The following is a 72089-nucleotide window of genomic DNA, read 5'->3' on the forward strand; positions in this document are numbered from 1 at the left end:
CTCACAAATACAGATGTAGAGTTATGTACAGGACATCATTAGAGAACCCAAATCTATCTTGATGCTTAGGTGACAGGGGTTTGAGAAAGCCTTACAGGAAATGTGATATCTGGTTAGAGTCTTGATAGATGAGTAGAGTGGAAGAAGCCAGAGGAGGGTATTTAAAAGCTAGAGAACAGCATGTGCAAAGTCACAGAGCATTAGACAGGATGAGTTATTGGGTTCAGGGGTATGTAGGTGGATCAGCATCAAATGCAGGGTGAATTTAGGGGAGACAGGGGAGTGATGAGAGAAGAAGCTGGATGCACTGGCAGGAGCCAGAGCAGAAAATATCTTGGAGGTCAATTTAAGCAATGTGGACTTTTTCCTGAAGACAATAGGGAGCTATTGAAGGATTTAAAGCAAGGAAGTGTCATAAATAGATTTATGTTTTAGAAAGGCCAAATTGACGATACTGTGGAGGATAGGAAATGAGGCTAGACCAGTGGTCAGCAAACTCATTAGTCAACAGAGCCAAATATCAAAGGTACAAAGATTGAAACTTCTTTTGAGAGCCATATTTTTTAAACTTAAACTTCTTCTAATGCCACTTCTTCAAAATAGACTCGCCTAGGCCATGGTATTTTGTGGAAGAGCCACACTCAAGGGGCCAAAGAGCCGCATGTGGCTTGCGAGCTGCGGTTTGCCAACCACTGGGCTAGACTCAAAATCTGAACCAAGATGAGGTCAGGGATGATAGAGAAGAAGAGGCAGATTTCTGAAATGTAGACTCAATAGGACTTGGTGCTTGATTTGATTTGAGGGCTGTGGAAAAAGAAGTTATCAAGCCTGACTCCCAGTTTTCTGTCTTAGGTGACTGGGTAGGTGGAAGTGCCTCTCATCAAGATTGGCAAGATTGGAGGATAGGATGGTGGAGGAGGAGGTTTGAAGGAGATGATTGTGAATTGTTTGGTTCTAGACATGTTGAGTTTGAGGTACTCGTGGGATATTCAGGTGGAATTATTCAACAGAAAATTGGAAAATAGGACTAGAGCTGTGGAGAATCTGAACTGAAGGTAGAAATTTGAGAATTGTCATATCACATCCATAGAAACAGTTGAGAACAGCCAAGCAGTAAGTAAATAATGAGGAGAGGTGAAAGCCAAAGATGAAATCCTGGAGAATAAGAACATCAAGAAGCAATGGCCAGAGGGGCAAGAAAAGAAACTGGAGAATTAAAACCAAGGGAGGCCCTAGCTGGTTTGGTTCAGTGGATAGAGCATCGGCCTGCAGACTAAAGGGTCCTGGGCTCGATTCCAATCAAGAGCACATGCCAAGTATCTTGCATCCATTGATTATGCTTATATGCTTGCATACAAGTCCTTCGGTTGATCTCTTACTACTCCCCCAACCCTCCCTTGCCTTCCCACTGTAGTTTGACAGTCTGTTCGATGCTTCTTTGCCTCTGTATCTATTTTTGTTCATCAGGGAGGGGGGTGAGGGCATGTGCCTGGGGGTAGGGGAGTCTGTGGGGAGGTCAATGGGGAAAAAAAGGAGGACTACTACTACAGGTAGTCCTCGGGTTACATTGGACTCAACATATGTTGTTTTGTGGTTACATCACCATCTCCCATTTATTTATAAAAAAAAAAAGTTCCGTCATTTTGACGTATGTACATATGTGCTTTGCGTTTTTTACTAGAGGCCCGTTGCATGAAGATTCGTGCAATAGGCCTTCCTTCCCCTGGCTGCTGGCACCAGTTTTCCTCCGGCACCTGGGACCTAGGCCTTCACTCTGGCCGCAGCGGAGAAGCCAAGCCTTGAGGCTAGGCTTCTCCGCTCCGGCCGCAGCAAGGCTTCTCTGCTCCGGCAGCAGCAGAGAAGCCAAGCCTCTTCAGTCTTCAGTCTTTAGTTGTCTTTAGTCTTCGCTCAGGCTGAAGCTTTCAGTCTTCGCTCCATGCCTGCATATGCAAATTAACCCACCATATTTGTTGGGTTAATTTGCATACTCACTCCTCATTGGCTGGTGGGCATTGCAGAGGTACAGTCAATTTGCACATTTCTCTTTTATTAGTGTAGATTATTTATTTACCACAAGTAAGGTCAGGAATTGTTATCTTTTAATTTTTTTTTTTTTACTGTTTCACTTCATTACTGCTGTGTATGTGCTCCATGTGAGTGACATAGGTGCTTATGTAGGTGGGTTCCGACTTATGGTGAAAATCGCATTACATCTAGGAACGGATCTCTGACGTAACCCGAGGACCTTCTGTATTTGTAATACTTAAAACAATAAAATAAAAAATTTTAAAAAAGAGCACATGCCCAGGTTGTGGGCTTGATCCCCAGTAGGGGGCATGCAGGAGGCAGCTGATCAATGATTCTCTCTCATCATTGATGTTTCTATCTCTCTCTCCCCTCTCCCTTCCTCTCTGAAATCAATAAAAATATATATATTTTAAAAATGAATCAACCAATGAATGCTTAAATAAGTGGAACAACAAATCTCTCTCTCAAATCAATAAAGAAAAAATTTTAATAATAAAAACAAGAAAACCAAGGGAGAAGAGAATTTCAAAGAAGGTGTGGCAGATTCAACAAATGTTATAGGAAATCATGAAAAATCAGGACAGAAAAGTGTAGAATTGATATAGCAATTAATAAGACAATGTAAGGAACATGGGAAAAGCATTTTCAGGAGGGAGTTCAGGAGAAGGCAGAGGATATATTACAATGTGTTGAGTTAAATGGTAGTCATGATAATGCAGAAACATGTAATAAGGATATCTCTTTTAAGAAACTTGGTGATGCCCTGGGCTGTTTCTCAGTGGGTTGAGCATCACCCCATGCACCAAAAGGTCACCAGTTTGATCCAATTCCTGGTCCCTAGTCTGGGTATGTGCAGGAGGCAGCTGATTGATGTTTTGCTCTCACATCTATGTTTCTCTCTCATCTTGATGTTTTCCTCTCTCTGAATCTCTCTCAAAAATCAATAAAAACATATATAAATTTAAATTTAAAAAAGAAACTTGGTGATGAAGGAGGGCAATAAATCAATAGCTAGAGAGAAATTTACAGTAAAAAGGAAGGTGGTTTTTATTTTTCATTTTGAATAGGAGACTTTCCCTGCCCTTTCTCTCCTTACTAGTCCTCCCTCTTCTTTCCCCTCCTCCTCTTTCTTCTCCCCTCTCCCCCCGCCCCCCGAAAAAGCTGAGGCTCAGAAAGATTAAGATATGTCATGGTTACATAGCATGTTATATGCCAGCAGGAGACACTGAAAATATAAAAGTAATTTTAACTTGACCCCTTTTGTGCTTTTGTGAATGTGAACTCAGCAAGATGAGACATACAAAATGGAAATCTGAAGTTCCAATCAGGCCTTTGTGCTAGAAATTTGACAGGTGTAGAAAAGAGATGATGATGATGTGGTCTGGTTATGTAATAGCTACTTTTTATTGAGCACTTACTTTGTGCTAAGCACCGAGTTAAGCACTTTACCTACACACTCTCATTTAATTCGCACAACAACCTTATGAGGTAGGTACTGTATCACTTTCATTTAACATATGTGAAAAATGACCCACAGAAAGGTTCAATGACTTGTTCAAGGCCACATAGTTATTCTGTGCTAGATTTTTGGAGCCTTCAAATGACCCTTTAGTGAAGGAAACTGAGGCTGAGGGAGGTGAAGTCATTTGTCCAAGAACCCATATCCAGTGAGTGTTGGTCTTGTAATCCAAACCCAGGCTCTGCCTGGTACCGAAGCCACACTCATAATCATCACTACATTGTCATGAATGAACGCTATTAAAATAGAGAATATGTGCATATTTTTCTAGATTCAGCTCTGTAAGACAAAGCATTCCCTGGACTTAAGGGATGTTGACAGTGAGCATGTACTTCCTTGGTAATGCACCACCGAGTATAATGCAGCCAGGACATTTGTGAAAGCAGCAACTGAGACAAACAGCTACTCAGGCGGGATGGCAATATCTGAATTCTCATGTGAGTTTTTCACATGACTTCATGACAGCGCCATACTTCATTCTTCCATGGAAAAAATTTTCTGAGTGAGAAAGCCCCTGAATCAGTTGTCCTTCCTCTCCCTGTCCTAAGATTTTCTAAAATGCTGTTCTGATGTCACCAGTCCAAGTTTGTAGACTTGTAAATGTTATTCTAGATGTGAAGTACAATGGAGCAAGGAGTGTGAGGCTAGGAAGAATAGCCTAATTGCCACCCCTTCAGGGCTGACTGGCTCTCCAGTGGGGACAGGATGTGGAGCAGGGAGAGGCAGGTGGTTGTATTGACAAAAACCCCTCGACTGTACTCCCTTGTCACTGCCAGAGTTTTCATTGTCACTGCCAGAGTTTTCATTGATAATTGGTTTTTGAAATATAATTTGATACTAGTCTTCATATTTGGAATATGATTAATGTTTAATCAGATCATTATCATTCTTTATTAAAAAATGTAACTTACTGGGTTTTGATGTCTTTTTAACTTTAGTTCTGTTATACCCAAGGACCAGCCTATATATGTGTATGTGTGTGTGTGTGCATGCTATCTGATTTTGTGTTTTCTTCCAGTTCTGTTTTTCTGTGGTGACTAGCTGAATGGAAAAAGAATGAATAGAAATATTGTACATATAATAAACTATGCGATAAATATATTTTTATTCTTAATATATATATGCTCTATATCAGGAATTGTGTGGACTAAAAAGTTATATAAGAGCCCTGGCTGATATGGCATAGTGGTTAGAGTGTCAGCCCATGCACCTAATTGTTACGGGTTCAATTCCCAGTCAAGAGCACATACCTGAGTTACAGGTTTGGTCCCTGGCTCCAGTTAGGGTGCCTGTGGGAGTCAACCAATTGATGAGTCTCTCTCACATCGATGTTTCTCTCTATATCTCTCTCTCTTTCCCTCTCTCTTCTCTTCCCTCTCTTCCCCCTTGCCCCTCCCTCCCTCCATTCCACTCTTTCTCAAAATCAGTGGAAAAAGTATCCTTAGGTGAAGATTAAAGAAAAAAGTTATATAAGATGTAATCTCTACTCTCAATGGGTTGATTCTACACTTCTTCCATTCAGCAAGTGATCATACTACCTGGGTTCCTAATTCCTTGGTGGATCCAATGATTGGCTCATTTGTCTTTCATCAGCAGAGCAGCCTGGGAAGATCTTTAATCCCAACACAGTGAATTTGAATTTAAGGTTTTGACAGCCAGAAATGATAAGATAATAATAATGAACACAACACTAATAATAGTAAATAAAAACTGGGGAGAGAGAGAGGTAAGTGGAGACACATATAAAGATTCCCAAGAGGTGATATGTTCTGGACAAAGTTGGGATATTTTCATGGCTCAGTGAAAATGGAAAAGAGCTTCAAGAATCAACATTTCAGCTAGAAGAGTGTTGGTTCTTTGGTGATAGGTGGGGTAAAGACTTATGGGAGAAAAATAAAAGGAATAAATTGTATTCCTTACCTTTCTTCCACACAGAAAGCTGTGTTTGATTTGATTGTGAATTCTGGGAGAGGAAGAGGCCCTGCTAGTGCATTGAAGGGCAAGAGGAAGACAAATCACTGGTTTTTCAAAGAGCAGAGCAAGTTGAAGAAAAGATGGAGGTACTGATAGCCTCAACAACTGAATAAAGCATTTTCTCTGGAAAAATATGTCTAAAGTATTTAACTGGCATTAAATATTAACAGTGAATCAATGAAAACACCAAAACACTTTATTTATGTATGAAGTTTTTTTCTTTTAGAAAATATGCCGTTTTAAAACTCAAAATCACTTCATCTGTAATCCAGGCAGAAAGTAGTGTGAGTCTCTGGAGGGGTGAGTACTATAAGAATGAGGAATAATGGACATGACCTCCAACCGAGTCTCTTATATTACTTCCTGCCAACTCACTGTGGTGAGAAGGGTCCAAGTTCAAGAATTTCATGATCAGATAGATTTATAGGTATCAGATGTTCCCAGTGGAACCCAGTATTCCTCCCTTCCCCAATACATGTGTAGGAAAGGTGAAGAAAATGAAAGCCATTTGCACCTGATTGTGATATCATGTGTCTCCCTTCTCCACTTGGGAGCACTGATGGGGCGGGAGAGTACCTTCCACCTGGCATATCCTCTGAGTAGCTTTGTGAACTCCTTTGGACTATTATGTTGGTTTGTACTTTGGCTTCTTTGGCTCCCAGCACCAGCTGATGGCCTGAGCTGAGTCCCAGTTGGGCAGGCTCTTTTGCTCAGTGTTATAGCTGTCTCCAGGGCATTGTTCTTGAGACTTCCAACAGGGCAGATTTGTGCAGTTGGCCCATCTGGACAAGATCTATAACAAGTAGAGCTCTGTGCAATAAGCTCATCTCCATAGTCCACCCCCCACTACCCCCGCTTTCGGGCTGCAGCAGCCTGACACCCTAACCCTGCACAGAGAGTATCAAAGAGACACTCTTCTGCTTCTTTCAAAAGGATATTGCTTGTGGCATCTCATTGATTGGCACTACCTGGGCAGAAATGGGAAAACAGGGACTCTCTGCCCCTTAATTCAATCTCTTCCCTTAATCTGATCCTTTAGTTTTGAATCTCCTTGTCACCAGAGTCATAATATCATCGATAAGATTAACTTCTGGTCCAACTATCCTGGTCAGCTCAGAATGCTCTCTTCAAAATTAAGAGATGGGCAAGAGATGTATCTCAGTGAACAGGAAAGAGTAGGCAAGATCAATAGAAAAAAGGGGGAGGGAGTGGGAAGCTGAGTTCTTGGTTTGAATATAGGATTTACTTTGGTTACTAGATTTATTGACTTTTAATTCTGAACACTATTTTGAGGAAGAGAGGAAGGAAAGGAAGAATGGAGAGGGGGGAAGGGAGGGAGAGGGTGAGGGAGAGGGAGGGAGGGAGGAAGAGAGAGAGAGGGAGGGAGGGGGGAGAGAGAGAGAGAAAGAGAGAGAGAGAGAGAGAGAGAGAGAGAGGATTTACATAGTTATTTATTCTAGATCCAGGGAAAGGTCAAGATGTTTAAGAGATCATTTGATCACCTCTGCCTTCCAACTGTTAGCCCTGCACTTTAATATTGCCTTTTTCATTCTCACCACAGTTGGGTCATTTCAAAGGACTCAGTGTACCAGGTCCATGCTTCCCCATGTCCATGTGGTATATCAGGTTCAAAATGGACTCTTCTACACCCTCTCTATTCTGACATTTCTGGTATCTTCAAATGACTGCTAACCTTCTTCATTGTAGAAGGAGAAAGAAAGCAAGGGAAGGGTTAAGAAATAATTCCAACTTATGGCTCTCTAACTTCTATAACTACTTCCCTAAGGTTGGCCAAGTCAATGTTTGTCCAGGATAGGGGTCCTCTATCCTGTGAGGATAGAATTCCTCCCAGGCACCTCAAAGCCCACTTTATCCTGGAAAAGGTTGCATAACACTATTATTTGCTTACTAACAGGAGGTAATGGGGCAAGTTGGAAATGAGGGGCCCTGGGAAATAAAGAGACTTTGGAGAAAAGAAACAAATGAAAAACTAGCCAACGAAAGACTCTCTGAGGATAGTTTCTCCTGGGTTCTACTACCTTGGATTTCACTTTTCTTAAAAGTTTTCTAACATCGGTGGGTAAGTTCCTTAAAAATAAGCATTTTTTATACTCCTCTAACAGCTAATCATGCCCTGTCACCATGTTAGTTAGGGAAAAACATATTTCGGAGACCAGGAAGTTCAGGTAGGTCTGGAAGGATGGTCTTTCTGAAAGTCCAAAATTCCTTATCCTATTCTGACAGTGTTGAGCATTGTAGGAGATCTGAAGACCTCTCATTGGATTGTATAGCAATGCCCTACCCCAGTGCAACCCATGACTGTTCCAACCTTGCTGAGAGGTGGAGAACCTGTCACCTTGCCTTCCTCCCACAGTCAAGAAAACCTGACTGGGTCACACAGGGCAGCACCTGTGGATGGGAAAGGCTAATTATTTGAGCCTGTGGTAGGAGGAGGGGCAGAGGGCGCAGTAAAGGCCAGGCTCTGGGTGGGAGGTGGCAGAGCAAAGAGTAGTGCAGATTAAGATGATAAATGTCGGGATCTAGTAGCAGTGGTCTGAATAGTCTCCACTAGAGAAATGGAAAACAGAGAGACTTCAGCAAGGGAAGGTCATCCCAGAGTATGTCCAATATTTACTTTCATGAGAAACAGGATAGCATGGAGAAAATCTGGATTAGAGTAGACAAACCATCTTGTGCAGTCACCGTTGGCATTATAGAGTATAGACCCACATAGTTTTGGGATTGGCAGATGAAGTTCTGAGTGGCAGATCATGAAGAAACTGTTTAACCACCTGATGGAATCTAACAGGGAAAGTCTATCCATGAGGAAGAAGGAGGCCAACAGTTAGACTCTCTAGTCCTGATCCTATTCACAGTGCCTGGTGGATATCTTCTGACCATAGCACTTTGTAGACAACCCAGTAGAAGATGTTGAAGATGAGGAAAGTGAAAGGGAAGACAGCCCGAGAGATGGTGTCAATCCTTTTGGCTTGGTCCTCGTAGAGTTTCCGCATGGTTTCTCTCTCCCTTAGAAGAGGGGCTGGAGGCTGGGGGCTATAAATGCTAGAACCTTCCATCGGACCTCCATCCCTTGCCTGCAGGAAGTGGCCCAGGCCATAGCCATGGAAATAGAAGCGACTTTCTCGGATGTTATCTTCCTCCTAGAATTACATAGAAGCAAAGGCAGAATGTGAGGACACAGCTATAAGGCAGAAGGATAGAGAGCCGTCCATACAAATATCTCACAGGTGAGGCTATGCAGACAAGGTGTCTAGACCACTGCTACTAGATCCCGACATTTATCATCTTAATCTGCACCACTCTTTGCTCTGCTACCTCCCACCCAGAGCCTGGCCTTTACTGTGCCCTCTGCCCCTCCTACCACAGGCTCAAATAATTAGCCTTTCCCATCCACAGGCCCTTTTGCATGCTTTTTTTAAATGGCCACAAAACTACTCATGAGATACATATATGCTAAGTATCATATGGTATGTTACGATTTCATTTCCATTTGCAGATAAGCCCCAAGCTGCTTTTTTAAAAATGCATAACATCATTTAGAGCCATCTAAAAGCTAGTGAAGTACCAACCCACTGTGGGAGGAACATTTCAATGTTATCTCTGACTGATAATAAACAAAATAAATAAAAAAAAGTGAAATCTTTAGAAAGCACAGTTGAGATTTTTAGACTTGGTGAACTTGAATTCAATGACTTTCAAGAGCTACAGAATTAATTCTCCATTTACATGGTATCTTTTAAAAATTGTTTATCTCCACTCAAAGATGAAAATTCCAAAAATTTTAAATAACCTAGTGAGTTATCCAAATGAGAGTAAAGCTGATTACTCTATTGCAGATACATGTGTTTCTCTGCAAATCAGCTGATTTTGACATAGGGGTCAGTACATCTAGGGTAACATTTCTTACCCAGTACGCATTCCTTTCATCTATGCTACATGCATTATGATGAACATATTAACATCGAGGAAGTAAATTTTATATAAGCACTAAGTAATGTAGCAGATTATGCAAAGTTCATTTATCTAATCTTCAGCTGACAACTTTGCATAGCTGTAACACAGCTGAGAACTAGGAAGTAAGGACAAAAATCTAGAGTTAGAAGTAGAGCTAGAGAGAAATAGAGAATGGGAGAGATAGAGGAGAGAGGGAGGGAGGGAGGGAAGGAGAGAGAGAGAAAGAGAGCCAAAGCCCCTGCATGATCAATAGAGAGAGCTTTACTCATATAAGAGCCTTTCAGGCCCCCCACTCAGATCCTATTTACTCTTTGTTTATATACAACTCAAACACGCCTAATTTTGTTTACTTCTAAAGGACATACTACCATCCAAAATGATAGTTCACAGCTTGGAAATTAGACAGAAGACAAGTAAATATATACCAGAACCTAGAAATACTTCACTCAAAGATGGTTATAATTTTTAAGAGTATTGATGTTTACAAGAGTAAAAGCTTCAGCTAAGAAAACACCTGAAGTGAAATGCCCTCTTGTGGGATGATGCCAACTACTTTCTTGGTTTGCCCAGGACTGAAGGCTTCCTGAGACTGGGGACTTTCAGTGCTAAAACAGAATAAGAAATATGCTTGTTGAATGGATGTGACATAGATATACATAAAATGTGAATAAAGTAGATTTTTACACATGCTGTGCAATTAGAAGGACATCATAGGGTTCTTATAATGGGACCTCTGAAGTTGTGATAACATTGTAAAGTGGCTTCATAGATGAGATGTTGGTCTGTTGGGTCCCAGTGACCCTTTATTATTATATCACTAGAAGGCCCTAGCCTATCATCAGGCATCAGGGAAAGGCAAGCTCAAAGCAGAGATTTGACAACAGATCCCATGTCGTTTCCTGCTTCCTATGGGCTCATGGTACCAACTTAGGAAAAAGCATTAGTCCTGTTCACTGCTGTGTCCCCCATGCCTAACACAGTATCTGGCATCTAGTAGGCATCCAGTGGATAGCAGTTGAATAAATGAATGATCTGATGAGCCACATGCTTCAGAATATAGGACAGGGAATGGATTTGTTCACATGGAGCCAGATCTTACTCAGTTACAAAGTCCTTGCCAGAAAAAAAAAAATTATTCCTTGCCCCACCTCCGTACAATGTCCTCATGCTCTCAGCCTCTAGAAAGAGTAGCACCTTTGGCATAGGGAAGACTCTCTCTTAAAGAGAAAGACTCTGCCCGCAAGAGAGCTTTGCTACCCAATCATTGATTTTGCCAGGTTTTGTGGAGATAGTTGTATGAGTAGTAGGCCAGAGACAATTCACAACTGTGGTTTTGCTTTGGCCCTGAGTTGTTGCAGTGGGGCAGCCTTAGCTCTCTGCTCAGTTATTTATGTAACCTCAGTCACCAAAGTCCCTGGCTCACCTAACCTGTATTCTCAAATTCATTCCACATTATTCCTATATGAGAGGTTGTGCTGGACCCATTTTAGAAATGAAGAACCAGAGGTAAACAAAATAACCCCCAAATAATTGAAAAATAAGGGGATAAATAAAATGATTTTCTATTTTGCTTTCCAGTTCAGGTCCTTTAGATCCCCCATTCCTCACTGCTCATCTTGATCCCCTCAGCCCCCCAGCAAGAAGATACAAGCATGAACTATATTTGTTTGCAAAAAGCTCTGAAAGAGAATTGAATCCAATGGCTGTTTCTGTTTTTATAGATCTAATTATTTCCCCCTTTCTCCAATCACAGTAAATTTAAAGGGAAATATCTCCAAGGCTGAAAAAATGCTATTTTACACAGGAGAAAAAATGTGGCTAATATAGAGTAAGTGGTTCTTGGCTTTAAGAAATTTTTAAAAATGTATTACACCATTTGTAGTTGGGGGAGCAAAGATAAGTGACCTGAAATCCAAGGGTGGAAGTCCTGGATTTGGGTATTATCTATTTAGGCCCAGTTCTGAGGGGTGTGTGCGTGTGTGTGTGTGTGTGTGTGTGTTGGGAGGGATAATGGAGACTTAAACACCACATTATTGCTTCCACAGTTATTAAAATAGAACATTTTTGTTGTAGCTATATATAGGGGAGGAGGGCTGGTGAACTAGAGAGGGAAGATATTCCAAAACCAACCTGGTAAGGGAATGCACAGTGTGGGAGGTGAGGTGTGGAGGTAGAAAAGAGTGATAGGTATTGAATGATAGGTATTGAAGTGAAGAGAAGAGATTGGAGAATGGAGGAGGGTGCTGGGGAAGGGACAGAAGCAAGCAGCATTCTGGGGCCAAGCCCCTGAGATGACTTGGCAATATTTTGAAATTTCTTCCATTTCTCAAGGTATCCTATTGATAATAGCAAGGCTTCCTCTCTCTCCAGCTTGAAAAATAGCCCTCACCAGTCAGCCTACAAAGGTTGGTGAACTGGGTTAAATGGTACTGTGTCCAGAGCCTGGTGCTAGGCCTCAGTGAGGTTATAAAAACAAGAGAGACAGACCCTTTCCTGTGACACTTAGACTAGCTGGGAAGACAAATCAGAAATGTATGGGAAAAGGGTAACCTACTTTAGACAGTGACATGGAAGAAGACCATCATGCAGTGGAGTTTGGTGGTTGAGGAGAGATTAGAAAAGAATAATATTAAGCCTGGAGTTGGGTGAACAGCTGGCTGGCTCCTAGAACACACCTAAAATTCTCTTGGCTATGGGTTCCCTGAAAAGCATATGGATTATCTTCCTTCCCTTAAAAGGGCTTCTCTCAGACTAAAGACTGCTGCTTCTCCAGCAGGGCCCAGATAGAGGTTCTAAAAATGGATCAACTCTGCATCAATTTTTCCAGTCAGCTCAGTGACTTCCAGGATCCCTGCTACCATTCCTCTGGGATAGCAGTGGCTTTAGGAAACTCAAAGTGGGCCATGGACTAATGGTTTGGATTTTCAAGTTTTATTTACATTAATAGTAAGCCCAGCCAACTTTCAGGCAGGATCCATGAGCTTAAGTAGGGCCCAAGCTACTGTTGTAACTCATAATTGAGCACTGGCTATGACAGACTCCATTATGAGATCAGGATCCACCTATATACAACCAGGAGGGGATAGGCTGTGGGCAGTTCGGGGAGGGAGAGGTGAAGGGAAGGTGATGGGGCTAGTGTCAACCAGTAGCTCTACATTAACTGCAGCAGTCTTCTGTTGCTGGGACACCCACACAGGCAATTTAGCTGGCAAAAGGAATCTGGAATTGTTTGGAAGCCTACTCTTCTTTTTCAAGGTAGGCATTGAGAAGGAATCAAGATAAAAATTCCTATAACAATAGGATTTTGGTAGCTGCAGGAAGGTTTGACTTAGCTAAAGAGGGGGTAGGGGCAGTTATATTAGAAAATAGTGCATCCTCCTGTCCTTATGCCAAGTCTGTATATTTTTTCTATGCTTCAGCATGGGATAGGAAGGGCTTATAGGTCTGTTGAAGAATGGGTCTTACTCACGGAGATGCAGTTATGAATCATTCCACTAGAGGGCGAAATTCCAAGGGCCCAACTAAAGGATTAAAGCAGGGCAAGAAATGATCAATTCCTAAAAACCGATAGATGAGACAGGAGCCCTGCCTCCATCATGACATATGGTAGGGGTACCTCAGGAGCAGCTGAAGTGGGAGGTGGGGTGTTAAGAGGAAAGGAACTTTAGTGCTAGAGTGTCTCCAACAGGGGGCTCAGAACATCATTTTTCTCCTCCCTTCCCTCTTCCTCCTCCCCAAAGAGATGTGCTTGCCCCTCTGGCTTTTGAGCCCCCATACTAGGCAAAAAGCAATGAGTCAGAGCTTTAGACAGACAGGAACTCTGTGTGTGATGATTAAGCGACCAGTATGTAGATCAGCAAAGCTTTCAGCTTTGCTCATACATTGGCACTTTTTTCTGTGAGAGTGGTTCAGGCATCTCTGTTGCCTTGACAATGTACCTAACACATATTGTCTGGGCAATGGGGGTAAACTGCCTCCATTGTCATGACGGCAAGATCCTTACTCAATTTCCCCAGGTGATCACTCTGTTGTAGAAGATATGGGGTTAGCAAACAAGAGTAAGAGAGAACAATTCATATCCAACAACTGATGCATCCAATGAAGATCAAGGCAAAGAAATCCAACAACTAGAAGAGGCAAGTGATGGCTTCTTAATTCCAGCATAGCTATAAGGGCCCTTTTAAAATCCTCCCCTAAAAGGCACCAAGGCTGGACTCTTGAATTCTTTTGTTTTGTTTGTTAATCCTCACCCGAAGATATTTTTCCATTTATTTTATTACTGATTTCAGAGAGGAAGGGAGAGGTAGAGAGAGACAGAAACATCAATGATGAGAATCACCGATCGGCTGCCTCTTGCATGCCCCCTATTGGGGATCGAGCCCGCAACCCCGGGCACGTGCCCCTGACCAGAATCAAACCCGGGACCCTTCAGTCTGCAGGCTGACGCTCTATCCACTGAGCCAATCCAGCTAGGGCTTCCATTGATTTTTAAAGAGAGTGGAGGGGATGGAGAAGGGGGAAAGACAGAAAGAAAAAAACATTGATGTGAGAGAGACACATCAATTGGTTGCCTCCCACATGGAACAACTGACCAGGCTGGGGATCAAGCCTGCAACCGAGGTACGTGCCCTTGACCAGAATTGAACCCGGGACCCTTCAGTCCATGGGCCAACGCTCTATCCACTGAGCCAAACCAGCTAGAGCTATTGAATTCTTAATCAGTATATGACAACCTGGAGTACCTTTCTCTTGGGTTGAAGGAGAGCCAGGAGCAACCATTACTAATTTTCAAAGCAATCTCATATGGATTAACTTGATAAGGTTCTAATACTGGCTAACATTTTTTTTCGGTGTTTATGTGCCCAGCTCTGTGCCTATGCTCTTAATCACTCTAGTAAATTGCCCTATAGGCATTAGTGTTCCAAGGGACAGATAAGGAAATGGAATCAAAGGGGTTAAAGTATTTAATTTATCTGTGACCACCCAGGGACTAGAATCCAGGGTTTCTGATTGCCTATCTAGTCCTTGCAGCCCTAGGTTTGGTCTAGTTTGTGGGAAGAGTGGTAGGGAAAAAGGAGTCCTGGGGAGAAAGTTGGCCCCTTTCTAATTATACACACCATGTGCTGGCGCCTCTGCCTTCTTCGAAGTCTTATAAATTCTTTATGCTGACAGGAGACAAAATTCACAGCAGCGTACTCCAGCAGGGCAGCGAACACAAAGAGCAGGCACACAGCCATCCAGATGTCGATTGCCTTCACATAGGACACCTGTAATATCCATCAATAGAGCAGTCAACCTTTTTAGAGTTCTTCCATGGCCTATCCAGTGGGTTGCCAGCCCATATCAACTACCTGGTGTTCTTCAGTTTTATCTTGAATTCCTTCTGGTTTTTAAAGAAGCTTTCTACCATATGTTCCATTCTCTGAAGTCCTATGTCAGATTATCCTTCACCTCTCTACACTGTCCAACCTCCACTTCCATCTGCCTTTTCTCCCTACACCTCTCTCTCTCTCTCCCTTCCTCCCTCCCTTCCTCCCTTCCTTCCTTCCTTCCTTCCTTCCTTCCTTCCTTCCTTCCGTACTTATACTTCTGATTTTGATTATTCTTTTTATTCTTATCTTCTTCTGATTATTATTATTTTTTGGTTAAACCTTACCCCAGGATATTTTTTCCCATTGATTTTTAGAGAGAGTGGAAGGGAGGGAGGGAAGAGAGAGAGAGGGAGAGAGAGAAAGAAACATCAATGTGAGAAAGACACATAGATTGGTTGCCTCCTGCATGCACCCTGACTGGGGCTTTGGATCAAATCTACAACCCAGGTATGTGCCTTGACTGGGAATCGAACCTGTGACCTTTTGTTGTGTAGGCTGATGCTATAACCACTGAACACACTGACAAAGGCATCTTCTGAGTCTTTTCTTTCAATAAGTAGCAACTAGCATGAGTGTTGCATTTGTTGGCCCTTTTCTCTTTTTCCCCCCCTTTTATGTTCTAGAGTTCTCACAGCCATGGTGGTAATTGGTCAGGGTTGGTTATTCCCCTATGAGACATGTAAGGACACCTGAGGCCTAAGAGAAAAAGTCTTAGCCAAGATCACCCAGTGAGAAGGCATAATCTTGGGGTTAGGGGTTCTGAGCTTTTGATTCAGTGGCACTGCCATTTACCTAGGCCAAAGTCTCATCATATTAGGAGTTCCTCCCTTTTCCTCCTCCACCCCTGTTCTTCCCTTGACCCTGTGGTTTTTCCTCCAGCTCTTTGTGAGAGTCCCCTGCTAAGGAATTGAGCTCAGTGGCAAGTTGGGGCCTCATTAACCACACGGGAGAGCAGAACAGGGAAGGGATCCTAAGAGAGTGCTACCCACTCCTGGCTATGGAAACTTCTCTAAGTTTCCATACCCTATCCAGTCCTTAGTGCTGTCCTCTCACTACCTGCCTTGGAAACCCTTAAGTACTTTTCTCTCTTATTTCCCTTGTGAATATTGAATACTCACTTCTGGAACAGAGTTGTGGGTGAGTGGGACCAAGAGAAGGTTCAGAACTCAAGTTTATGAAGTCAGACTTGTAAAAGTTTACCTCCTCGACTAGATTGACTCCCTACATAGTTTTGAGCAGCTTAGCTCAGCCTAGAGGGGTCCCTAGCAAGAACAGAATTGATGACAGACAACTTCTTTCACCAGCTTCTGCTATGTTGGACAGTGAAGGTACTGCAGACTCCAGGTAAGGAATAGGTCTCACTGGATAAACCTTCCATCTTCGTGGTTCTTAACTTGGGCATTTGGCAATATTTGGAAACAGTTTTGGTTGTACAATTTCGGGGTTGGTGGTGGCTACTGGCATCTAGTGGGTAGAGGCCAGGGACACTGCTAAACATCATACAATGCACAGGTCTCTCTACCCCGCATCCCCTTCACACACACACACACCAAGGAATTATCTGGCCGAAAATGGCAAGGGTGCTAAGGTTGAGAAACCCTGCTCTGCCTCTTAGGGGCATTCCACTGAGGTGGGTGAGAGTGGTGGTTTGCTAGGCAACCCTGATTAAGCATTCTTCTATTTCCATTTTGCCACCCACTACTAAGAGGGCATCCTCTTTAATTCTCTATCTCCAAGTCCCACTGTGCCCCCAGGGATGTCTAGTAACTGCTGCAAAGATTAACAATGAGGTAATGATAAGCGAGGTCTGTAAAGGGTGTTGGATCATCAAAAGGAAAGGACACTTTAAGCAGCAGGAAGAGTCTTGTTAAGGATGAGTTTGTCAGTAGTATATCTTAAATATCTCTGGAATCCATCCACTCACTATCCTAGCTCATCTGAAGGACTGCAACAATTTCCTAAATGGTCTCTGTGCATCTATGCTTGCCATCTCCAATCTGTTCCCAAAACAGTAGCTAGAGTTTTGTTTTCAAAATGTAAATGTGATTATATCACTCCCCTGCTACCAACCATTCATTAGCTCTTCAGTACCCTTACAATACAGTCTATACTTCCCATAGTGTAACATCTTAGTTACCTCTGCCTACTTCTTCAGTTCCATCTTACCCCTTGCAATCTATGATCCTGCCATGGTGAACTATTTCAGTAGATTCCCCAAGAGACAGTATCTTCCTGTCTCTCTTACCTCAATAACTTACTTTACTATTCACTTCAGATACCACATTTTTTGGGAACGCTTTCCTAAACATTCTAGTCTGGATTGGTTGCCTCTGCTCTATGTGCCCAGGTTACTTAAAATTTCTTAGCATCCGTCAAATACAACTGGCCATTTCCTTCACTAGACTGAACTCTTGGATGGCAGGGACTATTTCTATTATATCCACTGTTCAATCCCAGTGCCTAGCTGAGTGTCTGGCACATAGTAAATACTTTTTGAAAGAATGGATGGATGGATGAATGAGTGGATGGTTTAGCAATGTATTTTTCTGTACTGGCTTCTGTTTCCTGTTTTTGCCCTCCTCACTACTACTTACCCCAAGAACTATGGGCCATTTAGATAGCAGGATCTCGAGAGAATTGGGCCACTTCTCCAACTGCTGTGGCTTTAGGTCTAATCTTTCAGTCCCTGGTAGAATATTCCATTTAGCCTTTCCATTCTACACTGAGCCACCTGGCGTTGTATATATCAAGAATGGCAAGAAGATGGAGATCAATGCCTTTGGGACCCCCATATGGCAATGAAGAAGTGGTTTCCTGGGGACATGAGGAATGACTATCCCAGCTGAGTTCCTTCACAATGTGAGCCTCTGCTTCTCTCATCCTCCACACTAGAGTTGTACTGGGGTGGGATTGGTGTGGTTTTCAGAAGCCCCTGACCTGGCCCCACCTCTTTCCTTGGGGCTTCCACCAAATTTAATGTTGCATACACTCAAGAATGAGCAGAAGCTCCCTGATTTAATCAGTCCCTTGTTCTGTGGGCCTGGTCAGTGAAACTATTTTGTTTGGGGTACATGCCTTCATATTTTGCTTATTGGATAATAGGTTAATGAAAAGGTCATCAAAACCTACTGAGAGGGCAAGACAAAATGAGTTAGAGAAGAATCTCTTTGCGTGGCAGTGGCAGTAAACTAGGACAGGGTACTTAGGTCTGAACTACTTTTCTGCCTCTGGTCTTCATGCAAGGCCATTAGTACAAAACGGCCATAATAGCCCCTCCTTAATACCCCTGACCATTTAGAAAACATAATCATAGGAGAAGATCTCTGACAATTTCCCCTGGGACACTTGATACTAATCTGAACTTTGTCACCAATTATTCCTAAAGGTGTTGGACCACCTCAAAGATTTCCTGGTACCTTAAAAATGATTGGGATCATCACCAGCTGCTTTAGCTCTAGGTCTACCACTCAGTTATTTCTACCCTGACACCTAATAATTACAATAGTAGCTAGCATTTATTGAGTGGTTACTATTTGCCAAACACTCTTCTGTGTTAATACATTGTCTTACTTATTTTTTGTAATAACCCTCTAGAAGAGGTAATATTCTTTTTTCACCCTTGTTTTTGGAAGAGGTAATATTCTTATTCCCACATTACAGGAGAGGAGATTGAAAGGTTTAGAAATTTTCCTAAGGTCACCATTAGTAAATGATAAGGCTGGGACTTAAGCCTAAATATGCCTGACTCTAATCTCTTTCTCTTAACCGCTACTCACCCTCATTTAGCAAATTGGTAAATTTACTAGGGATGTCCAGATTACCTCCTGTTTAAGTCCTCAGTAAACTTCTTAGGAATGAGCACTAGGAGATGAGAGATCATAGGTCCTGATTCCCATCAAATCAGAACAAGAGGGAATATGTTCATTGTAAAATCCACAAGGAACTCTGTTGTTTTTGCTTCCCATGATTTCTCTGTGGCCTAGTACAGTGTCTGGTACATAGTATATGCTCAATAAATATTTATAGAATGGATGGGCTTTCTCCCTGGTTTTTTTTTTCAGACACTTGCTGACCATAGGACTTTGAGATGACCTCTAAATTCCATACATGAAGACACAAGGCAGGGAGAACCTAGCCCAGTCCCATCAGCACAAATCTTTAGCATAATCAAAACATCACCAGGCCCCAGATGAGCAGAGTCCACTGACTTTAATCACTATTTGCTACCTCAACTTTTTCTCACCCCAAAAGAACAGACATTGTCTCTAGAGCTCTTTGTAATAGTATCTGATTTCTGACACAGTAAGAGACAGCTGTTGGTTTAAAATGCTTATATTTCTTTGTTTCTTGTGGGCCATGACCTTGAGAGGTCATTCTGTATGGGCTGTATTATCCTCATCTGTACCATGGGGGAGGGAAACTTTCTACTTGCTAAGGGTCTTTTCATCTTAGACATGGTAGTATTTCTTGGTGAAAGTCGAAGTAAATCAGGCACTGTCTCTACCTGTTCCCTAGCCAGACAGCATCCATGACCCCAGCTTCCACACTGTTAGCCATATATTATGGGGGAAGAGAATGCAGCCACTTGCTCTTGCTCAATGGCTCTTCTCTACCTTAAATCCAAGGAAAATAGTGAGCAGGTAGGATTTGAGATGAATGAGAAACAGCTCTATGGCAAGCAAGTTCTATTGCATGTCTCTTCACCTTTGGCAAAGAGGCTCGGGAGCCAGAGCTCTGAGTGGTCATGGTGAGCACGGTGGTGATGCCTAGGCCCACACGGGCAGGTGCAGCATCCATGTTGATCCAGAAGGAAACCCAGGACAGGATGACGATGAGTAGGCTGGGGATGTACATCTGAATCAGATAGTAGCCCATCTGCCGTTCCAGGTGAAACTTTACCTCTATGCAGGTGAATTTCCCTGCAAGGAAAGAGGTGAGGTATGAGGCCCCGGTCCCCAGCCTGCAGCTGAGCCTGAGAGGCAGGACTAGGGTAGTCTTATCTCTGAGGGCTAGCCTCTGGGTTCCTCAGCTGGACCAATAAATGAGTCTTCAAAATGGTCCCAGGGAGTGCCAAATGTGTTTTGAGGAAGCTCTCAGAGCAGCCATCAAGGACTTGACCTCCTGCTCCCAGCATTTTAGTTTCCAGCAGAAGGCCTTCCACATGATATCACTACAAGAGGATTAAGAGCAGAAGGGCTCCAGAGCCAGACTGCCTGGGCTTGAATTCTGAATCTTCCATTTACTAGTTATGTGACCTCAGGGAAAAAACCTAACCTTTTTGAGTTTCAGTTTCCTTGCTTGTAAAACAGAGTGATAATAATATCAACTTCATCACTGGGCTATTGTGGGAATTAAATGAGATAATGTACATAGGTAGCTGGTACTATCATCATTATTAAGAAAGCAATGAGCTTAGACTCCACTCAAATCTAAGCAGCCTTGCTTGGGCTTGCTGGTACCCTAGAAACTCTCTAACAACAATGATTCACTGAAATAAACACTGTCTATGTCTTAAGCAAGTGAGAGCAGCTGAATAGCAAACATCTGGAAACAATGTCCAAGAGAGACCAGCTGTAGACAGCATGCAGTGGGTTGGTTCCTATGCATCAGGCAGCAGCATTCTAGTCCACCAACAAAAGTGCATTGGCTCCAGGCACATGTACCAATGCTTTGCCTCCTCTGCCAGCCATCTTCGCTTTGCTTTGCTTCCCACACACTGAGGCTAAGAAAACACTAGCTCAGAGCTTCTCTTAGAGGCAGAGGTTCAGAATAACCAAAGCAAAAAGCAGAGGATGTGTATACTGTTATTTTATTCTGGCTTAGGCTTGCTGTTATCAGGCCTGTCTGATTCCTCAAGGCTGGTGATTTCATGAGTGATTGATTATGGCTTTGACATGCTGTGTGATGCTGTGATCTCCTACTGCTCCCCTAGTCCACCCCACCTCACCTCTGGGCTTCTTGCCATGACATGCCTTTGCTAGGTATCCATATTTTCTTTTTTTATTTTCTTTCCCTTTTTTTGGTTATAGCAGTTTTGTTTGTAATGACAAAATTCACACTTGTTTAGTACAGAAAAAAGTGAGAAGTAGAGAAGGAATAATAATATTCATAAGCTGACAAGCCCCTACTAAGTACTCTGATTTTATTAAGTTTGTCTCGTTTAAATCCCATAGGAACTCTTTAGGGCAGGAAAATATTATTTTCCATTTTACAGATAGAAATACTGAGGCTTGAAGAGATCAAGTTATGCTTCTTAAGGGTACCCACTGGTAAATGTTGGAGCCAGAGCTCAAGCTCTGCTCTGACTACAAAGTTCTTACCCTTATCTAAATATAGTACATCACACTACTTTAAAAACATTTTGTGCTATTTCCTTCCAGAATTTTAAACCATGTGCTTTCGATTTGTTTCTTTTACCACACTATATTATTCTGTGTACACAACTTTGAATCTAAGCCTTTTCCACTTGTACTTTCCCCTGTTGATATAAGCAACTTGCAAGCATCCTATTAAACATCTGGGTAATACCCCGCCAAGCAGAGGCACTATGTAATTTACTTAACCTCTGTCCTATTGGTGGATATTTACAACAATTCCATGTTTCTGCTAGTATAAACAGTGACCCAGGAGCCTTCTTGGGATCTAAAGTCAATATGATAGTTTAAAATATTTCCTTATAATAAATTCTAAGGAATGGGGATTCTTGGATCATCAGGGAGGAAAACATTTTTAGCTTCTAGATTAAAGTTTCTCAAAACATGCCCCCTGGACCACCTGCATCAGAATGCTCAGGATGGTTTGTTCAAATACAGACCAGAATCTCTGAGGGGTAGAGCCCAGGAATCAACATTTGAATAGGCTCCCCGGGGACTATATACAAATTGCCAGGTTTCACCCCTCAATAAAGGTTATACCAAATTCCACTCCCACCAGCATTTAAAAAAGTTCAATGGCCCATTCCTCTCTTCACTACCCATACAGAAACTCACATATTCATAGGGTGGCACACCATAGGAGGTACCTAGGGTCTCTCCTCTTCACCCTGTGATCTCTATCTCAGGGTCATAAGTCTTAGCAGCCAAATTGCCAAGGGAATTGAGGAAGCAGCAGGGGCAGATTCTCTGGCAGCTCCTCTCTACTCCCTAGCCCATATATCACACCTGGGTAGACAAGCCAGTCCAAGAGAGTTCGGCAGCGTTGTCAGTAGTAGAAGGTGTGGACAAGAAGCTGGCAAGTGCCCTGAGGCCTATTCCCTCCTGGTTCAGCCCAGTCATTGACTACTTCCAGATGTATCTTCACCACCTTCCTCATGAAGTTGACCCCAAGACAGGTGGAACACTTCCATTCAGTGGCACAGGCCCATTTGCTCTGTAGCATGTGACAGGGACAAGAACATGGGCTTTGGAATTAGATCAATCTGAATTTGAATTCTAAATCAGCCATTTACCAGCTGTGTGATTTAAGCAATTGATTTAACTTCTTAGAACCTCAGTTTGCCCTTTCAGAAAAAGGGGGCTGATAACCCCTACCATAATGAAATGAGGAATCTAAAGCATTTAACACTATATCTGACATAGACTGAACCTTCCATATAAGTTGGCTGCCTTACCCCCTTCCCTCCCATCTGGAGGCCCTCCTGTGACTCAGAGCCAGTGAAGATCCTGGGTTTTTACCTGTGTTGTAGTGTTTGGTACAATAGCCTAGATCCTTTTCATCTCGCAAGATAAACTGGGGCAGAGTCAGTCCCTCAGCCACTTGGACAGCAGGAGCATCTTCCAGCCACTCAAACACGAGGTCATTCATGGTATAGCCAACTGAAAGTGACAGAGATGGCAGAGGGTTGCAGATTGGGGGTGTTGGATACAAGTAGGATGAGGGTTAGAACTGGCTAGAAAGAACAGATGAGTAAGGCCTGGATTTTAGGAGCTCCATGCTCATCTTGGGAAGGGAAACCTTTCTGAAGAGGTTACTTGGTCAATTGTCTCATAGCCCATCCTAAGTGGGCAAATCAGAAAGATTTCCAACTTCTCTCTTACCTAGTTCTCAGGCATTAGAAAGGCCCAAAGAGAAATTATTCTGGCAGACCTAGAAAGCATGTCAAAAGGTTGGAAAGATGTCAAGGAACCCAGCTGGGAACTTCCTGCCTTATCTCAAACCCAGGGAAGTAAGCATGTGTACCAACCACATGTCTCAAGCAGAGCCAGCCTTAGAGCCAAGGCTTCTGCTACCTCACCCCAGGGAGGAGAGAGCTGTTTATACCTTGCCAGTCATGCGTGGGATAATGTGTACAACATAGACTCTTATCCTGAGGAAAATGGAGAGCTAACATCTGAACATGCTAAGTTGCTCACAGAGGAAGTTTGTGAAGGCTCCTGCTACATCTATGACCATATTCACACATGTCAGATAGAAATGGAAGCAGAAACACCAAGGCTCACAAATGTCCAGAGTAGGGCCTTGACCCAGAGTAGCTTGTCATATTAGGAAAGTCACATCCCCTTGTGTAAAATGCTCTACCTACTTTTTAGAATTGTGAGAGGGTATTGTGAACCTAGTCATGAAATTGGTTTATGAACTTTAAAGAGCTGACCACATATGGCACATTCTAGCTGACAAACTTATTACATGCTGGAAACAGCTTAGCGAGCCTTGTTCTCTGAGGACTGAGTGGATGTCTGCTGATCTCAAAGTCTCACCTTGCCCAGAAGATGGCAAAGGAGTGGACATAGGTGATGGTTCAACCTGTCCTTTAGCTTCTCTGCACTTGGGGCAGCCCCTGCAGGCTGGAACCTCTGCCATGGAGTAGCTCTTGGCTGACTTTGCCACCTTGGGCACTGTCCTAAGCCTAGAACTGTCCTCTTCCACCACTCTACAAAACTTATCTGTGTTCATGAAGTATTCAGATTCAAAGAATACCCCACCCCTGCCAACTCTGGCAGTTTTACAGGCATCTTGAATGTCTTAACTCAGGAGGAGTTGAAGTAGAATCACTTCAGGCACTGTGAGAGGGAACGTATTTTGGGCAGAGGAAGTGACCCTTAAATGGCCCCTCATAACAAGCATAAGGAAATTTGTATATAAGGTGGGCCTTCCCATTCCCAGCCCCATGGAACAGCCAGGTCAGCAAATTGTGCGGGAATGGAAAAACACACTGGGTTGGGTGTTAGCGAGCCCTGGCTTCTAGTCTCATCTGTGTCAAGAATTGTGTGTGCTTGGCGATGTCCCTCCCCACTCTGGGATGCCCTTTTCCTGTCTGGAATATCATGAGATGGAGTTAATTAGCTGGGATCCCAGGCCTTACTCTGTGACTCTAGGGACACTTACAGCTCTCCAGCTGCATTGTGCAGGTCTGGATGTCCATGGGGAAGTTCTTGAGGTCCATTGGGCAGGACAAAATGAGGGTCAGCCTGGCAGGGACAGTAAGAAAGATGTGACATTGGTTTACTGGGACCAAGCACAACACAGGGGACCCTCCTTCCACCCCTCAGATTCCACCTGGCGTCTTCCTTTTGACCCCAACTCTCCCACATACCTGATGCTGTAGAGCACATTCCCATTCTTGAAGATGCGCAATAACTTGTTGTCTGTGGTCACCTCATGGAAGTTGGCCCCTTTTTCATTGGCAAAGAACAGGTCTGGTTTCCAGATAGAGTCCAGCATGGAAGGGTCAAGGTCCAGCGAGTCGTCAGGATATTCTTGGTAGGCCAGTCGTGGGTCGTGCCATTGCTGCCGCAAGAAGACATTCACCCGATAGTCCTGTGAAAGTGCAGATATGGGCTCATCTGAGGCAGTGATATTCCAGGGGCCCATCAAGCCATACATGGACAGGAGGGACATGAGATGGAAATGTTGAGATCACATCTCAGGGGCAATGGGCATTATCCACTGGAAAAGGGGCCTGCCTTGGGCTGATATGGCAAGGATGGAAAGGTAAAAGACATTTATTAAGCACTTACTATGCACCAAGTTGTCTGCTGAGTGCTTTATGTGTTTCACCTCATTTAAATTTCAAACCCACCCTGAGAGGAGGGTGTCGTAATTACCCCCATGTTACAGATGAGGAAACTGAGACAGAGATTTAAGTAACCTGCCTAAGGTCACACAGCTATTCGAGGTAGTCAGGATTTGAACATAGGCTTTCTGATTCCAAAGCCTGTGTTCCGCAGCAAGCTACCTCCCAAGCTGGACCATCTGCTGCTTAGAATAATCTGCCTTTATTACTGAAACCAGGGACTGGGTAAAGAATTCCTCCCAGTGACCAACTTTACACGTACCATGGCTTTAGCCATGACCATGAAAGTGGAAGAGGACAACAGAGGGAGAAAAGGCTTGCTATCTAGAGGGCTTCACCCATTCACACTAGAGTGGAAGTGGGGAAGAGAGAGACCTTACCATGGTAGTCTCAGTGACGGAACCGAAACTGTTGATGAAGATGTTGCAGGTCACATTCACTGGTGGGCCTAAGGGTAGCAAAGCACAGTCACATTGGCAGGGCATTCCATGTGGCTGGGAACTGGTTCCAGGACTCCCTCCCTGAGCTTAAGGCTAGAGCACTGCTAGGAGAGGGCAGTGCCCATGGGCAACAGGGAGAAGCTCCTTCTGAATTATAAGAGCTAGCCTTGTCCCTCCAAATTCAGGCAATAGGAGCTATCTTGGCAGTGTGTCCCCAAAAAGGTGAGGGGAGGGAGGGGTTTTTTAGAATAAATGATTTTTACCTTTAAAATTGGGTCGAATCCTGGCATCATATCCAGATGTCTGCCCCATAAGCTTGTCAAGGAAATCAGAGGGCGACATGGGCTGGGACCCCTCAGTCCCAGATTTGATTTCCTCTTTTGCCAAGGCCACCCTGGACAGGAGAGATAACATGTTTGAGGCCAGTTGTATTCTGCCTTTACCACAGACCCTCTCTTTCCCTGTTCCTAATTACCTCTGGCTGATCGTCCCATCAGGCAGAAGGATGGGACAGAATGCATAAATCAACATGGCAGCTCACCAGTTAGGTCTAGAAAATAGCTTTCACATATATTAGATTTTTTACCCTCACCATTCTCAGTGTAATGGAGGTGAGGACTATTATTTCAATTTTACACATGAGAAAACAGGCTTCCAAAAGAGGAGGGACTTGTGGGGCTATAAACTGGTGCAGCCACTATGGAAAACAGTATGGAGGTTCCTAAAAAAATTAAAAGTGGAATTACCATATGATCGATCAATTCCACTTCTGGGTATTCATCCAAAGAAAACAAACACTCATTTGAAGAAAGAGATATTTAGCCTTATATTTATTGCAGCATTATTTGCAATAGCTAAGATATGGAAGAAATCTAGGTGAACATGGATAGATGAATGGATAAAGAAGATACATACACTGGAATATCACACAGCAATAAAAAGGAATGAAATCTTGCCATTTGAGACAACATGGATGGACCTAGAGGGTATTATGCTAAGTGAAATAAGTCAGAGAAAGCAAATACTGTATAATCTCACTTATATGTAGAATATAAAACAAATAAACAAAGATGAATGGCTTGCCCCAAATCTCACAGCTGCTGAGTGACAGAATCAGGACTCAAACCTAAGGCTCATCCAGCATTCCATTTCTTTCTTTTTATTATTTTTATTTTTTTATTTTTATATATTTTTGGCTCTCAAAAGAAATTTTATTTTTTTAATTTGTTTAAAATAAATCTTTATTCAGATTATTACAATTGTTTCTCCTTTTTCCCCCCATAGCTCCCCTCCACCCGGTTCCCACCCCACCTTCTGCCCTTACCTCCCCCCCACTGTCCTCATCCATAGGTGTATGATTTTTGTCCAGTCTCTTCCTGAACCCCCCCATACCACTTTCCCCCTGAGAATTATCAGTCCACTCCCTTTCTATGTCCCTGATTCTATTATATTCACCAGATTATTCTGTTCCTCAGGTTTTTAATTCACTTGATTTTTAGGTTCACTTGTTGATAGATATGTATTTGTTGTTCATAATTTTTATCTTTACTTTTTTTCTTCTTCCTCTTCTTTAAGAATACCTTTCAGCATTTCATGTAATACTGGTTTGGTGGTGATGAACTCCTTTAGCTTTTTCTTATCTGTGAAGCTCTTTATCTGCCCTTCAATTCTGAATGATAGCTTTGCTGGGTAGAGTAATCTTGGTTGTAGGTTCTTGCTATTCATCACTTTGAAAATTTCTTGCCACTCCCTTCTGGCCTGCATAGTTTCTGTTGAGAAATCAGCTGACAATCGTATGGGTGCTCCCTTGTAGGTAATTAACTGTTTTTCTCTTGCTGCTTTTAATATTCTCTCTTTGTCTTTTGCTCTTGGCATTTTAATTATGATGTGTCTTGGTGTGGTCCTTTTGGATTCCTTTTGTTTGGGGTTCTGTGCGCTTCCTGGACTTGTAAGTCTATTTCTTTCACCAGGTGGGGGAAGTTTTCAGTCATTATTTCTTCAAATAGGTTTTCAGTATCTTCCTCTCTCTCTTCTTCTGGCACCCCCATAATTCTGATGTTGGTACGCTTGAAGTTGTCCCAGAGACTTCTTACACTATCTTCAACTTTTTGGATTTTTTTTTCTTTTTGCTTTTTGGTTGAGTGTTTTTTGCTTCTTTGTATTTCAAATCTTTGACTTGATTCTTGTGTTCCTCTAGTCTGTTGTTGGGTCTCTGTATAATATTTTTTATTTCAGTCAGTGTATGTTTAATTTCTAGTTGGTCCTTTTTCATATCTTCGAGGGTCTCGTTATATTTATCGGCCTTTTCTAGGATATTCTTGAAAAGCCTTATAACCGTGGTTTTGAATTCTATATCCAGTCGTTTGTTTTCCTCCATTTCTTTCATTTGTGATCTGTTTCTTTGACGCCGCATTTTCACTGCTTCCCTGAGTTGGTAGGGTAGATTTGTGTGCTAGGTTTCCTATATGGCCCAGTGGGTCAGCCTCCCCAGTTAACCTGAGGTGGACACTCTTGGTGGACTGTGTGTACAGCCTTGTTGTAGTTAAGTCTTGATTGTTGTTGGTATCACTGGGAGGAATTGACCTCCAGGCCAGTTGGTTGTAAGGATTAGCTGTGTCTACGCTGGGAGAAGTTCGGTGCTGGAGACAGCCTTATAGGATTAGACTTGCCAAATTGCAATAGCCTCTGTGCTCAGCTTGGATGGGGTGGAGTCTCAGGGCAGAGCAGACAGTCTTGGCTTCCAGTCAGCCTTGCCCTTGTGCGCGCGCGCCTTCAGACCTCTGCCTTCCCTGGCTCCCGAGTCTCCGCCCGAGAGTCCAGATTCCCCCCACAAGAGCGTGGGTCCCCAGGGGCTCGCCTGGAACTGGGGTTCAGTGCAGTCAGAACTGGGGCTCAGTGCCGTCAGGAGCTTCTGACTCCCTTCCACTAGGGAAAGCCTGTGGCAACCTCTGTAGCCTTTGTGCGCACTGGCATGCGCACACCTCCAGTCTTCTGCCTTCCCCGGCTCCCGAGTCTCCGCCCGAGAGTCCAGATTCCCCCCCCCCCGTAAGAGCGTGGGTCCCCAGGGGCTCGCCTGGAACTGGGTTTCAGTGCTGTCAGAACTGGGGTTCAGTGCAGGCAGGACCTTCCGACTCCCTTCTGCTAGGGAAAGCGTGTGGCAACCTCCGCAGCCTTTGTGCGCACTGGCGTGCGCGCCTCCAGACCCCTGCCTGCCTGCCGGGGTTCCCCTGGGTCTCCCCTGGGTCTCTGAGTCTCCGGGTGCCTTTCTCTCTACCTGACAGTCCAGACTCCCCCTGTATGAGCCTGGGTCCACAGGGTTTCGCCCGGGACTGGGGTTCAGTGCAGTCAGAACTGGGGTTCAATGCGGTTGGGGGTTTCCTTCCCCCTTCTGCCAGAGAAAGTCAGCCAGGCTCTCAGCCGCCCTTCCTCTCTGCGCGCACAAAGACCCTGTGCTGTACCTCCAATTCTCTGTGAGCTTTTCTCTTTCCTTCTAGTTGTAGAATTTTCACTCAGCCAGCTTTCCTGTGGTTCTGGATGGTGTCCGTTCTGTCTTTTAGTTGTAGTTTTGAAATTGTTGTGCGAGGCAGCAGTTTAGGTGCTTACCTATGCTGCCATCTTGGTTTCTCTCCATTTCTTTCTTTTTAATTTCTTTTTAATTTCTTTATTGATTAAGGCATTACATATGTGTCCTCATCCCCCCATTACCCCCCAACCCCCCACTCATGCCCTCACTCCCCTGTTGTCTGTATCCCAGCGTTCTCTTTCTGAAGATGCCTTGAATGCACTCAAAGAAGAGTGACCACTCACTGGAAATACTAGTAATGTGGCCATGGCAACATTTTGCCTACCTGACCTAGCAAAGGATTGGAAGGGCTCAAGGATAATAGCATCCCTGAGAGTTGGTTTCAGTTTTTTTGGCCTTCATGCTGAGCCACTCAGGCTCTATGACCTAGCTTCTGGAGAGGGAGGCTTGACTTCTGGCATTTGCTCTTACGGGAAACTGTTTTGAGATGGACTCATTTCAGGATTGTGGCAACTGCAGGCAGGTAAACATGCTTTGGCAACAAAACGGGTGGGGAAGCAGGGCTCTAGGAGCATGGGAAAGCCTCCCAGTAGGGTGGTTATGCTGAGAGGGTCAGCTACTATCTTTTCCTTCTAACAGCTTGATTTTGAGAAAGGAGCAAGTGTGCTTTGACCTAAGCTAGAGGCCGTCCCCTTTTTCCCCTTGACAAGTTTCCCTCTAAGAGCAGCAAATACTCTTCTACCTGCCAGTTTTTCTGCTTACTAGTCAACAGCTAGAGGAGGAACCAGGACCTCAGGAAAGCCTGAGGGAAAGGGTGGGGCTCAAGGCCTGAGCTCAGGCTGGACTCCTGGATGGAATCTTTGCCTCTTGCTTCTCCTGCCATCACCACTGCTCCAGGCCTAGAGCTAGCTCCTCCATTGCTGCACCGTGCGGTTCTTCTGGGTCCCAGTCTCCTTTGAGCCAGCGGGCTCTTCTTTCCCAGTAAATCTATACACCTGCTAGTGATGGACACAACAATAAAAATAGCTAAGGCACCATACTAAATGTTTTGCTCACCTTATCTAGTTTAGTTCTCACATCAATCCTCTCTATAAGTACTATTGTTATCCCCATTATATAGATAATGAAACAGAAAACCAGCAAGGTGAAGTCACTTGTTCACAGAGAGCTAGTAAATGGTAAAGTTAAAACTCAAACCCAGAGCTATTGACTTCAAAACTAAATACATCTACCACAATACTGTGATGCAAGCAGGTCAGGGTGGGCTGCCAAGGAACCAGAGTGGGAGAAGACCAGTGGCAGCTATACCATGACCACCTAAAATCCTGCCTCCTTGAATCCCCTGAGTGGGAGGAAGCCCTTACCCTGACACAGAGGCCACCTTTGCCCCAGGCAGGGGCTGCGAGAGTAGGTGGCCTAAGGAGACTGAACATCCGAGAAGGCTGGTGCAGGAGTAAGCAGAAGTCCATGGCTTCACCACAGGCTGTTCACACAAGCCAGGAGCTGCTTTTGGCCACCAGCCATCTGCCTGCTGGCAGGCTACAGGGCCCTGCACATGGAGCAGCCAGATCCTTGCCACCCTCCTCAGCCTCACTCTCAGGTCACCTCTCCTACTAGCCCCAGCACCAGGACCCTGGCACAAGCCTTGGTATTCACTGGCTTGGGCTCCAATCACTGTTTTAGCCCCTTTATTCTGGGGTTACCTTGTCTGAGAGCAGAGTCACTGTGTGTAGCCATTCCTTCCTCCCTTTCATTCCTGGGAAGACCCAAATGGCAGATGGGGAAGGTTCAGAGCTGAAAATCTTGCTCATGCAAGGCCCTGAAGTGGGATAAGAAGAGAACTCTGATCTGCTCCTGGGTATCTGAGTGACCTTGGACAGGTAATATTCCCTCTCTCAGCCTTAGTTTCCATATGTACAATAAAGGAGTTGGACTCAAGACTTCCTAAGGGCCTGCCTTGCTTCAATTACTCAAGCAGGAATGCTGCCACTGAAGCTTGGGCCTTCAGGTAGCCTCCCCTCCCCTCCAGAAGGTCTAGCAAGGTCCAGATGGGTGCCCACTTCTGCCTCATCCCTCATCCTCCTATCAATTCCAACTGAGTTGCCATTCCACGTTGGGCTGTTTTTCACTCTTAAGGAATTTATTCCCCCCCCCCCAAATTGCATTCCTGTCTTCCAACAAGCCAATATGTCTGCAAGCAGTAAGGCAGGAGGCTCCTCAGAGGCAAGCAGTCCTGGTGTGTTTCTTGAATTAAGAGGAGGAAGATAGTACTGCAGTGGCCCTCACCCCCCCCCCTCCACTTTGGGAGGTACCGTTCTTATGACCAGTTCAGCCCAAGCCACAACCATCTTTCTTCCTAAGCACATCCTGTTCACCTAGACTGTCTCCTGGTCTAATGAGAAGTGGGAATGGGTTGGGGGACATTTATAGGGAACCTAAAACATGTCTTGCTCCCAAGTCAGTGAATGACTTACACTTAGTGCCCACCCAGGGACAGTGAGCAGCCATGTGCACACAGGCAGGGTGACTGCAGAAAGCCAAGGTTTGGTCAGCCTAGATTCATTCTGATGTTGTTTGGGCCAAACCCCTGCTACTTAAAGTCTCTTGGGTGGGCAGCTAGCAGATGTTGGTGTCATTTTTAGGGATCTGAGCAGTGTAGGGGGATAGCATTGGATGACAGGACAGATGGCCTCTGTTCTGCGGCTTAGCTACCTAGCCCCTCCCCAGGCCCAGAAAACTCCCACCCATGCAGAAACCTTATCAGCTCCAGGGCCTTTACCCACTTCATGAAAGGCTCCTGGGTCCTGATTGGGGGAATGTGTGTCCTCCCCTGGAGCCCTCCAGAATGTGGGGTTTTTGCAAACTTAGAAAAAACTGTGACAAATGCCCCTGCTGCCCCCAGCCAGAGTTTGCATGCACCTCCTTCTTACCCCCACTCAGCTCACCTGAGGAGGACCTGCCCTGGCAGGGTCCAGAGGAAAAGGAAGGAGAGGGTTGCAGGAACTCGAGTTGTCATTCTGCAGGGGCCCTGGAGAACCCTTTCTCAGCCTGGTTGCCAAGGTGAGAGGGGATATCCTGAGGGGACTGCCGAAAGTACAGAGCTTTCCTCCAACTTGGTCAGCTCACAAGGAGCCTGCAGGGCCAGGCTAGGAGTTGTTCTTTCTTTCTCTCTCTCCTCTCCTCTCCTCTCCTCTCCTCTCCTCTCCTCTCCTCTCCTCTCCTCTCCTCTCCTCTCCTCTCCTCTCCTCTCCTCCCCTCCCCTCCCCTCCCCTCCCCTCCCCTCCCCTCCCCTCCCCTCCCCTCCCCTCCCCTCCCCTCCCCTCCCCTCCCCTCCCCTCCCCTCCCCTCCCCTCCCCTCCCCTCCCCTCCCCTCCCCTCCCCTCTGCTCTCCTTTCCTCTGCCCTGCTGTTACCAGTCAGGGGCCAGAACACTTTCCCTAGAAATGATCTTGACATAGATAACCCTACCAGCTCCTTCTCTGGCTCGCCTAGAGCCTGGACTCCATGAGGGCAGCTGGTGGCGGGAGCTGGGAGAGATTTTCTCCAGTCTCCAAACCCTGGAGAGTCTTGGAAGGGAGAGAGGAGGGAAACTGGGAGAAAGATGTTTCCCTTCCTCCCACCTTCCCCCAGATGCACCCTCTGAAAGCAGCAATTTAAAGATACAGTCGCTGGCAGTTGTAGGTTTTGGAGCTCATCAGTGTGCTAGGGAGGGGCTGGGGCTACGATGTCGCTTGGAGAGGGCCCGAGGGGTTCTGTCCAGCTTCTAACTCTCCAACTGGAGGAGTGTATGCAGGCTGCCCTGCTTTCTGCTCCCCAGCAGCTTCCCTTTTACCCTGGAGCTATGCTGGGGCCCATACTGTACAGTCTTAATGATTTTTATAAAGGAGGAAAATATCTGAGAGGGTTTAGGTGGAGGAACCACTGGGTATTCTCAAGCTGACAGGTTCATGTCTGAGAGAAGGATAGGAGGAGGCAGGGGTGGCTTTTCCTCAATCCCCTGGGTGGAGGTACAAGGGATGGAGGATACAGAACTTTGAAGTCCTTCACAAATTTGGTCTGTTTGCTTGTCAGTCTGTCCATTTGTCTGTCTGGTTGCCTCATATCCTTCATTCTTGCAGATGCACATCCCTTTCCTGCTTTCATCCCTGGGGTCATCTCTGGCAAGCTTGGTGGGCCCTCTGAAGTTCTCAGAATCCTCATTTCCCTGACACCCTTTCTCTAACCTGGCTCCACTGTGGGAAGGGATAGGTAGGTGTCCCTGGCAGGGCCAGGGCAGGACTGACACACAGCAGGCTTTGTAAGCTTCAGAGGAGTCAAGAGGTCAAGAGCAATGACCTAGCAGCTGGCAGCCCTGGACAGAGGAGAAAGGCAGGGAGGGTGGACCTTCCCCACCCTCGCCTCTCCCTATTTGCTTATAAACATCCAGGTGGTTCTACAGCTTCATGTCCTCTGCTGGATCCTTCCCCAAATTCCCTCATGCATAATCTAAACTGCTCTGGCACTTACCCAAGTACCTTGCCCTCTCTCTCTTTTTTCCCCTCCATTCTCTTCCTTCCTCTCTCTCTGAGCTTTCCTTTATCTATCTTTTCTCCATCTCCATTTCCCTCCCTGTTTCTTCTGTCTCACTTGTGTCTGCCTGCCCCTCTTCTTTTGCTCTCACATTCTTTCCACCCCTATTTCTCTCTCATTCTCCCTGTCATCCCCATTCTCTCACATTCTCCTCCTAAATTATAGCAGTGAAAAGCCAAGAGTTTTGATTTCTTCTTTACTAGAAACTCACACACCTGTTCTGCTGAGTTCTGAGTGTGTGATGTAGGGGGGCGGGCAGGTTGGTGCCACTTTACAGGGGTCAATCACAGAGCTAATGCAGCCTCCAGCCTTGCCAGAGAGGGATTTGTGGGAATTCTAAGCTCTTCTATGGACCCATGGGGCACTTAGAAGGGTTAATGATGACAAGACAATAACGGGTGGGACTTGTGGCTGTGTAATTATTAAAGAGAAGGAATTTAAAAACCACAAATGAAAGGGGAAGAGGACAGTTTTAAATAATACACACTGAAATGTTGATGGGGAAGTCGGGCTTTTGGAATTGGTACTGGGAGGATTACAAACCTCAAATAGTGCTTATATGGCCAATAAGTACCAAGTACAGTATTTGTTTTCCTGTAAACATTTTTTAGCAGCCTTTTTACCTGCTCTTCCTCCCTCCTTGCTTTCTGTTATAATTCTCACTCCAAAGGTAGGAACCAAGCCTTACAGAACCGCCCGGGACAGGGTTCCAGGCTAGGGAGCTAAGGGCAGGTGGTGGTGGTGGTAGGTGTTGGGAGGCACTTGTCCTCTCTTGTTTAACTCCCTCCCTTCAACAAACCTAATCATGCCCCTTCTGCTCCCTCAACTGTTTCCTATTGTTCCAGGGCTAAAGTTCAAGGAGCTGCATGATTTGGCCACTCTGCTTGTCCCACTGATATATCTAGACTTGTCTGTCTTTTCAGCTTGCTAGGTACTTTCACATGTTGTTCCCCTCTACCAAAGTACTCTTTCCTCCACTCTTATTCATTCTTCTAGACCAGGGGTGGGCAAACTTTTTGACTCGAGGGCCACAATGGGTTCTTAAACTGGACCGGAGGGCCAGAACAAAAGCATGGATGGAGTGTTTGTGTGAACTAATATAAATTCAAAGTAAACATCATTACATAAAAGGGTACGGTCTTTTTTTTTTTATTTCAATAGTTTTATTCATTTCAAATATTTTAACAAGAAGAATGTAAACACTAATTATTATAATTTGAAACTTCAAAAAATGTAGGAATCATAGCACAATAACGTACCTTATATTGAAGATAGCAAAGGCAAAATAAAATTGCCTAACAAAGGAAAGGTACAAAAGCCTTTCAAATTAAACTTAAATATAATAAAATAATTTAAAACTAAAACAAATAGAAAAGAACAAAATGTGTAAGCAGTAAATTAAACATTTTCTTTAGTGCAACTTCCAAATTATGCCCGGGACGTAGATGTAGATGGCAATGTAGACTGGGTTGAAAGGTTTTTGGTCTTTAAAACATCAACTTCAGTGGGAACAGTGTTGTTGGTCTCCTTTTTAGCTAATGCTCTGATACTGTGCTCTCCAGGGGCGTGTCTCCCTACATCACCACGATAATGTGTCTACGCATTCCCAGGGTGATGTCGGGGGACGCGTCCGCAGGCATTACAAGGAGTCTCTGGAAGATTGAGAGGTTGTTCCTTCTACTGAATGGGCGGATATAAATCCGCCCACTCAGAAGAAGGAGCTGTGGCCCTGTTTCCCGCCGTTGCCATGTTAACACTGCTGCTGGTGAAGGAGCGGAGGGGAGAGCAAGAGAACCCTCCGCTCTTTCGGCTCCGCGGGCCGGATAGAACAGCCGAACGGGCTGGATCCGGCCTGCGGGGCCGTAGTTTGCCCACAGCTGTTCTAGACTAAGTTTTGCTGTCACTTTCTCTAGGAGAACTTCTTGAACTCCCCCTCCTCCCCAGGTCTGGGTTAGGAGACCTTCCAAGGTGTTCCCACAGGATCCTTGCCTTCTCCCTTCCCAACATCCCTCACACTCCATTATAGTTGCCAGCTTACTTGTACTTTTTCCTCACTATACCACAAGGCTATACTATGAACTCCCTAAGGGCAGAGCTGAATTATCCACCAAATCCCCAGGGCCCAGGTCAGAGCATGGCACATTATTGGCAATTAGTGAACATTTGTTAAAATATGTATCCTGGGCACCCAGAGACACTTCTTCAAGCACAGTGCCTCTGTATCTTTCTCTGTCAAACAAGAATGAGAAGTTTGATGTGCAGAGAGAGGTCCAGCATGGAGTAATAGTAATAAGGAGAAAGGAGGAAGCAGTTTTCCTTCCATTGTCCCTTAGGCCTATGGAATCACATTCAATCACTTGGAATTCTTGGCTAATGGAAGGCAGGTCCATTGTCTTGGTGTCACCTCCTGTGTGCCCATGGGATCCCTGAGTGCTGAGAGCAGAGCATGGTCAGCTTGCTGGAAGGAAAGATCCCTTTTTATGAGCGGCTGTAGCAATGACCAAATGTCTGCCTGTCATGAAGAAGGGATACAGCTTTCCTAGGATGCTGGAAGAAGACACTTGAGGGAAGAAGGGAGAAAAAGAGGCAAAGAACTGGGTAGACTACTCCTAGGAGTTGACAAGCATCAGGGAAGATGCTCATTCAAGAGTTCCCTGTACCAACAGGAAACCATACTCTCTCAAGATGACCTCAGCATTCTGGTCTGGGAAAAGTACAAAGTTGTGTTCAGCCTTTCCTCATACCCTTTTGTCTTTTTTTTTTTTTTTTTTTTAGTATATGTTTTTATTGACTTCAGAGAGAGAAAGGGAGAAGGAGAAATAGAAACATCAATGATGACAGAGAATCATTGATTGGCTGCCTCCTGTACCCCCCCCCCCCCCACTGGGGATTGAGCCCAAAACCCTGGCATGTGCCCTAACCAGGTGACTTTTTGGTTCATGGGTCGACACTCAACCACTGAGCAACACCAGTTGAGACCTTTTTATCATTTTATTATCAAACTATGGTATATATGAATCTCTATGTTCCAAAATGTATTGCACCCCTTTCCTGTTTTGCAATTGGCTGCCACATTGGTCCAAAGGCTGGCTGTATTGTGATGCTGAGATTGTGTAGAAGCTATAATAAGCGAAGTTTTTTTCAGTATGAAAGATACTATTTCATAATGAAAAAAAACTGTTGAGCTGCTAAAAATGGATTAAACATATTTTCATAAATGTTTCATTTTAGGAAAGAGTCTGTCATATTTCAGCCCTATGTAAGGCAAATTGCAATTGTGCTTTCCTGACAAGCAGGCTTCCTGAAACCTCAGTCTGAAGAGCAATATGTCTATATTGGGATGGGTATTATTCAGTAACTTCTAGGGCTTAATTTTGGAGGCAAAGTTGGAGAATCATTTAGCATACCTTCCTGAACTCCTCCATATTGTCTATACCACTACTGAAGTAGGAGGTGGTCTGAGGGGTACCTCAAAGAGGCAAATTGTGTCCTCAATTTGAGGAAATTCCCAGAGCATTAGCTACTTTTCAGAAGTGTTTGGGTAAGAAGGTGTGTGTGTGTGTGTGTGTGTGTGTGTGTGTGTGTGTGTGTGTGTTAAATGTTAAAAATAAAGCAGATGACTTTTTAAAAATCTGCTGAGGGAGGAGGACCCAGGAGTTTCAGTTGGATCTCCAAGGAGCAGCACTGCATCTTTTTGCTGTGTGTATTTTTCTTTTCAGGGTCATTTTCAACCTCCACATTTGTGACAGTTTACTGGAATGTGAGGGCTCAACCCCTGGTGCTGAGTGAATACTGCTGGCTGAGGCAGGAAGTCCTTTTGCCCTTCAGACTCAAGGAGACATACTTATTGTGTGTTGGTAGTAGTGACAGAAGGAGTTTCACAGTCCTTGACTCAGCTGGAGGAAGAAAGAACAAAATGGCAGATGAGTTAGACATGTTCAGTGCTCTCCTAAGATTTTTGGAGAGTGATTAGTTTGATTAAATGCTGCAGTCTTTCCGCAGCAAGGTTCAGGAATCTGGAGAAGGGCTGCGCATAAATGAATAGAGACTAGACAAGAAATATAAATTTGGAAGGCATTTGGGGGAGCCAGATGGAAACTTAGCTCTAGTGACTAAGCTCCCCAGAATCTCCGGACCCACGGCTTTTTATTTGTTGGAAAACACATTGGCCTTTTAGAAAAGCAGATATACATATCAAAGGTAAGGTTTGGTAAACAGGAAAAGATTATCAGGCTAGGGGAAATGCCTACAGCTGTTCAGCAGCAGGTAATAATATGCAGATTATCCATCCTGCTGAAGCCCCAAGGTCCATCAGCCTTCTGATGAACTTCTTGCATAATTATGACCTGCTGGAATTTGCCTCCAGCAATTAAGTCTGATGTTTCAAAGATTAGCCTTCTTTTCTTTTCATGGAATATTTCAGTTGGGTTTTGCAGATAAAGCCTGGGGCAATCTAAACTTAGAGATGGGGGAGCCTGTGGGGAGGTTAATTGAACTCCTTCCAGTTCTCAAAGACAAACCAAGTGTCAGCACCAGGATAGTACCAGTGAGCACTGGTCCTGAGACCTCTGTTGCTAGGCTCTCTGTTTAGTGTCAGGGCACAAGAGAGAAGTGGGGCTCCAGCCAGAGAAAGTATATTGACTTGCACCCATCTATGTACCATTTCTCCCCTGCTGGATCCTCAAAATCATCATTATCCCATAAGCCACTTGAGAGTAATTCACTAGATATATAGAAGTTTCATTAAGGTTTCCAGTTTGCATTGACTCTCCTTGTCTCTTGGCTCTCGTAACTCTGAAACATTGATTTTTGGAGATGATAGGACCATATCACGCCTCTCCTCAAATGTAAATTGTTTTTTGCTTGTGATCATGCTCATGAATATCTTATTTCACTCATCTGGTGATTGTGATTGTTCATGCTACATAGAGGCATGAAGCCTTTACATAACATAAAAGTGACAGAACTTGGAAAGATGAATAAACATTTACTGTGTGGAATGGATTGCTTTCCAGTAATTAATGGATGCACTCAACAAATATTTATTGAGTGCAAATCATATGAAATAAGTTCTGGGTGCTGGAGATACAATAGTGAACAAAGCAGATAAAGTTCATGCCTTCATGTAGCTTACACTCTAGTGGGGTAGTAATGTACAGTTGACCCTTAAACAACATGGGGGGAGGGTGCCAACCTCCTAGTGGAGTAAAAAATTGGCATATAATTTTAAAAATTATTTATAATCATCCTAAAATATATAAATACTTGTATATTTGTTTAGCTAACAATAAAAATTATCCCTTAAAAATGAAAATACACAAACTTTAGATTGAAACAAATATTATATCTAAGTTTATAAATATATGAGTATAGATTTGGTGTTTGGATTGACTCTGTTCCCACAATAACCATCATGCTTCCTTCCTGACATCCTGTAAGATACTGTGACTGGGTGATTGCCATGTAAAGCTAGTATGTCATTTAAATTGTGGTATGATGTTATACATTGGATTAATTTAAAATTCTGGCATTCTGGGAGCCAGACAGACCTGGACTCATCTTTTTTAGCTTCTTACTAACTGGACAACTTGGGGAAAGTTTTTAAGTTTCTGATCTATTCTTTTCATTATCTGAAGGGCTATAATGGAGAAAAATATATAACGTATTTGGAATTACTAAAATAAAGTGGACAGTCAATAGATGTTATCATTTCTATTCCCATTATCATTTCTATTCCCCCAATATAATGGAATAATCATGATATAGACACATAAAATATTTTTTTCCTTAAGTTCAAACCCATTAAATCAAATCAGGCAAAAAGGTGCCTGAGAAATCATATAAATGTCACTGTGAAGGACTGAATGTAACTATGAGAATGAGAAGAGGTAAAGAAGTGCTAAAGTCAGCTCTAGAAAATGTTCCCTGAACCAAACTGCCTCTGTATGCTAGACAACCTGAGCAATCAAAATTGTGTTCAAAAGATAACCTGTTTGTAGGATAGATAATCAATAGAAGAAAACGTCAATGTTTAGAATACAGGAAAAATTAGGAATACAAGAAAATAGAACATAGGAGCAAAATGAGAAAAAATGCTAGAGTGGCTATTTTAATAAACTCTGGGAGAAAGGATATATAGGAAGACTCCACATTAAAATGAAGCAGCATACTCCCCATATGTACTTCATATCATTCTTGGAAGATGAACTAGCCCATGTTCTCTTCAACTAAGATAACTCAGGAGTTACTCTGGGATGTCAGAATGACTGAGCTGAAGAATATGTATGTATTTAGAGTTCTTAATTAATTTTTTACCTTTTTATTGGATTTATTGGGGTGACATTGGTTAATAAAACTATATAGGTTTCAAGTGTACAATTCTATAATACATAATCTGTATATTGTATGGTGTGTTTACCACCCCAATTCAAGTCTCCTTCCATCACCATTTGTCCCCCCTATGCCCTCTTCTGCCTTCCCTGACTCGCCTTTCCCTCTGGTAATCACCATATTGCTGTCTGTGTTTATGAGTTTTTTCCTTAATCTCTTCACCTTTATCACCCAGCCCCGCAACAAACACTCCCCTCTGACAGCTATCAGTCTGTTCTCTGTGAGTCTGTTTCTATTTTGTTAGTTTATTTTGTTCATTAGATTTTACATATAAGTGAAATCATATGGTATTTGTTTTTCTCTAACTGGCTTATTTCACTTAGCATAATGTCCTCCATGTGTACTCATGCTGTTGAAAAGGGTAAGATTTCCTTCTTTTGTACAGCCGAGTAGAATTCCATTGTTTAAATGTACCACAGTTTTGGTTTTTTTACCCACTAATCATGGACACTTGGGCTGCTTCCAAATCTTCGCTATTATAAATAATGCTGCAATCAACATAAGGGTGCACATATTCTTTCAAATTAGTGTTTCGGGTTTCTTCAGATATATTTCCAGAAGCGGAATTCCTGGGTCATAAGGCAGTTCCATTTTTTAAATTTTTTTTGAGGTAACTCCATAATGCTTTCCACAGTGGCTGCACCCACCTGCATTCCTACCAACAAGTGCACGCGGGTTTCATTTTCTCTACATCCTCATCAGCACTTGTTTGTTGATGATAGCCATTCTGACAGGTGTGAGGTGATATCTCATTGTGGTTTTAATTTGCATCTCTGAAGATTAGTGACATTGAGCATCTATTCATATGTCTATTGGCCATCTGTACATCCCCTTTAGAGAAGTGACTATTTAGGTCCTTTGCTCATTTATTTAATAGGATTATTTGGATTTTTGGTGTTGAGCTTTATAAGTTCTTTCTTTAAAATAAATCTTTATTGTTCAGATTATTACAGATGTTCCTCTTCCCCCCCATAGCTCCCCTCCACCTGATCTCCCCCCACCCCAAGCCCTTACCCCCTGCCACTGTCCTCATCCATAGGTGTAAGATTTTTGTCCAATCTCTTCCTGCACCCCTTATGCCCCCTTCCCCCCGAGAATTGTCAGTCCACTCCCTTCTATGCCCCTGATTCTATTATATTCACCAGTTTATTCTGTTCATCAGATTTTTTATTGACTTGATTTTTAGATTCACTTGTTGATAGATATGTATTTGATGTCACTTTGTTGTTCATAATTTTTATCTTTACCTTTTTCTTCTTCTTCCTCTTCTTAAAGAATACCCTTCAGCATTTCATATAATCCTGGTTTGGCGGTGATGAACTCCTTTAGCTTTTTCTTGTCTGTGAAGCTCTTTATCTGACCTTCAATTCTAAATGATAGCTTTGCTGGGTAGAGTTATCTTGGTTGTAGGTTCTTGCTGTTCATCACTTTGAATATTTCTTGCCACTCCCTTCTGGCCTGCATAGTTTCTGTTGAGAAATCAGCTGACAGTCGTATGGGTACTCCCTTGTAGGTAACTAACTGTTTTTCTCTTGCTGTTTTCAAGATTCTCTCTTTGTCTTTTGCCCTTGGCATTTTAATTATGTTGTGTCTTGGTGTGGTCCTCCTTGGATTCCTTTTGTTTGGTGTTCTCTGCACTTCCTGGACTTGTAAGTCTATTTCTTTCACCAGGTGGGAAAAGTTTTCTGTCATTACTTCTTCAAGTACATTTTCAGTATCTTGCTCTCTCTCTTCTTCTGGCACCCCCATAATTTGGATATTGGTATGCTTGAAGTTGTCCCAGAGGCTCCTTACACTATCTTCATATTTTGGGGTTATTTTTTCTTTTTGTTTTTCTGGTTGGGTGTTTTTTGCTTCCTCATATTTCAAATCTTTGGTTTGATTCTTGGGGTCCTCTAGTCTACTGTTGGATTTCTGTGTATTATTCTTTATTTCAGACAGTGTATGCTTCATTTCTGACTGGTCCTTTTCCATTTTTTTGGCATTCTCATTAAGATCCTTGAAGGTCTCACTAAGTTCCTTGGAGGTCTCACTAAGTTTCTCGGTGGTTTCTAGAAGATTCTTGAGTGACCTTATAACTGTGGTTTTGAACTCTATATCCAGTCATTTGCTTTCCTCCATTTCTTTCATTCGGGCATGTTTCTTTGTCTCCGCATTTTGGCTGCTTCCCTGTGTTGATGGAGTGGCTTTTTGTGGTAGGTGACCTATAGGGCCCAGTGGCTCAGCCTCCCCAATCACCTGAGGTGGACACTCTTGGTGCACTACTTTGTGGGCTGCATGCATAGTCTTGTTGAAGTTAAGCCTTGATTGTTGTTGGTATCACTGGGAGGAATTGACCTTCAGGCCAATTGGCTGTGAGGATCAGCTGTGTCTATAATGGAAGAACTGCTATTATAGACACCCTTTGGGGCAGGACTTGCTTCAGTGGGGCTTTGGTGCTCACTGAGTCTGCCTCTTGAGTGTGTCACTTATGGATGTGAATAGTTGAAATCTGGTGTCGTCTCACACTGACCACTAGGTACACTGGCTTCTGGATCTCCAATGGGGTGCAGGTCAGCTACTGTCTGAGGCCATCCAGCAGGAGCTACAGCAAGATCTGCAGATTTCTCCTCTTTGTTTGGGGTTTGGAAGTTTTGGAGCTGTCTGACCCAGCTGTAGTTTGTTAGGTTAAGCTGCGAAAGGGCAGGCCATTCATATGCAAAAGCCGCTGCCCACAGCTTGGGTGGGTTTGTAATTTGGGTGGGGTGGGGTCTTAGGGAATCACTAGGGCGTGGCAACCAGCGATGGCTGCCAGTCAGTCATCTCTGCGTCTCCGCATTTCCGCGTCCCGCGCCCCAGTGCAGTAAACAATGATTCCTGCACACACCTCTGTGAGAAAGCCACCCTCACTTTCCGACCCGATGCCAGACAGTCCAGTTTCTCCCCGTAGGAGTCTGGATCCCCAGAGTCTTGCTGGAAACTGGAGTTCAGAGCAGTCGGGAGCTTTTATCTCTTTCCTGATTGAAAAAAACAGTGCACCCAGTCGCCAGCCCGATTCGCGCGCCTCAGTACCTCTGCTTTTCTGGGGCTCTGTACGTCCTACCCAGTCTCAATGAGCTTTTTTCTTTCCTTCTAGTTGTAGAACTTCTACTCAGCCAGCTTTCCCATGGTTCTGGGTGATAGTCGTTTTGTCTTTTAGTTATAGTTTTGGTGTGGTTGTGAGAGGCAGCATGTACAGGTGTTTACCTTATGCCGCCATCTTGGTTTCTCTCTATAAGTTCTTTATAAATTTTGGATATTAACTCCTTATCAGATGCATCACTGGCCAATATGTTCTCCCATTCAGTGGGTTGTCTTGTCATTTTGTTGATGTTTTCTTTTGCTGTGCTAAAACTTGTTAATTTGAAGTAGTCCCATTTGTTTATTTTTCTTTTATTCTCTTGCCTGAGGTGATATGTCAGAAAAATAATATTGCTATGAGAAATGTTTGATATTTTACTGCCTATTTTTTTCTAGGATTTTTATAGTTTCAAGTTTAACATTTAAGTCTTTAATCCATTTTGAGTTTATTCTTGTGTATAGTATAAGAAGGTTTTCTAGTTTCATTTTTTTGCATATATCTGTCCAATTTTCCCAACACCATTTTTTGAAGAAACTGTCTTTACCCTCCTTTGTCAAATATTAATTGACTATAAAGGAGTGGGTTTATTTCTGGGCTCCCTATTCTGTTCCATTGATCTATATGTCTGTTGTTGTTTTTTTAATCCTCACTTGAGGATATTTTTCCATTGATTTTTAGAGAGAGTAGAGGGGAAGGGAAGAGACAGAGAGAGAGAGAGAGAGAAACATCAATGCGAGAGAGACACATCAATTCATTGTCTCCCACACATATCCTGACTGGGGCCCAGGATTGAGCCTGCAACTGAAGTATGTGCCCTTGACTGGAATCAAACCCTGCACCCTTCAGTCCATGAGCCAACGGTCTATCTACAGAGCCAAACTGACTAGGGCTATATATGTCTGTTTTTTTGCCAGTACCATGCTGTTTTGATTATGATAGCCTTGTAGTATAGTTTGAATCAGGTAGCATGATTCCTCCAACTTTGTTCTTTCTCAAGATTGCTGTGGCTATTCAGTGTCTTTTGTGGTTCCACACAAATTTTTTGAATATTTTTTCTTTTGTTGCTCTTGTCCTATGAGATATATTGCCAAAAATTCTGCTATGTGAGATGTCTGAGATTTTACTGCCTATGTTTTCTTCTAGGATTTTTGTGGTTTCATGGCTTACATTTAAGTCTTTTATCCATTTTGAGTTTCTTCTTGTGTATGCTATAAGTTGGTGGTCTAGTTTAATCTTTTTACATATGTCTGTCCAGTTTTCCCAACACCATTTGTTGAAGAGACTGTCTCTACTCCATTGTATGTTTTTGTCTCCCTTGTCAAATATTAATTGACCATTATGGTGTGGGTCAATTTCTGGAGTCTCTATTCTGTTCCATTGATCTATCTGCCTCTTCTTGTGCCAGTACCAGGCTGTTTTGATTACTATGGCCTTGTAGTATAGTTTGATATCAGGTAGCATGATTCCTCCAGCTTTGTTCTTCTTACTCAAGATTGCTGTGGGTATTCAGGGTCTTTTATGGTTCCATACAAATTTTTGGAATATTTGTTCTAGTTCTATGAAATATGACATTGGTGTCTTTTTAAAAATATATTTTTATTGATTTTAGAGAGGAAGGGAGAGGAAGAGATAGAAACATCAATGATGAGAGAGAATCATTGATCAGCTGCCTCCTGCACGCCCCATACTGGGGATCAAGCCTGCAACCTGGGCATATTCCCCAACCGGGAGTCAAACTGTGACCTCCTGGTTCATAGGTCAACACTCAACCACTCTGAGTCACGCCATCCAGGTTCCATTGATATCTTGATAGGAATTGCATCAAATCTGTAGGTTGCTTTGGGTAGTATAGACATTTTATTTTTATTTTTTTAAATAAATCTTTATTCAGATTATTACAATTATTTCTCCTTTTTCCCCCCATAGCTCCCCTCCACCCATTTCCCACCCCACCTTCTGCCCTTACCTCCCCCCCACCGTCCTCATCCATAGGTGTATGATTTTTGTCCATTCTCTTCATGAACCCCCCATACCCCTTTCCCCCTGAGAATTATCAGTCCACTCCCTTTCTATGCCCCTGATTCTATTATATTCACCAGATTATTCTGTTCCTCAGGTTTTTAATTCACTTGATTTTTAGGTTTGCTTGTTGATAGATATGTATTTGTTGTTCATAATTTTTCTCTTTACTTTTTTCTTCTTCCTCTTCTTTAAGAATACCTTTCAGCATTTCATATAATACTGGTTTGGTGGTGATGAACTCCTTCAGCTTTTTCTTATCTGTGAAGCTCTTTATCTGCCCTTCAATTCTGAATGATAGCTTTGCTGGGTAGAGTAATCTTGGTTGTAGGTTCTTGCTATTCATCACATTGAAAATTTCTTGCCACTCCCGTCTGGCCTGCATAGTTTCTGTTGAGAAGTCAGCTGACAGTCGTATGGGTGCTCCCTTGTAGGTAATCAACTGCTTTTCTCTTGCTGCTTTTAATATTCTCTCTTTGTCTTTTGCTCTTGGCATTTTAATTATGATGTGTCTTGGTGTGGTCCTCTTTGGATTCCTTTTGTTTGGGGTTCTGTGGGCTTCCTGGATTTGTAAGTCTATTTCTTTCACCAGGTGGGGGAAGTTTTCGGTGATTATTTCTTCAAATAGGTTTTCAGTATCTTGCTCTCTCTCTTCTTCTGGCACCCCCATAATTCTGATGTTGGTACGCTTGAAGTTGTCCCAGAGTCTTCTTACATTATCTTCAACTTTTTGGATTTTTTTTTTTTGCTTTTTGCTTTTTCGGTTGAGTGTTTTTTGCTTCTTTGTATTTCAAATCTTTGACTTGATTCTTGTGTTCCTCTATTCTGTTTCTGGGTCTCTCTATAATATTTTTTATTTCAGTCAGTGTATGTTTAATTTCTAGTTGGTCCTTTTTCATATCTTCGAGGGTCTCGTTATATTTATCGGCCTTTTCTAGGATATTCTTAAAAAGTCTTATAACCGTGGTTTTGAATTCTATATCCAGTCGTTTGTTTTCCTCCATTACTTTCGTTTGTGATCTGATTCTTTGACCCCGCATTTTCACTGATTCCCTGAGTTGGTAAGGTAGATATTTGTGCTAGGTTTCCAATAAGGCTCAGTGGGTCTGCTTCCCCAGTTAACCTGAGGTGGACACTCTTGGTGCACCCCTTTGTGGACTGTGTGTACAGCCTTGTTGTAATTAAGTCTTTATTGTTGTTGGTATCACTGGGAAGAATTGACCTCCGGGTCAGTTGGCTATAAGGATCAGCTGTGTCTATGCTGGGAGAAGTTCGGTGCTGGAGACAGCCTTATAGGATTAGACTTGCCAAATTGCAATAGGCTCTGTGCTCAGCTTGGATGGGGTGGAGTCTCAGTCTTGGCTTCCTGTCAGCCTTGCCCTTGTGCGCATGTGCGCTTTCAGTCCTCCGCCTTCCCCAGCTCGAGTCTCCGCCTGAGAGTCCAGACTCCCCCCACAAGAGCGTGGGTCCCCAGGGGCTCGCCTGGAACTGGGGTTCACTGCAGTCAGAACTGGGGCTCAGTGCCGTCAGGAGCCTCTGACTCCCTTTCACTAGGGAAAGCCTGTGGCAACCTCCGCAGCCTTTGTGTGCACTGGCACGCGCGCGTGTGCGCACTTTCAGTCCTCCGCCTTCCCCGGCTCCCGAGTCTCCGCCCGAGAGTCCAGACTCCCCCCACAAGAGCGTGGGTCCCCAGGGGCTCGCCTGGAACTGGGGTTCACTGCAGTCAGAACTGGGGCTCAGTGCAGTCAGAATCCTCTGACTCCCTTCCACTAGGGAAAGCCTGTGGCAACCTCCGCAGCCTTTGTGCGCACTGGCCCGCACGCGCCTTCAGACTTCTGCCTTTCCCAGCTCGAGTCTCCGCCCGAGAGTCCAGACTCCCCCCGTAAGAGCGTGGGTCCCCAGGGGTTCGCCCGGAACTGGGGTTCAGTGCAGTCAGAACTGGGGTTCAGTGCGGTCGGAGGCTTCCTTCCCCCTTCCGCCAGAGAAAGTCAGCCAGGCTCTCAGCCGCCCTTCCTCTCTGCGCGCACAAAGCCCCTTTGCCGTACCTCCAATTCTCTGTGAGCTTTTCTTTTTCCTTCTAGTTGTAGAATTTTCACTCAGCCAGCCTTCCTGTGGTTCTGGATGGTGTCCGTTCTGTCTTTTAGTTGTAGTTTTGAAATTGTTGTGCGAGGCAGCAGTTTAGGTGTTTACCTATGCCGCCATCTTGGTTTCTCTCTCGGGTAGTATATACTTTTTAATAATGTTAATTCTTCCAATCCATGAACATGGTATATGCTTCCACTTATATGTGTCTTCTTCAATTTCTTTCTTCAGTGTCTTATAATTTTCCTAGTACAAGTCTTTTACATTCTTGGTTAAATTTATTCCTAGGTATTTTTAAAGCAATTGTGAATGGGATTGCTTTCTTAGTTTCCCTTTCTAATATTCATTATTGGTGTATATAAATGCAACTGATTTCTGTATGTTTATTTTCTATACTGCTACTTTACTGAATTCATTGATCAGTTCTAGTAGTTTTTTGCTGGAATCTTTAGGGTTCTCTATATACAGCATCATGTCATCTGCAAATAATTACAGTTTTATTTCTTCCTTTGCAATTTGAGTACCTTTTATTTCTTCTTATCTGATTGCTGTGGCTAGGATTTCCAATACTATCTATACTAATAAAAGAGTAATATGCTAATTAGATTGGGAGACCTTCCGGACATCCTTCCAGACAAAGCCTGCAAACTGCCCCCAAATGGCCCTCAGCCCCTCACCCAGGCCCGCCACGCCCCCCAGCAGGGACCCCCACCCAATGGGGGTGTGGCCAGCCTGCAAACTGCCCCAGGCCCCTCGCCCAGGCCGGCCCGACCCCCCAAGGGGTCCCCACCCTGATCTGGGACCATCTTCAGGGCAGACCAGCCGGCTCCCACCTGTGCACCAGGATTTATCTATACTAATAAAAGGGTAATATGCCAATTAGACCAGACGTCCTTCCGGACAAAGCCATGGTGGCGGGGCCAAGGCAGAGGCAGTCAGGAGTGATCAGGCTGGCAGGGGAGAGCAGTTAGGGGGATCAGGCCAGCAGGCAGGCAAGCAGTTAGGAGCCAGCAGTCCCGGATTGCGAGAGGGATGTTCGACTGCCAGTTTAGGCCCGATCACTGTGGGATCGGGCCTAAACTGGTAGTTGGACATACCCTGAGGGGTCCTGTATTAGAGAGGGTGCAGGCTGGGCTGAGGTACACCCCCCTCCTGTGCACGAATTTTGTGCACTGGGCCTCTAGTCTATATATATAAAAGCCTAAGTGACCGAATGCCTGAACAACCGGGAGACCGGTTGCTATGATGCACACTGAACACCAGGGGGCAGACACTCAATGCAGGAGCTGCCCCCTGGTGGTCAGTGTGCTCCCACAGCAGGAGTGCTGCTCAGCTGACTCACCCGTCCCGGCAGCCCACCCACCCAGCAGCAGCCACTCACCCCCTCAGTAGTCCTGCAGGTCCAATCTCCAGAGAACAGGCCAGGCACCAATGTTGGAATGATCCCGACAGCACAGCGGCCACTTCCCCCCCTAGATGCTCTGCAAGGAAGGAATTATATAAAAGCAGCTGCCAGGTGGCTCCCAACAACCGGCATGAACGTCAACAGGATGGATCCAGATCCCGGGCTGGCAAGGGCATCCCACTGCCCACCTGGAGGGCCAATTGCATCCCGGGGCTCCCCACCCCCCTTGGAACAGGTGCCAGACACACAGCTCACAGTTGGCAAGTGCAGCTACAGTGGTGCAAGCCTCTTGATCAGGACTGACTGGGTGAGAGCCCGTGGCAGGTGCAGTGGGGCTGGGATGAGTGGGAGCAGCAGACAGGAGTGGCAGGCAGCGTTGGACTGCCGGTTTCGGCCCAATCTCCACAGGCCATACTGAGGGACCCCAGCTGTGCATGAATTCATGCACTGGACCTCTAGTATTGAATAAGAGTGGTGGAAGCAGACATCCCTGTCTTATTCCTGTTTTTAGGAGAAATGGTTTTAGTTTTTGCTCATTGAATATGATGTTGGCTGGGGGTTTGTCATATATGGACTTTATTATGTTGAGGTATGCTCCCTCTATTCCCACTTTGCTAAAAGTTTTTACCATAACTGGGTGTTGGATTTTATAAAATGTATTTTTTGCATCTACTGATATGATCATGTGGTTCTTATTCTTTATTTTGTTTATATGGTGTATCAAACTTATTGGATTTCAAATATTGTACTAACCTTGCATCCCCAGAATAAATCCCGCTTGATCATGGTATATAATCTTCTTAATGTATTGTTGTATTCAGTTTGCTAACATATATTTTTTAATTATAAATTTTTAGAAATCATATAGGCCTAGGCCTGACATGATCTTGGATGATATAGTTCTGCCAATTCATAAGTGTCTTTTTAAAATTTTTAAAAAATTTATCTTTATTGTTGAAAGTATTACAGATGTCCCATTCCTCCCCCCTCCCCCCCCCCCCCCCCCCGTTGATCCCCTCCACCCTGACTCCCTGCCCAGGCATTTGTTGGAGATTTTAGCATCTGTGTTCATCAGGGATATTGGCCTATAATTTTCTTTCTTTGTCGTGTTTTTATCTGGTTTTGAAATTATAATAATGCTGACCTCATAAAATGAAGCTTGGGAGTTTTCCTTCCTCTTGAAATTTTGGGAATAATTTGAGAAGGATAGGTGTTAGTTTTTCTTTGAATGTTTAGCAAAATTCACTTGTGAAGCCATCTGGTCCAGAACTTTTGTTTGTCCAGAGCATTTTTTATTACTGCTTCAATTTTACTAGTTGTAATTGGCATATAATTTTTGACACCCTAAAAACTTAACTGCTAATAGCCTACTGTTGACTGGAATCCTTACTGATAATATGAACAGTAGCTTAACAAGGAGAAACCAAGATGGCGGCATAGGTAAACACCTAAACTGCTACCTCGCACAACAATTTCAAAACTACAACTAAAAGACAAAACGGACATCATCCAGAACCACAGGAAGGCTGGCTGAGTGGAAATTCTACAACTAGAAGGAAAGAGAAAAGCACACTGAGACTCCGAGGAGCTGCAGGAGGCAGAGGTACTGAGACACGCACGCGCAGAGAGGACTGGCAACTGAGTGCACGACTAGCTTTCTCAAGCGGGAGGGAGACAAAAGCTCCTGACTGCGCTGAACTTCAGTTCCGGGCGAGACTCTGGGGACCCAGAATCATACGGGGAGAAACTGGACTGTCAGGAAAGAGAAAAGCACACTGAGACTCCGAGGAACTGCAGAAGGCAGAGGTACCGAGGTGCATGCGGAGAAGGCGGGCAACTGAGTACGCAGCTGGCTTTCTCAAGTGGGAGGGAGACAAAAGCTCCCGACTGCACTGAACTCCAGTTCCGGGCGAGACTCTGGGGACCCAGACTCATTCGGGGAGAAACTGGACTGTCTGGCAGCGGGCAGAACTCGAGGGCAGCTTTCTCTCAGAGGTGCTTGCAGCGATTACCATGGGACACTGAGACACAGGGGCCTATTAGGGCAGGGTGACGGGAAACCAATGCTGTCTGCTCCGCCCTGAGACTCCGCCCCATCCAAGCTGAGCACAGAGGCTTTTGCAAGTCTTGTCTCATAAGCGTGTCTCCAGTACAGAAGTTCTCCCAGCGTAGACACAGCTGATCCTCACAGCCAATTGGCCTGGAGGTCAATTCCTCCCAGTGATACCAACAACAATAAAGGCTAAACTACAACAAGACTGTGCACACAGCCCACAAAGGGGTGCACCAAGAGTGTCCACCTCAGGTAACTGGGGAGGCTGAGCCACTGGGCCCTATAGGACACCTAGCACACAAAGCCACTCTATCAACTCAGGGAAGCAGCCAAAATGTGGAGTCAAAGAAACAGGTCACAAATGAAAGAAATGGAGGAAAGCAAATGACTGGATATAGAGTTCAAAACCACGGTTATAAGGTTTTTCAAGAATTTTCTAGAAAAGGCCAATACATTTAGTGAGACCCTCGATGATATGAAAAAGGACCAACTAGAAATTAAGCATACACTGACTGAAATAAAAAATATTATTCAGAGATCTAACAGCAGACTAGAGGATCGTAAGAATCAAGTCAAAGATTTGAAATACAAAGAAGCAAAAAACACTCAACCGGAAAAGCAAAAAGCAAAAAGAATCCAAAAATATGAAGATAGTGTAAGGAGCCTCTGGGACAACTTCAAGTGTACCAACATCCGAATTATGGGGGTGCCAGAAGAAGAGAGAGAGCAAGATACTGAAAACCTATTGGAAGAAATAATGACTGAAAACTTCCCCCACCTGGTGAAAGAAATAGACTTACAAGTCCAAACAAAAGGAATCCAAGGAGGACCACACCAAGACACATCATAATTAAAATGCCAAGAGCAAAAGACAAAGAGAGAATATTAAAAGCAGCAAGAGAAAAACAGTTACCGACAAGGGAGCACCCATACGACTGTCAGCTGATTTCTCAACAGAAACTATGCAGGCCAGATGGGAGTGGCAAGAAATATTCAAAGTGATGAATACCAAGAACCTACAACCAAGATTACTCTACCCAGCAAAGCTATCATTCAGAATTGAAGGGCAGATAAAGAGCTTCACAGATAAGAAAAAGCTAAAGGAGCTCATCACCACCAAACCAGTATTATATGAAATGCTGAAAGGTATTCTTTAAGAAGAGGAAGAAGGAGAAAAAGATAAAAATTATGAACAACAAATACATATCTATCAACAAGTGAATCTAAAAATCAAGTGAATAAAAAAATCTGATGAACAGAATAAATTGGTGAATATAATAGAATCAGGGGCATAGAAAGGTAGTGGACTGACAATTCACAGGGGGAAAGGAGTGTGGGGGGTGCGGGAAGAGACTGGACAAAAATCGTACACCTATGGATGAGGACAGTGGGGGGGCGGGTAAGGGCAGAAGGTGGGGTGGGAACCGGGTGGAGGGGAGCTATGGGCGGAAAAAGAGGAACAATTGTAATAATCTGAACAATAAAGATTTATTAAATTAAAAAGAGTAGCTTAATACATATTTTGTATACTACCGGTATATATGCTGTATACTATATTCTTACAATAAAGTAAGCTAGAGGAATGAAATATTAAGAAAATAATAAGGAAAATAAAATACATTTATAGTACTGTACATATTTATTGAAAAAATTCATGTACAAGTGTTACTGCAGAGTTCAAACTATGTTGTTCAAGGATCAACTGTAATTACTTCCCAAAGAAGGTTCTGCATGGGTCATCAGCAGTGCTGCAGGGTCTCAGTACCTCTTACAGCATTTAAGTTAGGCATTTATTACATGGCTTATAAAAAAGACTACTTTACAGCAGGCAGGAATGAATTTCATTTCCATTCATCCCAGAACCTGTTTGCTAGATGCCCTCCCAAGAAGCTTATCCTCCAATAATCCAATCCCAAACTGAATACACATGATCAGGTCCCATGGATATCTCTGGTGTTGCATACATGTTTGTGACTGCTAATAAGCACCTTTCTCACTAGGAGAGTTAGGGAGATTAATGGCACTCTTAGCCCTCTTGCTATGGTCCTTCTCTAAGTGATCTCCAGTTATTTAAGATTCTCTCTCTCTTCCTCCCTCTCTCCCTCTCCCTTCTTTCCTCTCTATCTTCCTTCTTCTGTATTTCTTTTTTGGTTTTGCTATGAATGAATTCAATGTCTGCTGCAATAGGACATTAGACACTAAAATAAGGAAAAGTTTAGTTGGTGACTACATATAATTACACAGAAAGCTGAATTTACATTAATGATAGCAATCATATAGTTATAGTTAAATCAGCACATTTTATATGGCAAGAATTAGAAGTTTAACATTACATGTACTAGTTTAATATTGCAATTTTGTAGTGTTCACCGTCTGAGTATACTCATATGTGTGCATGCAGACAAACCCACAAACACAGAGTTCTTTCTGATGATCTAAAGATGATGCCCCTGCTGCCAGTAATTATTATCCAAGAGTGTCACTATGGGGGGTGATGAAGTTGGGATGTGATGAGTAGTCCTTTTCATCCTGAGTCCAGGTAGATCTTCTTTGATTTGTGGCTGTGGCTTCTACATAAACTGGACTAATGAAGCCATTTTAGCCACAGTCACTTACATAGAAAAATTGGAATCTCTAGGTAAGGTGCCAAATTGAATCACTTCCCTTTGCACAGAGTGGGTTAATTCATTTTGTGAAAGTTATGCTGTATTTGGCCCAAAGCGATAGATTCTAATTAATGACAGGTGCTCCCAAAGAGTCACAAGAGATGCTAATCAGGCAACAGGCTACTCCAAACCTTAGCAGACCACTCATACCAGCTTTTGTTGCCCCCACTTCTGCACATCATCTTTCAACACCAAGAGAGTGTTACTTTGAGAACTCTGAATTCTCTTTCCTGCCCATTCATTGTCAGTTTATTTCTGTAACCTTCACATTGCCTTTCTGATAAGGGGGCTAATAACTTGATAGACAGAGCGCCTGAATTATTCTGAAAAATAATCATATTATTTTAAATCTTAGAACACATACCTGGTATACTTATGTGGATAGGGGGTTAAGTTTCTCATATGTGAACAGGGGATTAAGTTTTTCTTAAGTTTCCTTTTCAAGGCCTGTGGAAGCGATTGAGGTAGTGACTGAGCTGTGAATCTAGCAAGCGTAACTGATAAGCATGGTCAGACCAACCCACCAGGAGTCAAAACATCATCTCATCAACATCATCACATCGCCTGCTGACCAAAGACAATAGCTGATGTCTGCGGACCACCAAGACTGCATGTAGCTGCATTCCATTCCCAGCCTCACCTTAGCCCCTTCCCCTTTGTAATCCTGCCCCCTGAACCTTGCTGTGAGACAGGAATTGAATGTAAGCGCTCTGTCTTCTTGGTTGGCTGGCCTTCTCAATAAACACCTTATGTGATTCAACCCTGCCTTTGTTATTGGACACAGCAATAGGCAGCCCAAGCCCGACTGGGGGTTTCCTGGTAACATATTTACCATGCATTACATCCCACATGTTCTGTAATTCCCTCACTTTCCACAGCAGTGTGCCCAGTGCTGAGTCAAAGGCAGGTGCTGTTTCACAACTGCAAACCCAGTATAACCAACCTCAATTACAAGCCAGTTTCAGGAGAGACAAATAGGATGCTGAGGTCTTGACGTTTTCAGGCAAGCAGTGGCACAGAGCCAGGGAAGTCTGTTCAGTTGCATCATCTTCAGCAAAAGTATTTGGGAGACCAAATTATTTTCCATGCATAGAACCAGATCTATGAAATGGTACAATGGAGGAGAAGAGGACCATTTAGATAGTTCACTAATTAAGAAAGAACATTTTACATCTCAGAGAAGCACCCAGGAGGAAACTGGAAGCATAGGCAGGGGAGCTCAGCTCATCCTGAGCTGCTATAGCATTTGAAGTGGATCTTTTCTGTTGGCTCAGATTCTGGCAAAAAGTTTGTTGAGATTCCATTCAAGGTCGAGTAACAACTAGCAGCAGTCAGAAGATTCCCAGAGAAAACTAAACTAAAGAGATATGACTCAGACAGGTCAAATCCTGGAAAAGCTGTTAATCAATGCTAAAAAGGCCAGTGCCTGGGGAGTCTTAGCTCATGTTAGTTGCATCTGTTGAATACTGCGGTAGAACTGAATCTACCATAGACTAATGACACCAAAGGAGCCTCCTTTTCCTCTTACTATGAGAGGATTCTCTTGTCCCCGTGAGATGGGGAAGGAGTTCTTGTTACTGTGGAAGAGAAGTTTCTGGCATTCAACTGCTTCCAACTGTCAGAGTAAAAGATGTTTTTTTGTTCCAAGTTGGTGGGATTCATAATTATTAGACACATTTCACTGTTTTTGTTTTAACTCCTAGTTTCAACCTGATCTATTATTTTTGGTCCTTCCTAGATCCATTTTTTCAGATGGGAAAATGAAGCACCACAACACTGTTCATCTCTGTCTTTTCTACCTCACATCCTGTACCTCCACTCTCATCCCACCTGTTTACAAGTTGGTGAAAATCAAGCAAACCAATAAGAGAGACTGAAGCAGAGATGACACTAAGCTTCTTTACATAGTTAGTGTCTAGGAAATGTTTAGATGTCTGTCTCATGTCCAATCCCATATTCAGATTCTCGCCTCGCTACTGCTCTGCACCTATTCAAATTTCTTCTCACCTGCACATTCAGAGTGTCATCTTCCCAAGATGAAGTCTACTGATGTCTAGTGAGGATCAGGGTAGGTCTCTTCATTTGAAGAATGGGGCAATAAGAATTATAGAATGATTGATTCATCATGGGACTTGATTCTACCATGTAGCTCCCCTTGGTCTCAGAAGGTGAGTGGAGAGTGGAGAAAGGACAAGTGTCCTATTTTCCTAGGAATCAAAGACCACTTTGGAGACTTTGTAGGAAGAAATCACACATTCTCCAGTCTGTATTCCACAGAACTTGATCATGGAATAAGCCTTTTCCCCAAATGTCAAACAAGTTGGCCATGAAGACAGGAGACAAAGCCAGGCAGGCCTATCCCCCAACTGGCTGCTCTAGCCCAGTGAGAACAAACTGGATCCTTAAAACATTAAGGATTGGTGAACAGTCAGTCCACATTCAAAACTTCTTTCCAAATCAAACTGCTGTGGTTAGTGGTGAAGTTGTCTCCATCATAGTGAGAGAATCCTTCCAACCACCAGATAAATTATAGATGCAATAGATTTTATTTGAAGGGTATGATTCTTCTCTGCTCTGCTCCAATGCTTCCTGCACCATAACCAACCCTTTTCAACCCTGCTCTGTACCTAAGTTGAGTAGGAGAAAAATGCTGTTGATTCTCAAGTTTCCTCTAGTGTCCATGCAGATGGTTGGCCCAGCTTACCATGAGCAGAGATAGCAGCAGCTTTGACTGCCCTCATAGGTGGTTTAGAAAGACCTTACGGCTTCCATTTGGTGCCTGAAATATATTGACTTGGTAAAAAATGGGGGAAAGACGAACATCCAATAGGAGAGACTTTAATGGAACAAATGAAGAAGGACTAGAACCCCCCTCAAAATTTCATGCACAACTACCAAGTCATAGAACATTAGAAATGACTATGAAATTACAGATAAAACCCACTCCTCTCCTTTTGAAAGCCAATAAGGGATTAAAAGGGTGAAATGACAGGGTGAAGGTGATTCAGCTGTTTGGTACAGAGCTTGGAGTAGATCTCAGACAATTTGCTCCCCAGTCAGCTGCTCCCCATTACAGTGCTGCCTTCCACTAAAAGTCCAAACTGGTCCTCTGCTATCCCCATTATTATCTGCTTTGGGTTCTGTGACATTTTTCATAGGCCCCCTTCCACCAGGCATCATGTGCACATCTACACTCCACACTGCACCTGGTAGCCAGGAGCTCTTCCTGACAGAGCATAGGTCCAAGCAATAAAAGTTCAGCAGCAGGGCCAAGGGAGTCCCTTTATATTAACCCACAAGTCAGCTAAATTATACACATGCAAGCTGCTTCCTCCACTGTTTTCTCAGTAACGCATTATCCTAAAAAACAAAAAGGACAAAAACAAAGAAACAGAGGAGAGAAATGAAGAGAATAGATGAGAGAGCAAGACAGGGGAAAAGAAATGAGTGGATTTCCTTAGAATTTCTTGGCACCTCCCTCTCCTTACCCAAACCATTTCTGTAATCTCTGTTCTGTGGTGCCAACTTCCTTTGCAACTCTGGGCACACATCATCCCATTATAAAAATGATAATGCTAAAAAAATAATATTGCCTCTGCAGTGTCTTTCTTTACCCAGAGACCTTATTAGCATAGAAGATTGGTGTCAGAACCAAATGCTGTATTCTACAGAGGGCTAGGTTTCCTTTGACCATAAGAAGTAAACAGTCTGGAAGAGGAAGCTATGTTCTCCAGGAGGCAAATAGGTACATGCCACTGTCAGCCTTGGGTTCTCTTGTTTTGAGAGACCCCACTCCTAAGAGAATTGGCAGAGGATCCAGCACCCATACACCTATCTGGTCTCTTGGAGAATTTGGCACCATTCCCCTTTGTTTCAGGTAGAACTTCCCCACATAGAAGTAATTCTGCCTCTACAAAGTTGACTGTCTGTGTCAGGCACCATGTTCTAGAGTCATGGTTTCCATCAGCTCAGAGATGGCAAGTGGAGAGCCAGGCCTCATAAGCAGGGTTACCAGCATCCAACAGTCTTTCCACAACAACACTGAACCCTGTGGATAGGCTGAGTGGGGCCTAGCTCATGGGATATATTTGCTAAATGTGTTGAAAGAATGCGTGAATCAGGAATAGAGAATCTTAAGAGAGAAGAAGCTCACAGTGAGGGCTCCTCAACTCCTGTGTTCCTCTTTCTACTCTAGGAACTAGGCAGAATGACAGTGTGTATTATCCAATGTCTTATTATTATTTTTTTTTAATTTTTAAAATATTCATGGTGTTTTAAAAATATTTTTATTGATTTCAGAGAGGAAGGGAGAGGGAGAGAGAGATAGAAACATCAATGATGAGAGAGAATCATTGATTGGCTGCCTCCTGCACTGGGGCTCGAGCCTGCAACCTGGGCATGTGCTCTGACCGGGAAATGAACCATGACCTCCTGGTTCATAAGTGAACACTCAACCACTGAGCAATGTCAGCTGGGCTAAATCTTTACTGTTGGACGTATTACAGATGTCTCTCCCCGCCCCCCCCCCCCCCCGCAGCATTGCCTCCCTCCACCAGATTTCAGCCCTGCCCCACCCCATGCTTTCACTACCCTATTGTCTATGTCCATAGATAATGCATATATGCATATAAGATCTTTGGTTAATCTCTTCCCACCACCTCTCCCCCCTTCCCTCTGAGATTCATCAGTCTTTTCCATGTTTCCTTGCCTCTCATTCTATTTTATTCATCAGTTTATTTTGTTCGTTAGATTTCTTGTTCATTTATTTTGATTTTTAGATTCAATTGTTAATAGATATGTATTTATTGCCTCCTCCTTCTCCTCCTCTTCCTCCTCCTCCTCCTTTTTCTTCTTCTTCTTTGAATACCCTTCAACATTTCATATAATACTGGTTTGGTGGTGATGAACTCCTTTAGCTTTTTTTTCTCTGTGAAGCTCTTTATCTGACCTACAATTCTGTGGGGAAGCACAGGACTTGGTTGGAAAGTCTGTAAGGAGGAATCTTCAAAAGGTTGGGGGCCTCCAGGGGGACCTTGCTGAAGAAGGCAGACCCTGCCTTGACTTTTCCAAACAAGTCTGAGCCCCCGGGTGTTTTGCTGGAATCTTTATGTTTAGACTTCAAAACGTCCTTGATTAAAGGACGCATATGTTTTCTCAAGGATGCTTACCATATTGATAGTATCTAATAGTTCAAGCTGTTGTTACAATAAAAGCCTAAGGAGGCAGGTGAAGGGGCTGTTTGGTCCCTGTAGCCCAGCAGTCCCTTAGCCCTTTCTTTCACAGAAATATGTGTCAGAGTAATCCATTCATCCAGTGGTCGGCAAACTCATTAGTCAACAGAGCGGCAAACCGTGGCTCGCGAGCCGCATGTGGCTCACGAGCCACAGTTTGCCGACCACTGCATCCATTGCTCAGGGTCTGCCAGTCAGTCCTGTCACAATTCTAAATAATAGATTTGCTGGGTAGAGTAATCTTGTTTGTAGGTCCTTGATATTCATCACTTTGAATATTTCTTGCCACTGCCTTCTGGCCTGCATTGTTTCTGTTGAGAAATCAGCTGACAGTCTTATGGGCACTCCCTTGTAAGTACTAACTGCTTTTCTCTTGCTGCTTTTTTAAGATTCTCTTTGTCTTTAACCCTTGGCATTTTAATTATGATGTGTCTTGGTGTGGGCCTCTTTGGGTTCCCCTTGTTTGGGATTCTGTGCTTCCTGGACTTGTAAGTCTATTTCTTTCACCAGGTAGGGGAAGTTTTCTGTCATGATTTATTCAAATAGGTTTTCAATATCTTACTCTCTCTCTTCTTCTGGCACCTATATAATGTGAATGTTGATATGTTTGAAGTTGTCCCAGAGGCTCCTTACATTATCTTCATATTTTTGGATTCGTTTATCTTTTTGTTTTTCTGATTGTGTGTTTTTTGCTTCCTCATATTTCTAAATCATTGATTTGATTCTCAGAATCCTCTACTTAACTGTTGAATCCCTGTAAATTATTCTTTATTTCTATTAAGTGTATGCTTAATTTCTGACTGGTCCCTTTTCATGTCTTTGACATTCTCACTAAGATCCTTGAAAGTCTCACTAAGTCCCTTGAAGCTCTCATTGAGTCCCTTGAAGCTCTCATTAAGATCCTTGATTGAAAGATCTGGTATAGGATGCAGAAAATGGCGGCGGAATAGACAGACGTGTTCCGAGCCTTGTCCCAGAGCAGAAAGAAAGAACAGCTGAGGGTCGCACGAGGAGTGTTTGTTGGCAAGTTAAGGGACAGCTAAACTCCAGAAGAAGGTGGGGGACTGCTAGATGGGGTTCCCCTGACCTGGCAGCCCCCACTGCAGCTGGGTCCCCTCCCGGAGCTACGGGCTCCGACAAGGAGTTTGCGCCATCTTGAACGGGAAAATGGAGCTTATTGGAAGCCTGAGAATCTACAACAGCAGCACCCATGGAACAGCTGCGAGCCCCAGAACACCGCTCCCCAATTGGCGCAAACACACAGATTCAGAGGAGCTCTAGACTCCACCACGGAAAGGTCAGATTTCGCCTGGGATAAGGTGAGGTCTCTGGTCCCGGCGGGAGAGAGGAACGCATGTTTTGCGGGAGCTGGAGGACCAGGGAAGTCTGTGCCTAGAAAAATCCATGGCTGTTGGGGCTGGCGTGATCCGTGAATATGGAAGGGGGTCCGCAGAGCTGCTAACAGAAGGGCTCTCTAAAAAGCAACCCATTTTGATCTGACGTGCAGGGACACCCTAAGAATTTCAAAGGTGTGCCGGCTGCCTAGATTTACGCGTAGCCCCGGAGTTCTCACACTTGGGCTTTTTCCTCTTCAAATCCTTGCTTCTGATTACTAAGCCCAATACATAGGATCACCCAGTTGGGGACAACCTGGGAGACTGCAGGGGAAAGTGTTTTTCTGGAACCTGGGGATCAGAGCAGGGAGTGACCATCGGAGAGCCAGCTCTGAGGCAGCCCACTCCCACAAACCGGTAGTGAGTGCCACAGGGAAAGAAGGCTCTAACACTGCCTAGAGGGGCAATATATAGACCCGGAAGTCAATCCAGAAACACTGCCACCCAGGGGCTGAATCACAAATTGACTCTTGTGTAATCAAAAATAAAGGAATAGGAGAAATTGAGACACACCGCCTGCTTAAAATCAGGACTGGTTTACAACACTGAAGAGCAGTGGAACGCAGGGAACTGCAATACTGTCTGGACTGAGAAACAGGCGTGCCAAACAGAACAACAGAGGAAGTGAATGACCTTCACTACTCCACATTTTATTTTTAATTTTCATTTTTTGCATCTTTTACTCAACAAACTAATTTTTTTCCCTCACTTGATTTTACCTGTTTAATTATTACATTTTTATTTTCAATCCGTATTATTACTACTGCTATTTTATTTTTTTTTTAAGTGTCATTTTATTTTCTCTTCATTTTATTTTGGGATTAGTGTTCTACATTCTATTTTTATCTTTCCTTTAGCATCGTTTTACTCTATCTCAACTCTACCTTTCTGCCATCACTCTCTTCCTAACCTTCCCCTTTTCGGTGTCCTGTTTATCTTACCCCTTTCCTGATTTAGATTTTCCCTATTCTTTCTGTTTACCCCTTGTTAAAATTTCACCCTACTTACATATCTAATCTCCAATCCCCTGCTCCAAGTCCATACACACCTCTCTCTTCGCTGTCTTAACTATCAAAAAAATTGTTTTTCTCTCTGTCCTTTTGTTGTTGTTCACTTGAATGTTGATTATATCGATTTTTTAAGCTTTTTTTGTGAGATTGTTTTGCTTATTCTTCTTTAGTTTGTTTATTTTTTGTTTGTTTTGTGCTTCTGTTTTCCCTTGCCTCACTCAATATTAGTTGGTGTTGTAGTTTGTATTAATCCCCACGTACTTGTTGCTGGCATTTGCTGGGATTAGTGATTGTTCTATTGGAGTTTTATCCCCATATATATAGTTTGTTCCCCTTTCTCTCTTAGTCTCTTTCTTGTCTCTCTTACTTTTTTTTCCTTTTCCAAATTTCATTTTGACACTCCTTTTTTTTTCCTTTCTTTCTTTTTCCTCTTCTTCTTTCTCTCCTATCCCCTAATTTGCCTTTCTCTGGTGGTCACCTTTATTGGAGGCTATTAATATCATGAATACATTTCTGTTCAGTGCCTTGTGTGTTGTGCCTGATAGTGCTGTATTTTGTGCCTTTAAATCAATGCAGGAGAGAGAGAACTACATAAGCAGACATCCAGAGAAGAGAGACCATGGAGAGACAAAGAAACAGCCCGCATATGAAAGAAAAGCAGGCATCACCAGAAAAGGAAGTAAACGAAATGGAGGCAAGCAACCTTCCAGAGAAAGAATTCAGAGAAATGGTCATAAGGTGGCTGAACAGAATGGAAGACAAATTTGACAATATGAGCAAGAACCAAGAGGAAATGAAGAAGAACCAAGAAGAAATGAAAAATGACATCGCTGCTGTAAAGAACTCAGTAGAAAGCATCAAGAGTAGACTAGAAGAAGCAGAGGACTGCATCAGTGAGCTAGAAGACAAGATGGGAAAAAATACCCAAATAGAGCAACTTCTAGAAAAAAAAAAATTAAAAGGCAGGAGGAGAGCCTAAGGGAACTTTGGGACAATACGAAACAAAACAAAATCCGAATAATAGGGGTTCCAGAAGGAAAGGAAGCTGAGCAAGGAATAGAAAACCTGTTTGAAGAAATAATGACAGAAAATTTCCCTGATATAGGGAAGAAAAAACCCACACAAATCCAAGAAGCTCACAGAGTCCCAAGCAAAATGAACCCCAAAAGACCGACGCCAAGGCACATTATAATTAAATTGGCAAACACCAACGACAAAGTAAGAATCTTAAAAGCAGCAAGAGAGAGACAGAAAGTTACCTACAAAGGAACCTCCATCAGACTAGCAACTGATTTCTCAACAGAAACTCATCAGGCCAGAAGGGAATGGAATGAAATATATAAAGGCATGCAAAGGAAGGGTCTGAATCCAAGAATACTGTACCCAGCAAGGCTATCAATCAAAATTGAAGCTGAAATCAGGAGCTTCACAGACAAAAAAGGACTAAGGGAATTTATTACCACCAAACCAGCAATGCAAGAAATGCTAAAGGGTCTGCTGTAAAAAAAAGGAATTAGGAAGCGAAGAAGGAACACAGGGGTAAAGAATAGGAATAGCGACAAATAAGTACCTATCAATAATAACTTTAAATGTAAATGGATTAAATGCCCCAATCAAAAGACATAGGGTAATGGATTGGATAAGAAAAAAAAAACCCATATATCTGCTGTCTACAAGAAACCCACCTCAGAAAAAAAGACGCACACAGACTGATGGTGAAGGGATGGAAAAAGGTTTTCCAGGCAAATGGAACTGAAAAAAAAAGCTGGGGTAGCAATACTTATATCTGACAAATTAGATCTCAAACTGAAGGACATAACAAGAGATAAGGAAGGCCACTTCATAATACTAAAGGGAGCAATCCAACAAGAAGAAATAACTCCGGTAAACATATATGCACCCAATACAGGAGCACCCAAATACATAAAAAAACTCCTGGAGGATATCAAGGGAGAGATTGACAGCAATACAATCATAGTAGGAGACTTTAATACCCCACTATCACCATTGGACAAATACTGCAAACAAAAAATCAGCAAAGAAACATCAATCCTAAATGACTCCCTAGACCAGATGGAATTAATTGACATCTTCAGAACATTTCACCCCAAAGCCACAGAATATACATTCTTCTCAAGTGCACATGGGTCATTTTCAAAGATAGACCATATGTTGGGACATAGGCAAAGTCTCTTCAAATTCAAGAAGATAGAAATCATATCAAGCATCTTCTCAGACCACAGTGGCATAAAACTGGAAATCAACTACAATAAAAACAACCCAGAGAAATCAAACACATGGAGACTAAACAGCATGCTATTAAACCATGACTGGGTTACCAGAGAGATCAAAGAAGAAATAAAAAACATCATGGCAACAAATGACAATGAAAACACTACAATCCAAAATCTATGGGACACAGCGAAAGCAGTCTTGAGAGGGAAGTTCATAGCTCTACAAGCCTACTGCAAAAAACAAGAAACAATGGTAATAAATTACCTAACCCTACAACTCAAAAAATTAGAAAAAGAGCAACAAGAAAAGCCCAGTGTAAGCAGAAGGAAGGAAATAATAAAGATCAGAGCAGAGATAAACCACATAGAGACCAAAGAAACAATACAGAAGATCAACAAAACCAAGAGCTGGTTCTTTGAAAGGATAAACAAGATTGATGAACCTCTAGCCAGGCTCACCAAGAAGCAAAGAGAGAGGACCCAAATAAACAAAATCAGAAATGAAAGAGGTGAAATAACAACAGATCCCGCCAAAATACAAAGGATTGTTAAAACATACTACAAACAACTCTATTCCAACAAACTGGACAACCTGGAGGAAATGGACATATTCCTAGAAAAATATAACCTTCCAAAACTCAATCAGGAAGAATCTAAACAGCTCAATATGCCAGTAACTATGGAAGAAATTGAAGCAGTCATCAAAGAGCTTCCGGCAAACAAAAGCCCGGGGCCAGACGGCTTCACAGGAGAGTTTTACCAAACATTCAAGGAAGAACTAAAACCTATACTCCTCAGACTATTCTAAAAAATTCAAGAGGAAGGAACACTTCCAAGCTTCTTCTATGAAGCCAGCATTACCCTAATACCAAAACCAGATAAAGACAACACAATGAAGGAGAAGTACAGGCCAATATCCCTCATGAATGTAGATGCCAAAATCCTCAACAAAATTCTAGCAAATCGGATCCAGCAGTACATCAGAAAGATCATACACCATGACCAAGTAAGGTTTATCCCAGGAATGCAAGGATGGTACAATATCCGCAAATCAATAAATGTGATACATCACATAAACAATTTGAGAGATAAAAATCACATAGTCATATCAATTGATGCAGAAAAAGCATTTCACAAAATCCAACACCATTTCTTGATAAAAACTCTCAACAAGGTGGGAATAGAAGGATCATACCTCAACATAATAAAAGCTATATATGATAAACCCACAGCTAACATCATACTCAATGGGCAAAAACTAAAACCATTTCCCCTAAGAACAGGAACAAGACAGGGATGCCCACTCTCACCACTCCTGTTTGACATAGTACTGGAAGTATTAGCCATTGCAATTAGACAAGAAGAAGAAATAAAGGCATCCAAATTGGAAAAGAAGAAGTAAAGCTGTCCTTATTTGCAGATGACATGATATTGTACATAAAAAACTCGAAAGATTCCATCAAAAAACTAACAGACTTAATAAATGAATTCGGCAATATAGCAGGATACAAAATTAACGCCAAGAAATCTATGGCATCTCTATACACCAATAGTGAACTTATAGAAAGAGAGACTAAAAAAGCAATCCCTTTTACCATCGCACCAAACAAATTAAGATACTTAAGAATAAACCTAACCAAGGAGGTAAAAGACCTATACGCAGAAAACTACAGGACACTGAAAAAAGATATAGAGGAAGATGTAAACAGATGGAAGAACATACCATGTTCATGGATTGGTAAAATCAACATCATTAAAATGTCCATACTACCCAAAGCAATCTATATATTCAATGCACTCCCCATTAAAATACCAACAGCATATTTCACAGACCTAGAAAAATCTCTCCAAAAATTCATCTGGAATAAAAAAAGACCCCGAATCGCCACAGCAATCCTGAGAAAGAAGAATAAAATAGGAGGGATCTCAATACCAGATTTCAAGCTGTATTACAAAGCCACTGTCCTCAAAACAGCCTGGTACTGGCACAAGAACAGACATATAGATCAATGGAATAGAATAGAGAATCCAGATATCGACCCAAACCACTATGCGCAATTAATATTTGACAAAGGAGGCATGAGCATACAATGGAGTCAAGACAGTCTCTTCAATAAATGGTGTTGGGAAAATTGGACAGATACATGCAAAAAAATGAAACTAGATCACCAACTTACACCATACACAAAAATAAACTCAAGATGGATACAGGACTTAAACATAAGACGGGAAACCATAAAAATACTAGAGGAATCCACAGGCAGCAAAATCTCAGACATATGCCGAAAGAACTGTTTCACTGATACTGCCCCTAGGGCAACGGAAGCCAAAGAGAAAATAAACAAATGGGACTATATCAAAATAAAAAGCTTTTGTACAGCAAAAGAAACCATCAACAAAACAAGAAGAAACCCCACTGTATGGGAGAACATATTTGCAAATGTTATCACTGATAAAGGTTTAATCTCCAACATCTACAGGCAGCTTATACAACTTAATAAAAGGAAGATAAATGATCCAATAAAAAAATGGGCAATGAACCTAAATAGAATCTTTTCGAAAGAAGACAGAAGGAAGGCCAAGAGACACATGAAAACATGCTCAAAGTTACTAATTATTCGAGAGATGCAAATCAAAACGACAATGCGATACCATCTCACACCTGTCAGAATGGCTATCATCAACAAATCAACAAAGGACAAGTGTTGGCAAGGATGGGGAGAAAAAGGAACCCTCTTGCACTGCTGATGGGAATGCAGACTGCTGCAGCCACTGTGGAGAACAGTATGGAGTTTCCTCAAAAAACTGAAAATGGAACTCCCATTTAACCCAGTAATCCCACTCCTAGGAATATATCCTAAGAAACTAGAAACACCAATCAGAAAGGATATATGCACCCCTATGTTCATAGCAGCACAATTTACAATAGCTAAGATTTGGAAACAGCCTAGGTGCCCATCAGCAGATGACTGGATCAGAAAACAATGGTACATCTACACAATGGAATACTATGCTGCCATAAAAAAGAAGGAATTTTTACCATTTGTAGGCACCTGGATGGAATTAGAGAACATTATGCTAAGTGAAATAAGCCAGTCAATGAAAGAAAAATACCACATGATCTCACTCATTTGGGGATAATGAAAAACAGTATAAACTGATGAACAAAAAGATAGATACAGAGGCAGTAAAGCATCAAACAGACTGTCAAATTACAGCGGGAAGGTTAGGGAGAGGTGGGGGAAATAAGAGATCAACTGAAGGACTTATATGCATGCATATAAGAGTAACCATCGGATGCAAAACATTGGGGGATGAGGGCATGTAGGGGAGTGGTGTGGGGGGGCAATGGTAAGATATGTACACATATAATACTTTAATTTAAAAAAATCCTTGATTAACCTTATAACCATGATTTTGAACTCTATCTAGTAGTTTGCTTGCTTCCATTTCTTTTATTTGTGACATGTTTCTTTGTCTCACAAGTTGGCTGCTTCCTTGTGTTTGTTTTTTTTTATTTTTTTTTATTGTCTAAAGTTTTACATATGTCTTCTTTTTCCCTAATTGACCCCCCCCCCCCCGTCCAGCCATTCCCACCCTGGGCAAGCCCCTACCGCCTCAGTGTCTGTGTCCATTGGTTATGCTAATATGCATGCATACAAGTCCTTTGGTTGCTCTCTAACCCCCCGTCCCCTACCATTTGTCTCTAGATCAGTCTATTCTTGTTCATCAAATTATGTTGATCATTATATCCCACTTATGAGTGAGATCATGTGATATTTATCTTTCTCTGACCAGCTTATTTCACTTAGCATAATGTTCTCCAGTTCCGTCCATGTTGTTGCAATGTTAAAAGTTCCTTCTTTTTTATAGTGGCATAGTATTCCATTGTGTAGATGTACCACAGTTTTTCAATCCACTCATCTGCTGACGGGCACTTAGGCTGTTTCCAAATCTTAGCTATTGTAAATTGTGCTGCTATGAACATAGGGGTGCATATATCCTTTCTGATTGGTGTTTCTAGTTTCTTGGGATATAGTCCTAGGAGTGGGATTACTGGGTCAAATGGGAGCTCCATTTTTACCCTGTGTTTGTTTCTATGTATTAGGTAGAGCTGCTCTGTCTTTGGCATTGGTAGAGTGTAGTAGTTGTCCTGTAGGGCCCAGTGACTCAGCCTTCCCAGTGACCTGAGCTGGACATTCTAGGTGCTCCCCTGTGTGGGCTGTGTGCACTGTCTTGTTATAGTTGAGCCTTGATTGCTGTTGGCATCACTTGAAGGAATTGACCTCCAGGTCAATTGGATGTGAGGACCAGCTGCGACTACAGTGGAAGAGCTGCTATGTAAGGAGACATTCCTATAGAGCAGGACTTGCTTCAGTGGGGCTTTGGTGCTTATTGAGTCTGCCCCTTGAGTGTGTTGCTTGTGGATGTGTATAGTTGTAATCTGGTATGGTCTGAAGCTGTCCACTGAGTGCACTGCCTCTGGGGCTTCTTGGGAACTGCAAAGTCAGCCACTGCCTGGGGCCACCTGGCAGGAGCTATAGAGAGGCCACAGATGGCTACTATTTGTATTGGGCTTAGAAGTGACCAGATGAGGCCCAGCTGTGAAGCAAGGCAGCTGGAGATAGTGCCAGATCTTGGACATTTTATTGATAGGTTTGGGGCACACTGATGCCAGCTGCTGCTTGTTTGAAAGATTTTAACAAAATCTGAAGCCTGAGCTAGGACAGGCCATTCATATGGAAAAGATGCTGCAAACAGTTTGGGTGGAGTTGTAAATTGGATGGGGTGGGGTCTCAGGGACTCACCATGGTGGAGGGAACAGTGTGAACCAGGCTGATAGAGACTCAGATATGGCTGCCAGTCAGTCCTGTGATGGGGGAGGTCCCTTCACAGGAACAATGACCCCTGCAAGCACCCCCATCTGGGAAAAGCTGCCCCTGAGTTCCTGTCCCAGTGCCAGACAATCCAGTTCCTCCCTGTATGTCCCTGGGTCCCCCAAAACCGCCTGGTGCTGGAGTTCAGATGGATTGAGTCCGAGTAAGTTTATGCACTGGCCCTTTAAGAGGAACACCTGGGTCTCCAGCAGCCTCTGTGTCACTCAGTCACAACCCCCGCTGGTTTTTGCAGCTTGAAGTTTCAGAGGCTTCTCTTCCCAGCCCTGGAACCCTGGGCTGGGGGTCTGGTGTGGACCTGGGACCCCTTTCTCCTCATGGGGGGCTTCTTCAGCTGAGCTATCCCTACTGATAAAAAAGTGGCATACATGGGTGTCGGTTCAGCCCATTCTGTGCCTCCACCCCTCCTACCAGCCTCAATGTGCTTTCTCCTTTACTTCTCTAGTTGTAGGTCTTCTACTCAGCCAGATTTCAAGTGGTTCTGAATAATGATTGTTCTGTATTTTAGTTGTAATTTTGATGCAGTTGTGGGAGGCAGCGAGTACCAGCGTTTACCTATGCCGCCATCTTGGTTCCCAAGACCTTTTTATTTATTGACCAGATCCCCTTCCAAATAATGCTGATTAAAGGACTTGCCTGGACCCTATTCCCATTCAGTGAGTTAGGTCAATATCTTCCTTTTCAAATCTCTTCTGAAAGTAGTGTGCAAGGGGAAGGCTTTGGCGCTAGACTACCTGGGTTTAAATCCTTGCTCTACCACTTACTAGCTGTGTGACATTTTATAAGTAACTTAATCAGTCTAAGCTTCTGTTTCCTCTGTTTAGTGAGATAATAATACATGTGCCATCAGGGTGGTTATGAAGATTAAATGGGATAATAGACACAAATTTTTAATGTAGAGCTAGGTACATAGTCAGTACTCAACAAACTATCATTATTCTTAGCTCTGGAGCACCTTCTTTTCTTTCATCTGCTCTGTGGGCAAAAGTGGTTTTACTGCAGTGTGTCCCCCAGCTGGGGATACCAGAACGGAGGATGTGGGCTTTGCAGAGAATACCACATAGAGCTCACTCAGAGCAAAGACCAATGCTTACTAGACTGATAAAACTGCAGCTGATGAAACATCTTGGATGAGGCTTTAGCTCTGGGAGAAGGGAGATGGTTAAAATATTGCTCTGGGGTGGGGAGCAGAAAATTTAGGGGAAAGACAGAATAAACAGGAGATAGACAGCAGGGAGGGAAAGGATGGGGAGACATGGGAAGAAAAGGTTTGGGAGAGACAGGGAGGGGTTGGAGAGCTGAGGAGAAGCTAAGTTGCTACTGGAACATTAAGCACAAATGAGGGGAAATAAAATCAACATCTTTATTGAAAAGAAAATCAAGGAAGTAGGAAATATCCCTGTTTGTGGAAATCTTATGGAGAAAGGAGCAGGTGCTGGTGGCCTTCGACGCTGGTTGCCATGGTGATGCTATATGTCTTTTTTTCCCATTACCCTGTGAATCTGAATCTGATAGTTTCTTTCTGCTCTGGTTTCTAAATCCAGGGCTTATTCCTTGGTGAAGCTTTGGTGTTTCCATGTTGAGCATTTTGGTTATGCTGCAGAACCTGCTGGCTGATTGTCAGGGCTCCTTTTTGATATGAAAGAAAATGGAGAGAGGGTGCATGCTGGGTTGCTGGAGGGAGAAGCACTTTGTGCAGCTCTTTCCAGATAGATGAGAAGGCAAGTTTAGCAGGTAGGAAGCACTTTAGCCAGAGGGATTTGGATGCCAGGGGATCTTTTAGTGATTCCTCCCTTTTCAGGGTGAATCTAGGTGGGCACTTTAAGAAACTAAGGTGACCAATTCTCCTGAGGGCTTTCCTGGGACATGGAACATTCAATTATACAATGAACAGAATCCCAGACAAACAGGATGGTTGATAACCCTAAGAAAAAAAAAACCTACTCAGAAAGTCCAAGATGAGAGGAGCCCACACTCTTTAGAGCCTGACATTAAAGTATTGTATTCAGGGGCCAAGAAGGCTCTTGAGAGAGAGCCACTATTTAACCCAGGATCATGGGCCATAATTTCATAGCTTGGTTTTTGCCACCAAATCATCTTCCTCATGCTAGAGAATATAAAGAGGTTCTTCAAGTTCCAGTAACATCAGAACCATTTGGGGATCTTGTTAAAATGCAAATTCTTGGGCCCTACACAAACATGCTTAATCCAAGTCACCAGGAAACAGTGCGGCCCAGGCATCTACATTTTATCTAGCTTTCTAGCCAACTCTGATGCATGCAGTCTGAGGGCTGGACATGGAAAACCTGGGTGGCAGCAGTCAGAAAGTTTATTTGACAAGTAAAAGCCAACAGTCATTCAGAGCACAGAGAACCTGACTCTGCCAAGGAAAAAGGGCTTGGAAATACCTTGGCCTCAGGGTGAGGGACACACCTCTACCTCCTGCACCCACCGCTCTGCACTCTTTGCCTGGCTGGTGCCTTCTCTTCCTCAGGATCAGGCCTAAACATCTCAGAGTTCTTTCCTGGCCTCTTACTTGATCTTACTAGTAGAGGGGTTCACACCATCTTGCTTTTTATTTGCTTCTGTTTAGTACAATTTGGGATCTCACATTCATGTGTGTGATTCTTCACAAATGCCACTCGCCCGCCTCCCCACTAGACTGTAAGCTGCTGAGGTCAAGGCCCTTGCCTGTTTTTCTCTTTGCTGAGCACCCTACAGCACCTCGTGCATGGCCAGGCACAGGATAAGTGGCAGCTAAATATTTTAGAATTCATGCATGGATGAATAAATAAAAAAAATGGATGGGGAAGCACTGGTGGCAGCCCCAGATTGGATGACATTGCAGAGTGGCAATCCTCCATGGGGCCAGTCCTAGTTGCTCTGTTAGCAATGTTACTTGAAACACCATCAGTGGCCTTGAAAGGTGACAAACCAGGGCCCCCTTTTCACAGGTTCCCATGTAAAGCCAGCAGAGAAGCCAAGGCAGCCAGGTCTGTGGTAAGAGACCAGTGGATGTACTACATTTCCTGTTTGTTGGCTGGACACCCGGAGGCTGGGGGTGGGGCGGCCCTGGGACTTGCTGCCCTCTTGCCCTGGCCCTGTTTCTGGCTCACAGGTGGGCATAGAAAGGGAGCAGAATTTGCCACCCAAAATATGCCTCATAAACATAAGGATTATTTTAGACTGATTATTTAAAAAAACAGTAGACATAGGATAAACTCTGACAACTGAGTAGGTTACCCTTTTGTTAGAGGCCTTTATATTAATAAAGGACGTCTCCATTTGTAAGGGTGTCTCCCTCCATACCAGGAAGAGGAGATTGACTAAATCTCTAGAAAGTTATCAATGGAGAAGCCAGGGACTTAAATCTGCATAACAGCCTTACCCTGTTCAAGGTGCTTTGCCTGGTAACCTTCCTTAATTTGCCCCACCCCCACTCCGCTGCCAGCATCTTCTTTTGTCTCTAACTGGAGATGATATTTAAGGTGGTGGCTTGGGTAATTTGGGGGAGTTACTCAGCTTTTCTGGGTCTTTTCCCAGTATACAGGAGATAATACATGTTATGAAACTTTTGTTTGCTTTTCTCCTGTTAATTTGTCTTTTATTATGGGGGATCTCAGCCAAGAACCTAGAAGAATAGAGGAAAATTATTTTTTCTCCCCCACAGCCCTTACTCTGCTGTATGTAGAATTATGGGCAGGTAGCCTCAGGAGCCAGGGAACATTGGTCTCTATGGCAGTGTTCCCAAGGGTGCTTAAAAATGAAGAGGGCATTTGCATGGAATCACACATGATGTGCATTTATATGCATGTATTCTGAAGGGCTGTCTCAGGCAACCTGCAAACCACATCTTCTCATCCTCAGAATGTCATGCTTCCTCTGGAATGAAAAGCCAGGTTTCAGTGACTTGAACACTGGGACCAATGATAGACATGAAAGGTCACACTGTTTAACAGCTCAAACTCTGCAGAATGATGATCTGTGATGAGATGCAAATAGCTAGCATTTATGGAGTGTTTCCTAAGGTTGCATGCTGACTGTTGTACAAGTGTTTGCAGCAATCTTTTGAGGTGGGCACTGCTGCTGTCCCTAGTTTACAGAGGAGGAACGTGAGGCTTTGTCAGGCTAAATGATTTTGCATGGTAGGATCAGGCCTTTTTTGTTTGTTCAGAGCTTTTGAGCAGGTTGACACAGCT

The 72089-nt window shown here is 43.4% G+C and overlaps 1 protein-coding gene across 1 annotated transcript; it reads right to left on the bottom strand.

Annotated features, from left to right (window-relative positions):
• Positions 1–6146: 6146 nt before the first annotated feature.
• On the bottom strand, positions 6147–31859 carry LOC308240183 (glycine receptor subunit alpha-4-like; the record flags this gene model as incomplete). The annotated part of the gene is made up of 9 exons (XM_080653120.1): positions 6147–6314; positions 14614–14763; positions 19573–19787; positions 22542–22682; positions 24193–24275; positions 24401–24624; positions 25261–25328; positions 25584–25714; positions 31789–31859. 9 exons carry the CDS (start codon positions 31857–31859, stop codon positions 6147–6149), a joined length of 1251 nt encoding a protein of 416 aa, XP_080509246.1.
• Between the last annotated feature and the right edge of the window lie 40230 nt (positions 31860–72089).

Source organism: Plecotus auritus (genome assembly GCF_963455305.1).
Source record: "Plecotus auritus genome assembly, chromosome: X".
NCBI classification, from domain to species: domain Eukaryota; kingdom Metazoa; phylum Chordata; class Mammalia; order Chiroptera; family Vespertilionidae; genus Plecotus; species Plecotus auritus.